Source organism: Elaeis guineensis, chromosome 10, assembly GCF_000442705.2.
Source record: "Elaeis guineensis isolate ETL-2024a chromosome 10, EG11, whole genome shotgun sequence".
Lineage (NCBI taxonomy): Eukaryota > Viridiplantae > Streptophyta > Magnoliopsida > Arecales > Arecaceae > Elaeis > Elaeis guineensis.
This window is the reverse complement of record NC_026002.2, coordinates 17,584,044-17,637,876: the sequence shown is the minus strand read 5'-3', so window position 1 is coordinate 17,637,876 and position 53,833 is coordinate 17,584,044. Positions and strand designations below refer to the sequence as shown.

The window sequence follows — 53,833 nt, the reverse complement described above, 5'->3', positions numbered from 1 at the left end:
GATTTTCAGTAGGATTGAATCAGAAAGTCTCCTGATGCTATTTCTCGAGAAAAGAAATTGTAATATAGTTTTTACTAAAAAATCTATAATATATTAATACTAGAAATTTATATTGATATGCATAAACTGAGAATAACAGATGGTAAAAACTCCCTCCCTTGAAAAAAGTTGTTTATCTTTACATTCTTTTATTTTAACAAAATTTGTCAGTTAGACTAAAGTTATGTTCCTATTATTTTTTAAAAAAAAATCAAAGCCAAGTTATTGAACCAAAAAATAAAAATAAGTACATAATTTTTATATATAATTATTATTCTAATATATATATATATATATATATATATATATATATATATATATATATATATATATATATGGTTGTCTCTGTTGGATTGGATTGATAGTTGATAGATGAGTACCCCTTCTCAATCATTGACACTTTAAGTCCGAATCAACGCTAGCATATTGCATATATGTTTACTTCAACATTTCAATAAACTATTAATAATGGCCAGTAATATTACACATAACATTCGTATTTATAGTTGAACCTAACGATTCAAATTAAACAGTGTAAAAAGGATTATAAGTAGGTAGTATCACTAAAAATGTGTGATGTTAATTCACTGAAATTGCATTAGTTATATCATTTGCATGTAAATAATTAAGTTTTTAGGCTTCAATTAAAATATTATAGTTTGACTTCGACTGATAATCTAAAGCTAACTATGACAATCAAAATTGCACCATTCACATGTGGTGAATGTATAACATTTCAAGCTTTCTTTTTTTTTTTTTTTTAATTTATAATTTATATCGAGTATCATTATAAACACATATTTTGTGCACATACAAAACTTTATATATAGTTGAAAAGAATCAGCCGAACTGGAAAAGCATGGCCCAACCTAATTTTGTTGGTGTCAAGCAATGGCAAAGATTTTTTAGTTTGAGCTGAGTATGGATCTTTTCTTTCGATAAATTATAAAAATCTTTTAAAATTTATATTTATTATATTTATATTCAATAATTTAAAAAACTTACATTTATCCCAACTAAATTAACAGCATTAGTAAAACCATTTATTTTATGTAAAAAATCAAAATTGCTTCTTTCTATCTTCTTATATGCATCCGATACCTTCACAATTTTCTCCCTCCTTCTATCCCCCCTTCTCCTTCTACTCCTCTCTTCCTCTCCCTTTTTTTCCCATAATCTTCCTATACCCCGCCCATGATACGCTTATAAAGCCCAACCACCCCCACATGGACCTGACTAGTGCCCCCTACATATGCTCCCAATGCTTTCTCAAATCCGACCTCATCCACTCTCTCTCCCTCCTCTTCAATCTTGAAACCCCCAAACTACACTAGTGTCGAGCCCAAGAAGTAGCCTTTGAGAAGATCAAAAAAGCTGACAATGATCTTTTAGAAGTCGTTGTTACCTTTCGGATCCTTGTTACCTACTGCGCCACCACGAATTTAGGGTCCGTTGCAACACCGATGTCTACCCCGCATTCCTTCTTTGCACTCGGGGAGATCGATGGCAGAACATTTGTGGCTATGAGTGGCAATAAGGGGATCTTCACGGTGGACTGTTACGACCTAGCGATAGACCATTCATTGTCAAAGATAGGGATGTGGTGCAAGATGGCATGATACGATGCGGTGGTGATGGGGCAGTGGATGTACATGATGGAGGGGTGGTGATGACCCTTTTGCACGTTGCTGAGGTCAGAGGTCTACGACGTGGATCGGGATGCATGGAAGGACATGAGTGAAGAGGGAGAGAGGTGGACGAGTGGCAACATCATCATCGGGGACTGCCTCCTCATCGCCACCACCTATGGTGATGGTCGGACGAAGGCGTACGACACCACAAGCGACATGCGATGGGGGGTGGAGGATGGTGGGGTGCCAATAATGGTACTGAAGTGGTCATATATAATGAGCAATATGAATGGAGAGATCTATGTGGTGGGGAGCAAGTTGGAGGTCGGGGTAGGGATGATAATGGTGGAGGGGGCGTAGGAGGAGCAGGGGCAGAAAGGGAGGTTGAGGGTGGGATGGGAGGTGGTGAAGGGGCAATCGATGTTTACTAATCCGGTGCCTTGTTACTCCAAGATATCCTATGCTTATAGCTCTTTGAGGTTGGAATTTTTTTTTTTTGTAAATCCGAATGCAATTGGAAATGATTTTGGGGAGGGTCACGAAGCAGGAGATGAAGGTGGTGTTAAGGTAGCTAGGTGTGGATCCACTGATGGAAGAGATGGTGGCAATGTTTGCCGAGGCAGACTGCATTGGCAATGGAAGCATCCAGCTTGAGGAGATTATGATGGTGATGTTACCCTTTACACTGTCCATCGTGCTAAAGCTACAGGAGATATTTATTGTCTTCAATGTTGATAAAAAGATCTCATTGAGCAACTCCTTGCAATGTTCATCATCCTCCCCGATGAGCAGTGTACCTTAAAGGATTGCTGCCATATGATTGGTGCGAACCCACTGATGGAGGAAGAGGTAGCGGCGATGCTCACCAAGGTAGACCATGCTAGCAACGAGAGCATCCGACTGATGGAGATCGTGACAATAGGGTTGGCCTTCCGGCCTCTCATCATGCCAAAGCTCTGGGAGACACGTTCATCATCTTTGACACCAACAGAGCAAAAAAAAAAAAACTCGGTTTAGTCTAGAAACAATACATTCTTCATTAATAAGTAATAGAAGAAAATATGAAATTATGAAAATTTAAATAATGTATACTAACTTGATTCCTAACAAATCTAAAAGTCTCTCTGATTATTAGGATAGACTAGGAGCCCATATCAGTCCATTTGTTGTTGAAGGTCATTTTTATCATTTTATAAAATCATTCTAATATGATATTTGGATTCCATTTAGGATCAACAGACTATCTAAATGTATGGGTTTAAATGCAGTCTTAAAATAAATATCAAAGGTGTAAGTGTAGGTTCTAAAAACTACTAGATGTAACTGTAATTTCAATCTAACTTTAGGAGAGTTTTTATAATTTTTTTTTTCTTTTTTTACCTAAATTTTGAAAATGGCTAGATATTGGTCCAAAGTTTTGACCATTCAGGGCATAAAGGTCGAGCTCTTTTCAAATCTGGGTGGTGTAGACATGTTGAGCCGTGAGCTTAACCAAGAAAGTTTTTAGTCAGTCTTTTTCTCAATGGTAATTGTTCAAATCATCTCACTAGTGAATGCTAAAAATTTCAAATATTAGATTGGTCACGTTTAGATTGGATCTATTAGGGATGGAGCATTGTAAAATAAATTAGACTGGGATCAAATAGGTTAGATCAGGACATGGCTGTTGACCCGTAAGCACTAGTTGTGATGTCTTGATCTGTTGTGGGGTTAGATTGGATATGGGTCAAGATTCTATATGCTATTGTCATCACTTGGAAAGCCCAGCTTGATTGGATGTGGGTTAGATTGTTCTATATCCCAACTTGCAGGAATTAGACATTGAATTGCCATGACAGTATTATATGGGGGCCCATGACATTGTCATCTATACTAATTGGAACCTCAAATCATGTTCTTTTCACACGCTCAAAAAAAGACGGCACTTAAGTTTTCCCAGGAAATTCTGAAGCCACCAAAGCTCAAGTTTATTTCCAATTGCCATTACTTTTCCCTTCTTTTTATTCCCTGATTGACATAAATTAGTTTAGGTATATTTTCTTAGCTTCTTTTAGATTTTGGTATGTCATATATTTTATAAAATAAGGATTATTTTTCACAGTTTAAATCATAAATCCCGATGATACGAAAAACTCCATATTAAATGTTCATACCAAAAAAAAATTGTGCTCATAAGCATCACCATAACTTTCTTAATGCTTTCTAGAGATTTGTCTATTTTATTTTTTGCTTTAATAATTGAGAGTTGATATTTTTTTTATTTATAGAATAATTATAGAAGAAAACAAAAGAAAAGCAGCAGACTTTGTATGTCTATCTATTTAAATTCTATACATCTTGAGAGTTATATGCTAATATAAATATTTCATATAAAGAAAATATAGCTCTCACAATCTTCAAAATCATGCAAATTGCACTAACATGATAACATAGGATCAAACAAAAACACAGTTCTCGTAATCTCTTAAAATTATACTAATCATGCTAACAAGATAACATAGTATCTAAGAAAAATACAGCTCTCACAACTCATAAAATCATACAAATCATGCTAACATGATAACAGATAGTACAGCCTTCCCAATCTCTAAAATCATGCTAACATTTATTAGTATTTAGTAATAATAAATTAATGGTTAATTTATCAAAAAAATAATTCATGTTTCTTTGTAAAGAAAAAAATAAATATACCAAAACAAATCTCCTTTAAAATATGATGATATTCGGTGCATTTTGGATGACCAAAAGCGACTCACCACCACCCGCCATGTGAAGCTCATTAATTCGCCTGACCCGTTTGATGGTATAATAACAAACATTGTTATTTTTCTGAAAAGAGAGAGAGAATTTTTATCATAAGTTGTCATAAAATTTTTTGCTCATATCTTCATCCATCAAAATTCAAAAAAAAAAAAAGAGAGAGGAGTTTCGTATTCCAAGAATAAAATGATTCTATGCGTTTTGTTGGATAGTTGTTTGAGAAAATTTGATCTAGAAAACCCTTCCTTTTTACTTCTGATTGAATATTTATTCGGTTTTTATTCATGTTTGAATAATTAGTCTCTTTAATTTATTCCCATATTTTAAACCCAAGTAAGACCTGTTCCGCATAAAGTTATTTCAGGCTCTAATCATGGAAAGTTTGTATATTTAATTAGTAACTTGTTTCCTTCCTCAACTCCATCAATAAGGGAACATGGAAAATGTGACACTTGTTTTTTTGTTTCCTTCTACATATGGCATGGCAATCAGTTCACTTGAATGCGTCCTCAACCTGTGAAACTGATGAAACTGGATCGTTTTCTCCCTCGACAATCTCATAATAAGAAATTCCTAGTCCATTCCTTTCAACATATCAAGGTCCGGTTTGGCCAATAAAATCACCTTGATCTTGCTATTTTCAATAAAGTTGAAGCTTCTTGTATGAACAATAGTTTTCACGCACATTTTTAGAACAATGCTAAAGAAATCATGTCATGGAAGTACAATGATGAAAATAAATTAAGTTTGGAGGAGCCACTATTTGACGAGGAGTGATCAAGTAGAGATGTTTAATTTCTTTAAATAGTCATTGAAGGCTAAAAAATAATAATAATAAGACAAAACTAACCATTAAGATATTAGAAATGCAGATTGCCGACATCCAAATATAAAATTGATACGGTTGTACATTTCTTTCAATTTTTGATTGTCTTATTATTGATGCCGACCCGTCATGCAAACCTAAATCATAATCATGCCCCAAGCAAGTCTGACAATTAAAATTGATGTGGATGATATTTTGATTGATCTTGATATTGTTAGACTTTATCACCTCAAATGTGGGTAACTTGAAGACACAATCACGCCAGCAAAAGAATCTCGATGGTTGTTATTATTGCATGATTAGAGAGCTCATATCCATCAGAGCAAATAGATAGCTTTTACAGCCCTTTTAACCATGAAATAATAGTTGTGCATGATTAGAGAACGACCACTGACTTTTCTCTATGAATAGAAAAAGATAGAGAACCCTCGTATGAGTTTCTGGAGAGCCTCGTTTGCCCCTTTTTCTCTTCCACCGTTCTCTATATACTGACATATTTGAACGTTGGAGAGTCCTAAGCCTGAAAGACTCCAACAAGGATTTTTATTTCAATTCTAGTAATAAAAAAAAATGTACCGACAAATTTATTGATCTCAGCCCAACCTCAGAGTTCGATATCGACAAAAGCCTTTCTACAGCCTTGGAAAACAATGTCAAAAAGTTCGTGCTCACTCATGCTAAAAGCTTCAAAGTTAAAGGCAAAGTAATAAAATATGGATTTCTTCACCTCTTTTATAATAATAAAAGGATGAGTTCTAGATAGCCATTTTTGTCGAAGGAGCCGATCGATCAATCGTGCATGACATTTTGCGAAGAATTATGCTATATATTTTTGGATTGATTTGAGGGTAAGCTAGCCCATGTGAGAATACACCAAGAAAATGAGGGAAAAAAATACAAAAAAATTAGAAGAAGAAAACAGAGAAGGGGTAGTTTCAATCAAGAATAGGCTTATTGCTAATGGGATGAGCATAGTCAAAACATGCTACATCTTTTTATTGTGTTCTATTTTATATAATCCGCCCCCATTGCAAATTGCAATGAGAGAATTAGTAAGTTCGATGGTTACCCATCAAGTCTAAATTATTACAATCAACTAAATTGTGGCAGTATTGATCCGTCCTGTCAACGCTGCAGACTTTTTCCCCGAGTTCTCCATAACAAGATAGAGACTTCGCAGCTGAAATTTAGAGCCACAGAGTCCTCTGGATCATTTGCATTAATGAATGGTGCAGAAGCTATATGCGCACGAAAGTGAACGCCACCTACAGCACAAGAAATTTAAACCCATTATTAAAATTTCAATTTCTTGTGTTGCATGATCTGCGGCTATATTATTATTTCCCATTGCTTGAACAAGATAACTCTCCATGTAAAACTGTAAAAGGTCATTGAAATCTAACCTTGGGTTGCTACACCAAGTGCGAGCAAATCAACCTGCTTATCTATCACTGGAAAAATAAACTATTGTGTTTCAAATTTCCATGACTCCTAATTTCATGATCACATGGCATGCTTGGATTGCAGAGGCATGAGACCAGGAGGCAGCTTAACTTTTGTTAAACAACAATATTTGTTTTAGCTCATTTATTAAACAAAATTGAATGAATTATTTTTGAGCCAAAGGTTTTCTCCGACATGGTTTACCAAGATTGAAAAAGCCAAACGTCATAAAAGAGCACTTGTATCTTTCACAGCATAACATATGGACCGCACAATAGCTACTTTGAGACATATACACGTGGATGAAAGAGAAATTTATAATGCTTTAAGGTCTGCATCTTTTACGATTAGAACTGTCAAAATAGATTTAGCCCACCGAACCAGTTTGGTCCAACTCTATAAATGAAGTAGATTGGACTGTCATATGAATAGTCCAAATAATAATTAGGTCTATTTGGCCCGCTCTACATCAGCACAAAGACTAATATGGATTGGGGCCGAACTAATCCGGATGGACCATAAAAATTAAAAAAAAAAATTTTAAAAAAATTCTATTCATTTTTTAATCCATGCTTCCTAAGCTCCGCTACCTCACATCACCGGCCGCTGTCGCAGATCAGCAGGATGATCGTCTCTGTCGGTTCCTTTCCCTTTCATCTCCTAGTTTTACAGATCCCCCCTCCTCCTCCTCATTGTCTGTGCCGCCGCCTCTGGCCTTCGAGTCCGATCACGAATCAAGATACGCTGGCCCCCTCCTCCCTTCTGCCGACGGACACCCCTCCATCCAACCTCCAGGCGATCCTCCTCCTTTGGGCCCCTCCTCCCTTTCGCCAATGGACGCCCCTCCATCCAATCTCCGGATGAACCCCCTCCTCCTCTTCGTCAGCGCCGTCACCTCTGAGTCAAATCTGACCGCAGTTCCTTCTCCTCCTCGAGCTCTCTCGGTCTCTCCACTCTCCGAGTTAGATCCGCACTGCCTCCCCTCAAGCTCTCTCAGTATCTCTCCACTTTTCAGGCTCGACCGCTCGAGGCACCGTCACCTCCGAGTCAAATCCGATCAGTGCTCCTCCTCCTCGAGCTCTCTTAGTTTCTCCACTCTTCGAGTCCGATCCGCGCCGCCTCCGACCTCCCCTCAGACTCTCTTAGTCTCTCTCCACTCTCCAGACTTGACCGCTCGAGGTTCTCCCCCTTTCGAATTCTCTACATCTCTTTTTTTCACTCTTCACTCTTTAGTTATTTGAGATTTAAGACCCATGAGCTGGTCTGATCGGACCCACGGTCCTTAAAAAATTGGACTGGACCAACTATATTATATCTCATTTTTCTCATTTTTTGACTAGATCTAGTCCGATCCAGTCCATCAAATTTTAGATCCTTATGGGCTTAATCAGATCAGTCTATTTTAACAGTATATACGATCTAGAGGTTAATATTGCTAAAAAAAATCAACTATTCTTTCACATCAAAGATACAACCCGAACCCCCTCAAACCAAAGACCTTGCTGCAGAACACCCAGCAAATCATGTAGCATCCTTATGAAAGATCTACCGTCCTCACCCGCCAACAAAGACAATCTGCACTTCTTTTCCCAACAAAAAAAAAAAAAAAAAAAAGGGAAAAAAGGGGCATGGTCGCACCTTCCACTTGCCATCTTCTCTGTAAAACCCATGTTACTATGTATAGGCTGCAGAAACTAAAGTTCGTAGAAGCTACATTCGGACAGTTCCGTTTGATTAGAGAAAATAGAGCCGTTCGAATTCTGAACTTGTTCACATAAAAAATTATTTTTTAAAAAAAAGACACGTTGTACGCGTGGGGCCCACTCAAATACTTGCTTGGAAACCCCGGATCAACTTTACCCTCGAGGCCCACGAACAGCAGAAGGTTGCCGGCCGTGTAGTCCGTTGCAAAAGACGGTTTTAAATTCGTGCCCGCAGGAAGACCCAGCCCATTTATGAGTATGACCGACTCTTCCACCAAAAAAACCTACGGCCGGTAGTTGACCTCACAACCCCTTTGTTTCCACCCCCAACCCGATACCCACCCTCGGCGTCTCTTTCCCTCGATTCCCATGTCAATCCAAGGTCAGCTCCTCGAGGTCACAGGTGAGTCTCTCCACAACTCCTTCAAACTCGAACAAAAATCCCCCCTAAAAACCACTATAAATCTGAATCCTTTCTAAGCCTGCCAACTTCCGATCAGTGGTCGGATGCAGCAAGTTGAAGGATACCGAGTGGTTATCGCGGCAGGATCCCTACGTCTGCCTCGAATACGCCACCACCAAGTTCCGCACCAGGACCTGCACAGGTACATACCCTCAATTTCTTCGATTTCTCCAGAGATTTGTTTGATTTCTCTGAGATGGAACAACAATAACCCGCAGATGGAGGCAGAAACCCTTGCTTTCAGGAGAAGACCACCATCCCCCTCATCGAAGGCCTCCGCGAGATCACCGTCACCGTCTGGAACAGCAACACCCTCACCTTTGATGATTTCATAGGCAGTGGCAGGTAAATCTTTACCTTCTACCTGCTCTTCTTTCTTGTGGGGAAAATAGAATCGAAACCTAGAATCCAATCTTGTACAGGATCCAGTTGCAAAGGGTCCTCTCCGATGGCTACGACGACTCCTCTTGGTCGCTCCAGTCTAAATCCGGAAAGTAATATCTTCAGACCTATTAAATCTATAGCTATCAATGTAGATCCCAATTTACTGCAATCTCTCCTTGCTTCATAGGTTTGCAGGAGAAGTAAAATTGATCATGCATTATGCCAATGCAGGCAAAGCACAAGTAAATTCTTACTCCTTTTCAAACTATAATTTTTCGATCCGTTGGTGGATGTAGGGAACAATCCTGAAGCCCTAATTTCTTATTGCAGAAGCCTTCGAAGGCCGAAGCTCCGATGAGCTATGCAGCAACTGCTCCGGTGTACAATCCGGCAGCTCAATATGCTTATCCTCCATACGCATCGCCGAAATCGGTGGCGGCTCCTCCTTCCTATCCTCCGACCGGAGGTTACCCTTCTTCGAGCCCTTATCCGGCTGCATATCCTTCACTGGCATACACACCGCCGGCTAATCCTGATCCTTATCAGCCTGCGGGATACCCTCCCCCTCCAATGCAGCCCCAGGCATACCCAACTACAGCATATCCACACACCCAAGGATACCCACCAGCCACTTATCCCCCTCCACCACAAGCCCAACCCGGTTATCCACCAGGTAAATGAAAAAATTTCCCCTCGTTTTGATCTTACTGAAATATAAAACAAGTGCATCATATGATTGTGTGATTTTATGAATGCAGCACCTTACCCAGGGATTTATCCACCACCCCCATATTGATGGCAGAAGAAATGCAGTTGCTACTGAGAATATCCAGTGTTGGTAGTATCACATGTGCGGTACTTATTTCAGCAGTAATTAATCTGAAACTTGTGGTCATGGCTCTTTTCTGTTCTTCGTTTGCAAAAATGCTTGTTTACTGATACAGATTGGGAGTTAAACTAGTAAATTAGTTGCTGCAATCAAAAAGCAAATAATGCTACAACCAGTTTGTGGAAATGCATGTGCCCCTAAGGAAAAAAAAAAATTCAGAATCCATTTTTCCGAGCAAGAGCTGATGCTATCTTTCGCAGCTCAGATATTTCATCTTCTCGTTGACGGAGGGCCTGTTTCAATTTCTCTATCTCTTTATCATGCTCGCAGTGATGTAAACATGTTCGTTGCCTTTTTGAATCATTGGTCTTATCTTGGGTCATTCTCTTATTTAATGGATCACATCCATTAAGTTGAGCAGCAGGTTTCATCTTTCGAATGTAGAAGCTGATGCTTTTCCCTGTGCTAATTTCCAAGAACACAACCTTCTGAGGTCGACCACTGGAGTCCTGAATGTAGAAAAGAAAATATAGAGATATTTAATCTTCTAGAAAAATCATGGTGCTCTCAAGTGGCTTCTAAAAATGACCTTGTTGTTGTAACATATTCATTGTTTACAAAGAAAAAAAAATCATAACATATTCTTATGCCATAAGCCCAAATTTGTAGAAAGATCTCAAAGTGCATAAAACAATTGGATGATGACCATCCGATAATTGGCTCCCAAAATTATAATTATCACAACAAAGGAATCATGGTGCTTGAGAGAGCGAGAGAGGTGACTTAATAACATATGTTCTTCCATTCAAAACCATATCATTCTTTGTAAGCGACCAGTCTATCCCCTTTTCTATATCTAACTGGCATCAAGATTCACTAGAGTTCTCCCTATGGATAAATCCTTGCTCACAACCAACATCCAAGATATTTTTGAGAAGATACAATGTTATATGCAGAATGAAGCAAATTATAGACAGGAAATAAAGAAAATTCTTAAGACACTCAGTTATGTAAAATATAAGACTGCTTTAAAGATGAACAAAACTCTGTCATAACACAAAATAAAGACTTCGCATTGCACAAGGAAATACAGTCTAAGGGCCTGCTCTTATGTCCAATCACAGTGTGATATCTCCCAAGAAGAGCAAAGGTTGTTGAGATGGAAATCTGAGGTACTGTGGGAGGTTACTGATATCCGTAATCCCTAGTTCAGATAACAGAATCCACTAAAAAGGCAATTTTCCATATCTTACTGCCATAAAAAAGCATGAAAAAAATCTATCCACAGGCATTTTGGGCCATTAGATTTTCGCAACTCGTATTAAGCATTGTATTTTAAACAAATTCTCCTCAATTATCCCAATTTTCAAGAAACAAAATTCTCATCACTGTGTTCCCAGTTTACCATGAAAAGCTATTGGATCACCTTTCCATATTAATTGGCAAATTAAATCCTCCCGAGTCTCAATAATTCAACTGTTCATGTAACAAAATCCACCGCTCAACATTCAATCTGGCCATTTGTCTAGCCCATGACAAACAAATTTACCTGGCCACAGCAGTCACTGCTAAGATTGTTTAGGGCAAGAAAGCTCTCGATATTTGGCTAACCCACCATGAACAACAGGAGAGAAAATACAGCATCTGGGAACCGTGCTGTCACTTTGCACTCTTGTTGATAAGGCTGCATACCATAACATGTTGTCCAATGTCATAATACCCTTATTCCCACGATGACTATGGTATCTCCAAAACAGATGCAAATAACCCCCAAACCCGGCACATCCTCATAAGCCTCACTCGACCGACCCCCCTCTCCTTAAATGGGATTTTGAAAAGTGACAAATAAATAAAAGAATAAAACAACACCGCCTGGACTTAGATGAGGTCAATGTGGCGGTGCAAATGAAATCGACCTTGAGTGAGTAAAATACAGACAATTGTGATTAATTAGAACTCAGATTTGCCCATAGATAATAAATTTTAACACCTACCAGTAATCAACTGATTGAGTGTTCTTAAAAACAAACACAATAGTACAAAAAGAGTAAACTAACAGCTTTGCCATCCACATCACAACAAAGAGAGAAAAATCACAACTATGGCTTCCATGTAGCCTAGAACTTGGTTAATTTCCATCAAGCAATAGCAAGTAGTTCTTTTGATTAGTTCATTTGAGAACTGAATCTAACATATTGGATGGATGATAAATGTTCAGTTTGAATTGTTTAAAAGTATTATAGGTTAAATGTTTGATCTTTTAAGAATGCAAGAATCAAGCTTGTGATCGGCTCTATATGCATTTTGCATGTGCATATTGACAAGTCCCGAGAAACAGGATGAGGGAATCCATAGCCATTCCAACCCCTGAAACTACTTATTTCCAAGGGGAGCTTATGATATGCATCGATGAGATAATTGGGTGTAAAATTAAGCCCTAAAGAATCATGTAATATTTTAAGCACCAAACCTGAAATTCAACCAATATAGTGTTACTTGGTAATACATGCGGAAAGGCATGTTTCCATGTCATTCCTTTAGGCATTGGCACAATGGTAAGGTTGCTCTATTGTGACCTAGATATCACATGTTCAAAGCATGGAACAACCGCTCTGCATGCGAGAGTAAGATTGTATACATCTGACCCTCCCAAGACCCCACAAATGTAAAGGCCTCATGCACCGTGACAAGCTTTTCTATATTTCCATGCCATTCCTTGCCTACATACAGTTTCTAGACATCTGTTTTAAATCCATCTATAGCTTCCCTTATGTCTAATGAGGCAATCAACTTCCTAGCCTTATCCAATGACAAGTGTTCTCAATGGACTAATGATTTTACCAGTACTGTTTGAAATGGAAAAAATGTTCTACCATGTCATGTTGTATCATTCTTTTTAGCTCACTCTTACGGACACATGCTTGCAGATTACATTGTAAATAACTCAAGAATTTCACCTGAAAACTTCTAGACTGAAGTTATTACTTTCCAAACTTCACACAAAAAGTTTTTAGTAAGAGAACAAAAATATAACTGAAGGGTAAGGTCTAGTTGAAATTTTCCACTTGTGGTGTCCATTCCACCACATATTCTTGCTCTTGTCCCCACACCAGCCTCCTAACACTTTGACTGGTTCTTCAATACTTGTTTTCATTGGCTACCATTTAACTTTGCACTTGCAGGGTTTTTACTCCTTTCGCATTACGTCAATGTGCTTCTTATAACATCAACACTATACTCCAACAATTCTAACATGTTCCAATTTTCAAATTACTTCAGGAGAGTTCAAGCAGACAAAATGCCTTAATATTCCTTCTCGGCATTTACAATTTTCCACATTTTTTACGACACTTCAACCTGAATCTGAAATCCCCATCTCACCAAGGACATTTAGGTACAGATAAATATCATTGACTCTATAACATTTATTACTAGTATCTCAGAAACTAATTTCCCCTTAAACAATTACAAAAAATCCCTTTCTGTTTGACTTATATGTTTCCCGTTTTCCATAGGTTACTCTCCACTGCTTTTCTTGGTACATATTACTCTCCACTACTTATCAGAATGTGTTAGACCCACTCCCATTTCTTTTATCGGTTTCTGAACAGAATACTTAGCAAAGCAAATTTCAATCATGTGTCACGTTCCTGCTTGCGTTGATACTAAAAGATGGGATGTACATATAATGAGATAATACCATTCAAAAGAAGAAAGCTGCAGAAGAGAAAGATCATTTCAGTCAGCTAAGGAGTGCTATCGTTCAAAAACATAGTAATCTGCAGTGCATACCCTGTTTTCTATGGCTTCTATTCCCTTAAATGCTTCATCAGCCTCTCTGGCATCCTTGAAAACAGCAAATGTAGAGTAGCTAAGGCCTCGGACTTTTAGATCATTCTGCAAAAGAAACCTTCATTGCATTTCTGAAACAACAAAATACACTCTCTAGATACACAACAAAGACATAAAGCATGAGCAGTCAAGTACCTTGATATCAACATTATAATTCTCAGGAAATAATTTCAACAGGTCTTGATAAGGCACGTCAACTGGTATCTTGTGAAGTAGCAGCTTTGCTAGATCAGAGTCAGATACCTGGAAAGCGAAAGTTTGATAGATCAGTCAAGTGTCTTCAACAAACAAGTAAGACTTTGTTTCCTACTTCTTACAGACATTGTTGTCAACAACAGAAATGGGATCGTCAAATCCATGTTCAAGCTTAGCTAGAACCAGCCTCATTGTAGCTTTTGCATCATTTAAGCAATTATGTGGTTCACCTTCTGCCCGAAGTGCAAAACCCAATACAGACTGCCACGAGAAGACAAATAATATGAGAAAAAAAATGTAATGCTGAATAAAAGAAATAAGAAAACAGAGCATGCCTCAACAAATCATATACATCCATATCTGGTATTCAGACTCTCGATGCAGTTCAGTATGAACTGTCCTCTTGTTCTTTTAATGGTAAACAAGAACTTGTTTCTATCTTTACATAAGATGTGCTTGTGTTCAAGAGACAATGATGGGAAAATCACATTTACAATCACGAAATTTTTTCTATTTATAAGCAGAATTGAGCTTATTGCTAAAAATGTAGTAGATGTTCAATACGATGCAGAACAGTTTCCTCCATATGTTTAAGATGTCCATGTCACACAACATAAGTTAAAAATTAGGCTATAGCTTCTCTACAGAAAGGTCCTCAATTCTGATATGAGTTAGAGTATTGCAAATTTGCAATATTTGTCCCAAAAGGCAGCACAAGTTATTCTTATTGTAAAGTGATCCAAATGCAAATAATTTTATCATCGCATGAAGGGACTTGTCTAACGTTGGTATGATTTCAAGGGTGTTACTTTGTAATATCATTTTCCCCTACCATAAGTCCCACCAAAATAAGTTTTAGTTGATCATGCATCCAATAGATCTTGAATTAGAATCCAGTTAACTGCCTACTTCTCTACTCTCACACAAGTTCTCAAGGGCCACATGCAAGCACCACCATGCTAGTTTTTGGCATGTACTGATGCACATGGACACTACCAGTTCCCCACTTTACCCTGGCTTGGGGAGGGGTTAGATGTACGGTTGTACTATGTGACAGTCCTGCATGAGCCACACAGCACCGACTGGAAAGGACGACCTGCTAATTCTTTCTTCAATAAGCTTCTAAATTGAACTTATTTTACAACTCCTGAACCTACTAAGCCAGAATTGCACTTAATAGATTACCCTCTTAAAGAGTCATGAAGCAGTGAGCTCATTTTACATAGCCTACTACCTGAGCAAGAGCACAGTCTTTCCCTCTGTTATCACCAGGGCTTGGGGTTTCAAAAAGCTGCTGCCTTGTGAAGGCGATAAAGGTACCACATAGTGCCTAAGTGGTATCTGACTGCTTAGATGGGCAACTATGTGGTTCAACTTTAACAGAATATTAAATGATAAATAAATTTATAATAATAGATAACAAGACAGAAATATATAACTAGCTCAGTAAGATTACAAAAGAATAACAAAAAATATGCAGATGGAGACTCAGATATCCAATGCTTAGGCTTATGTGGGCCACCTGGTGACCGCTACGTGACCTATTTACACAGAAAGGGAGCCTAGACCTTATGCAGGCCAGTTAGGAGCCAGATACACATATGCAGAAGCATATACCCCATTTCAGAAAAATAGCAGGGCAAGCCTCCAGGCCTCTCCCCTACATCCACCTCCTAGAGTATCAAAAGACTTTCTCATTGCTCTACTCTCTCTCCCTTCTGGTATAGGTACCCAAAAAGACTTAAAGGGGACTTGTGCAAAGGTGTCATCATTTCAAGTGGGGATTCAGGACCAGTAAAAGGTTTGGAGGTCCTGCCACATCACCCAAAGAGTGTAGCTATGAGATCTCACCCATAGCATATGACAACCAATAGTCATGATGATCATTTAGTACATGCATGTCCGCATTCATGAAATATTTTTGCTTGACATGCTTTTATCCTTGCAACTAATGACATGAATATTTGAATTCTGTTTCTAACTATCATGCTCTCAGTCATCATCCAAGAAAGCAAAGTTGTCCTAATTCAGATATCGATAGGCAGCACCAATTTTGGCATCAACCCATGATTCTGCGGCTCAGACATTGAGTTTCAAACCTTTTCGTCACCTTTAATTTACACTATTCAGAAAGCACATAAGGCAAGTTTAAGCATGATTTTTATTTAGAATTGTTCTATCTTTTCGTTTAGAGGCACTAAACCTAACATCAATTATCCAATCAACTTAAACTTGTTCTATCTTTTTGTTTAGATGCACTAAACCTAACATCAATTATCCAATTGTTGATTGGGATTAACTGCCAAGTTTTGATACTTATCCAAATGATGAAGATCAAAAATATAATGGACATTGCTACCCTCATTGTTGATCAAGCTCTAATGAAGAGAGCCATGTGAATGATCTTCATTAATTCCATCATTCAATATCAATGATGAATAAGAATATGAAGATGTCATAATATATGATCTTCAAAAGACAAACAGATATGGCCTCTTTCTGGAGCTTCAATCACAGTGCAATTCTCTCAAAGACCATTTCAATATATAATTAACCATGCTTAAAAAATTCCCCTCCCATTGTTACCCAAATTTAGGAGCTGAAGAAAAAGAATGAGATCCATTTCACAGATATATTGATCCATTTTATCATGATCATTATCCACAGCATTCTCTGTTTTCTGTAAGAGGGCAATTTATCAGCCAAGAGACTATTTATTAGTCAAGAAGACAATTGAGTCGATCTTTTTCCTTTGGAAGAAAATTGAGTCAATATTTTCAAAAGAGGAACTAAATGCAAAGGAGTACAATCATGAAAGTACATCATCAAATTCACTAAGGAAGATCAAAGTTAATTTCATATGATTAAATGATGAGAAAAATTTTAATTAACCAATTTTGCTATGTTCACAAACTATAGAGCAAGTTGAACAAGAAACTTATGGTGGCTAAAGAGAGCTAAATACAGGTTCTTTTATGGAATATAAATAATTCAATGAGGAGAAAACGTGCAGAAATCTAACAGAGGGTTTATTATGAAACATGATGGAATGTCCATCTCAAATAGTCTATCAGCGGTCAAATCCCTGCACATGAAGCTGAATTACCATCTTAGAGAAAAATAGACCCATGCACTTCATCACGAACCAGAAATCCATGCTTTAAATTTCATGTTGATGATGACGAATGCACTCGGAGAGATGAGGTAAACAAAGTTCCATTATGCTGTGCGTGGTTTTGCAGGCCTAACTAAGGTATATATTAAGAATCCAGGCACTACTAACCTGTTAGTAAATTGTATCTTTCTCTTCTAATCAATTAAACTTCTGATAGTATGCCCAGAAGTTCTACTGGTACATCTAATTTTATTCAGGGAACAAATATTTGCAACATTAAGAGTGCAATAATGAAGATGACTGATGATGAAAGGATTGTAGGCTATGAATATGTGACGAAGCATATCATAAAGCCACAAAAAGGTGGTTGGTAGAGATAAAGTATTGATCCTGGACTCAGTGCATATCACATTCGAACTACATTTTATAACGGAACCACAAAACCATCATTTGACCTTACCACAGGTCTGTGATTTAAGCATTCCCCTTGTCATTAGGATATGAGAATAATTAGGATATTAGAATATATCGAGCAATTAATTGAAAAGAAAAACAAAAAAAATTGGAGTCAGAAGATTTGCATATTGCAAGCAAATTAATTGAACAATGAAAATGGAGCACAATAAAAAACCTTTCAGCCACAGCCAAGCACACTTTGAAATAAATTACAAAAAGTAAAATTGCCAGAAAAGTTAATGTCAAGAAGATAAAACAGAAACTCAATTTTTCAGAAAATACCTTACACAAGTTGTTTAAAGAAGGCGAACAATTAACTGCTACGTCTAAATATTTGAAGATGTATGATGTGTCAATAACTCGTCGATGATCAATTTTTAGTACTGCATAGTTTAAAAGCAAGAAGTTAGAAAATGACAAAATCTTGTATTTAATCCCACGAAATACTATAAGATATTGTAGTTAATCCATTTAAACACTTATAAAAATACAACAAGTATGCACATAAACTATAATATACATAGGATACCTTGTAAATCATTATGTAAGCTGTGGCCAACTAAAATAGTCCCATGGGATAAAAGCTTCTTAATGGATTTCTGCAAAAATGCCAGATTAACTTGGTGCAAGAAAAAGAGTAACTTATAAACTTAAGGTAGCTCATACAACCTGTACGTCAGCTAATGAACAAGTAACTCCCTCCAAATCTTTAGCACATATCCCAGTGATGTCTGTTCTATAGTCAGCAACAGCTTTATTGGGATTGACAAGTTTATCAAATCTAACCTGAAAGAAAGAGCTATTCTTAAAATCTTGTATGAACTGAGACAGAAACAGCAAACATATGTACATGCACACATATGTGCATGAATGCATGGGTGCATGGTTAGGAAGCATGGATACTTTGAACCACATGTCATGTTGATATCTTACCCATACCAGATACCAATACTTGTTCAATTAACTCCCTCCAAAAATGCAGGGGAGGTATCAATTTCATAGTCTGTGATATTAAATTACAATATGGAGTATGGTTTATGATCCATGGAATAATGACAACATGACAAGCTTGTAAAAGATAATGCTACCATATAATGTATGGACTATGTTATTTTGGTAGCCTAGCATGCTTTATGGATACCTGCTTTGGTACTCACACAAGTATTTGTTTGTATGTATATATGCATATATTATTTCATCATAACATAGATGTAGAATTCTTGGTGTATCCTATCTATATCTCATCTTATTTTTTCCAGATTTGCCATATTGGTGTATCCATATCATGCCTTATCCATATCCCATATTCAGATCCCTGTTTCAGAGGTGCATGCATGCATGCATAAATACATTATGTGCAAATGCCTTTAACATGATGATAAACTAGAGAATAGAAGCCCAGGACATTATGCAAAGAAGTAATTTACCTCCAAATTTTCATCTACTGCACAAACTTGTACAACGGCTTGAGTACCATCCTCACATAAAACCATCTCACAATCAATCGAAATCATAGTTTTTGATTTCATTACTTTAGAAACTTTACCTAGCCGCATGATTATCCACTCCTGCCAAATCATACCATCAAATTATTATAATTTCGGTATCACCAACATGGGATTTAAACACTCCCATGGAAAGATGTCCTCAAGATTCCTAAATCAGGCAAACATTGCATTTCTAACAGTAAAGTAGCCTATATGATGAATTTACCGGCAACTCATAATTAAAAATTGACTGAATTCTGCATTTCAAAGTACCTAAAAAAAACATGGTGTTTAAGTGAAATTACCAAAACATGGTGGCATTCCCCTGCCATCGAACTTGGATAATAATGACAGAATTATTTTATAGTAAAATATTTTCATCAGTAATAATTGTTCACTGCATGATTTGAAATTTTTCAAGTAAACTGTCATTCTTGTTGACAGTTACAGAAAAGGATAAGAAAAGATATTTCAAAAGCCTAATTCCTTGTTGCTCAGATATATGACATGGGTGTCAAGTGTGTAGCTGTTCAAAAGAATCTAGCAGATGGATCTTTAAAAACTTTGATGATGGAACAAGTATATATCTTTTAGATGCGTATAAATATGTCTAGATGCATGCTATTGATGAATAATTAGTCAAACCAATTTTCTGCAGCTTTATAAAATTTGTAAAACCTTTGGCAAGTATAGTGCTAGACTTAAAACAGTTTCTATCTGAAAGTGTCAAGAAGAGTCCCAGGTGTCCAGCACATCAAGAAACCCAAGATTTGGGGTATCCACATAACACTAGCTTTTTGTGTGTTTTTTTTTTTTGGCTGACTTAAACATGAAAATGGTTTTAAAGCATGATACATCAATGACAGGAGAGGAAATAAATAAATATTAAATGTATATCACTAATTTCTATAAGAATAAGAACCCCCCAGCATAATGAATCTTTTTAATCAAATTATAGAACAAGGATAAGCGAGCAACGACATACATGAGTTGCATTGGCAGATCAAGGCACTACAAAAACTGTCTTTACCCAGAAGTTTATGGCATGTGCAAAATGTAAAGAATCAAGTGCAAGATGGAACCACACCTCATCAAATGATGGAAAAGAGTAACACCGTGGGTAATGTGGATGTTCCTTTGTCAAACGGACCAGTCTCTGCATTTGCATGCATATAGGTCAATGACAATAATGAACTGATTTGACATCCTGAAAGTTCAATTTAGCTAGCAAATGTTTATGCACAAAATGAACCACACAAAGAGCTATTATTCTAAAATTTAAAATACAAAATGACTTCCTTTCAAATAAGCGCATAGCCGGACCACCCAAAAATCTAAAGATGGTCCAAGTCATCAAAAGCAAAAAAAAAAAAAAAAAAAAAAAAATCAGTTAATGGAGATACTAAACACATATTTTGTTGTCTCCAAAGTAAGAGCAGAAAGGTAGTCAATAATGTTAGCAGGATAGTTAAAGCAGTTTTCATCAAATGAGATACTGCAAGTAAAATCCAAAAGAATGCCTAACCTAAATCAGAACTCCAAGTAACATATACCTGCTGAGGGGACTCTTGGTCAGGAAAGTCAGTTATGAACTTCTCAAATGCTTTGTATTCAGCAAGACGTTTTATCATTTTTTGGAAAAACTGAAACCAAGACAGTATAAACCCATCAAAGCTATGGAAAGACAATCATTTTATTCATTATAATGTAAAGCCTTCTGCAGTAGTTACCTTCTGCTCTTTTTCCTCAAACGTTTGTAGAAAAGCAACTAATACATCCTTCGACTTTCTTGTCGGATCGTAAACAGCACAAGATACCCGATCATTACTATGCAAAAAATCTTTCCACCCCCCTTCACGACCTCTTAATCCTTGTTTCTGGGTGAGCCTCACAATCTCAGCAAGAACCTGACAGAAATTACTTAAGCTAACAATGCAACACAAGCTTTTTGTAACTAATGATACAGAAAAATAGCAATTCCTTATGAAGCATGACCACTAAGTATCTGTACCCTTAGCTAGCAATTTCCAAGTATTATAACACCATTAAAAAAAGTTTAATTGTAGTGAATTACTTCGACGAAATTGTCTTCGTCAACAAAAACGAAACGTTCCACGGCATGACGAGACCCGTGAGGAAGAAAGTCTATTTATTGTCACAAAGGATACGGAAAGGATCACAAATGCATAGAAGATAGAAAGAGTGAGAGTGAGTACCTCCTTGTCTGCGTTCGAAATCGCTTTGTCCATTGGAGAGGATTAAGGGGGGAAAAACACCTCAAAATAAAGGGCAAAAGAATCAAAAATGGGTGGAAAGAGGAGAAATCCCTGGTGTTTGTCCCCGCCGAAACACCGTGCGGCTCTCGATTTCGGTCGCTTCGTCTCATGTTATTAGATTCCTAGGGCTGGGAAGTGGGAGGGGCCGACTTAGGCCACGGACCCGCGAACCCGCTCGCTGAAGACTTCGGGCTCGGGATCGTGTTTTCTGACCCGGTAAAATCTGAACCCGACCCGATCATGAGCGGGTTGCAGTGTTTTCTGACCCGATAACATCCGAAGCCGACCCAACGGTGTTTGGATGAGTTTTTTTTTAAATGTTTGCGAATGAGTTAAAAGAGCCGCTAAATTTCTCACGGCATCTCAATTATGGAGGACCCGCCTCGCTGCTCTCTTCTTCTTCTTCTTCTTCTTTTTCTTCTTCTTCTTCTTCTTTTCTTTTTCTTTTTTTTTTCTTTTTTTTTTTTTTTGTGTGGGACGCTCTTGTCGGATCATGACAGTAGAAGCAATCCGAGGGATATGACTTGGAATTAGGCTTAAAATAATGCTCTACTCAAGCCATAATTTGAGCTTATATCAAGCTTGAATCAATTTTAGCTCAATTTAGAGTTATCAAGTTGATTATAGGGTTCATATTCAGTTTCGAAATTAAGATCGAATAGACCTCGAAATAATGATACATAGATTAAGTTTGATCTTGCAGTTCAAGCTCCAGACAAATTCCAAACCATGTTGGATTAAACTCTAGCTTTGCTCAATTGTGCTTCTAAGACTGCGATATTTATATTATTCTTTCAGTATGTAACAAATTGGAATAGTATATGGAAAAGGCCTATTCAGTATTTAATGGGAGAAGAAAATGGAGCAGAGAGACAAACGGAGTAGAAAGAGAAGCCCGAGAAGCCCATGCTGAAGGAATGTTTTGGAGAGCTGATACACAAGGTTCAAGTATATTTTCCTTGATTTTTTTTTTCTTTTTTTGAATCTAATTTTTTTAAGAGTTTTACCTCATGTATAGATTCTTTTCACTCTTGAAAGATTGTGTTCGCTGTGTATGTTGTAATACAAAATGATGTTCAATATGATGGTGTTCAATGTGCATAATGCAGCAAAACTATCTTTAAACTTTAAAATTTCTTAGTGTGTATGTCACTTGTGCATATTATTGTCATAGAAGTTGTTTTTTATTTTATTGAGAGAAGATAGGCGATATCCAACCATATATAGTAATCACTAGATTTATATCTAAATATTGTATCATCACTCAAAATCTTTCTCAAGCCCTTAAAAACTAGTTTATACATGTGTGATATTCTTTTTGTTTGCAAGAAGATATGATACTATGTTTTGTTTTAAACTTAGATCAATAGTGATTCTTGATGCCCATAATTTTCTATTTGTAGAAATTTCTTGATAACCATGCCAGAATGGAATTTTAAGACACGACAAGAAAGAAATTTTGTGAGACTAACAGAATCTCTAGTAGAGATCCCATCCCTTCTCCCTGTGCTGTGATCCATGTCTCCTAAACCAATATCCCAAAACCCTACATTTTAAATCCTAGACATAAACTTTAAATCAAAATCCGAAATCCTAAATCCTAAACATCAAACAATAAACTCTAAGCTAGACCATCAAAATACATATGTTTATTTCTAAACTTCTTTTTATAGTGTCTGCTATGTTCAACAATTTTGATCTCGAACTTAAATGGTCTATGGTTGTTTTTGAAGCTGGTAGACTGATTTTCTAGCTCAACAGGATACACAATATTGTATATACTTGTACATGCATATATAAAGAGGGATGGATTTTACTTCTTTCGAGAGGAGACAGTATCTACTCTTCTCAATTTTAGTCAAAAATATCCAAATAAAAGTGCTATATTGTTGATCATAATCTATAATATTAGAATGCTTAAAAACCATGAATTAAGTGTTTTGATGATTTTTTTTTTTTTTTTTTGCTATGATAGGGGTAGAAATCCCCAAAAGATATAAAGAAACAAAAGAAAATTCACAATCAAAAAAACTGAATTTCAATTGCAACCACCATGATGAGAATTTTAAGGCTAGAAATGGGCTGGGTTGGGCTAGGCCACACCCCCACCCGAGCCCGATCTAAAATATTTTTTGGAGCTTCGGGTCAGGCTTAAGCTCAAATTTTTTAAAAGATTCAAGTTCAAACCCAGCCCACACCTAGCTCAAACCCAATAGCATCTCCGTCCCTTCATCTGCAACCCCATCACCGTCCTGAGGCACCGCTGATGATTTCAATGCCTGGGAGCATGTTATACACTTTTGCCATCACCAAATCCTCATCTCCGCCCGCTCTGCCATCCTAAAATCTATCTAGATCTTTGGCGACCCCTATCGACTCCACGCCCTCATGCCACCACTGACGCCTCCACCCTTGATGCTGCAGGTGATTGCTTTTTATCACTGTTCCAATGACCAAACCCCATCAATCGTTAGGAACAGGTTGTTTGACGAGGGCAACACGGACGACTAGCATGGACTTCAATTATGTGGGCTTTCGGTGAAGATCGAAAGAAGGGAGAGTCGGTTGGAGTGGCATCTGTTAGGGATGCCAATGAATGGTGAACGGTGAACGGCGATGGTGATAGGAGAAGATGGAAGATCATAAGATAAAAAAAAAATTTAATGATTGGATGGATATGGACCAAGATCTAGGACTCCTTAAGTTGGAGACGAAGTAATAAACACGATCCATAGAACACTGGAATACAAAATAGATGGCTTGGATATTCGGGCTACTATTGGGCTAGAATTCGGGCCTAGGCTGGACCAAAGGTATGTTTGAGCTAGTCCGTTAGGGGTGCCAATGAATGGTGAACAGTGAACGACGATGGTGATGGGAGAAGATGGAAGATCGAAAGACAAAAAAAGATTTTAATGTTCGGATGGATATGGACCAAAGGCTAGGACTCTTTGAGTCGGAGACGAAGTAATAAACATGATCCATAAAAAATCTGAATACAAAACATATGGCCTGGATATTTAGCTATAATTAGGCTAGAATTTAGGCCTAGACTGGGTCAAAGATATGCTCGAGTCTGATCCAAAAGATAAATGAATTTTATGTTTTTAGTCTGAACAATTTCAAGCCTAGTCTAAAGTTGGCCTAATTTAATGGGTCTCGGATCGGTCTGAGCCCAGTTCCAATCCTATACAAAGGAGAAGCGATGAAGAAAAGAAAACTCAATCATTCACAAGATGTTTAGACAATCAGTCTGGTGGTTTGATTCTCCAAAGGGATGAGAAGCTACAGAAAACTCTTATCGAAAAGCATGCAGTGCAATATCATCCAGTGGAGAGTAAGAAGAGATTAAAGGTAGAGATACAAAAATGTACGGTGGTCTTTAACCTACATATCATGTAGATACAAAAATGAACTACAGAAATGATAAAGATCATGTTTTATTATAATTTAGACATGAAACTTTACTAATTTTTTCAATCTTAATATATCTAACATCTGTAGATCATGACAGATAACACAAAATCTTAATAAATACTCTATCATCTATTTTAGTATAGTAAAACAATAAGATCATCTGTTTATCATCTATAGGGACCATTGGAATATGTGATTTTGATCTAGATATTTTTAATAGTATAGATCAGGTATCCTAATATTTGTTTTAGAGTCGAGGAACAAATATTTTCTCTTCTTGAGAGGAGAATTATCTAGCTGATATCTATACTGTATTATTTAATGGGAGAAAAATATTTTTTAATTTCATGGCAAGAGTATACTCAGTTCCCTTTTAAAAAAATATTTACATAAAAATATGATCAAGAAATTAGACTCAATTTGTTCCTTCAACTCTATTTTTCATCTCTAAATTTCTGCAATCTCCTAGCCACATCCCTAACCAATTGGACTAATTTTAAAGTTACAAAATATTGATTTATTTAATTCACATACTTTTTACCCTAATTTTTAATTTTTATATTGATTATTTTTGACATATATTGCACTTGCGCATTTCTATTGTGTGTGTATGTATACACGCATACATATATGCACATGCGTGTGCATATATATACATACATGCGCACATGTGTATATACATACATACATATATGTGTGTCTAGAGAGAGAGAGCACCTTATATTCTTGATTAAAAAATAAATTAATAAATTGATTAAAATTTAAAAAATATTAATTTTGTCCAAATTTTCTTCTATACAAATTGAAATAAATTGATCACGATGCAAACCATTCATCATAAAATAATTAATGAAATAAGATTTAAGAATCTTGCATGACATCTTCGTTTGTTGGATCCAAACATCGAGGAAAAAACTAATTAAGACTCATATATAAAATTTTAAAAATAATTTTGTATATATATATATATATATATATGGAGAGAGAGAGAGCCTTATATTCTTGATTAAAAAATAAATCAATAAAAATCAAAATATAGTAATATCTAGGCCCAAAAAACAAAATTGATCTGGGTGTCAACCATTCAACATGGAATTATCCCCAATGGTCCCAGAGAGGCTTGAACTCGCGGCCTTCGGCTCATAAGACCAACACTCTGACCCACTGAGCTACGGGACCAACATAAAGTTAAAAATAACACTTGACAACATAAAGGTTCTGTAGGGAAAATAAAATTTTTACACTACCACCTAAGCGAATCTCTATTAAAGTTTGGAAGTGTTTACAGCACATGGGAATAATTTGGTTGACTAAGTCATGACATTTTAGAAAGAAGAAGTTACATGACAAATGGAGGAAAGGTACGTGCCATTTTAACTATCATGGAACTAAAATCATGAGCCATATACGAAATTATAAAAGAGGATTATTTGCTATAGATTAAGGTGTGATATAAAAGTATGAGAAAATTGATTTGGTTTTATATCAAAAAAGTTGAATATAGAAGCTTGATTTTTTGAAGATTAATAGAGAAGTATAGAGGAAAAACTATAAGATTTTTATATGGTTTTTATCAATTTAGAAAACACATATGATGGAGTTCATGGAGAAGTTTTATAGTAAGTGTTATAAAAGAAATAAGTTTTTATTAGATTTATCAATATAATTAAGGACATGTACTATAGAGTTGTTACTAGTGTAAGAACCGGTGATAATAATGCCAGTGATATTCTAATCATAATAGATTTATATCAAAAATCTACTCCAAATATTTATCATTTTTGGCTGGTTATATTTAAGCTTACTAGGCTTATTTAGGATAATATTTCTTGATATATACTATTTATGGATGATATAATTTTGATCGATAAAACTAAAGTCAAGGTTAATAGTAGGTTGGAATTATAAAAGAGAGTATTAGAATTCCATAGTTTTAGATTAAGTTGGATCAAGATAAAATACATAGAATATAATTTTAGTAAAATTAGAAATAGAGATGAAGATGGAGTGAAATTTGAGGATCATAAAATTTCTAAAAGCATTCATTTATTATATTTAAAAATAATTATTTATAAGAAATGGTAGACTAAAGTGGATGTTATTCGTACGATTGAAGTATGTTTGATGAAATGGAAAAGATATGCGATTGCCTCTGGATTACATACATAATATTGATTCTTAGGATGATTCTCCATATTGAAAGAAAAATTTGATAAGATAGCTATACATCTAGTTATATTTTACGATACAAAAGGTTTGACAATTAGAAAAAATATGTGCACAAAACAAAATAAGATTGTAATATTGATATATGATAATATAAGAAAAGAAAGAATAAGAAATAAAATTATAAAAAAAATTATTTTGGTATCCCTTCAACTTTTCATAATTTGTACTTATACTCCAATTATTTCAAAATTTTTAATTAGATTTTAAAAGCTACGAAATATAGCCTAGACATCTATTCAAGCTCTAAGCTATTAACTCTCTGAGTGTGAAATAGCTAATGTAACTTAAGATTTTTATTTTTATTAAAATATAATTTTTCTAATTCAGCTACAAAAGTATTGATGGAATTTTATATCTAAAGTTATCTCGCATGACAATCATGTATGCATAAATTCTTATGGAGATGGACGGCTAGACCATATCATAACCAAACTAAATTTTTAGGAATTAATTGAAAAAATTAAAATTTTTGAGTATAAGTATGACTAAAAATTAGAGTGCTGCTGTAATTTTTTTGAAGTTATTCAAAAAATAAAGATTGTTGAAAGGAAATTAAATTAAGCGAGTGATGATTTAGATTGCTTGGATATGTGCAATTAAGTCGATAGGTGCATCATAAGTGATTTGATATATGCAATAAATGAAAAGTGTCAGAGATAGATAAAAAATAATAAATTTTGAAATAGTGAGGATGGATTTGGTATCTGAATATCTTCAGAAGATACGGCTCTAAATCGAATGGAATAGAGAAAATGGATTTATCTAGCTGATCTAAATAAGTTTTGGTTTAAGGCTTAACTGAGCTTAGTTGTGAATGATATGCCTTCCATATCATCATCTGCAATGAATTTATCTCCTTGTCGTCGCTCTTTGTTTTCCATCTATCGACATTTCAACTTCTACTTTTTGAATACCCGAAAAAGCTTAGCCCTAGTCTTAGTCACGCGTAGGTTAAAGGCTCAGTGGAGCTCAGACGCAGACGAAGCGCTTTCCATATCATTACCGCATAATAAACTTGACTCATCTCCTTCTTGTCACTTTAATCATATTAATACTATCACATCATTCCTCTTCATGTCACTCTTTTTCCCTCCAATGGCATTTCAACTTTAACTTTTCGAAAATGCGACGAAGCTGGCTCATGACCAGGTCCACAAAAGAAGAAACGTACGAAATACGGCAAGCGAAGCACCGACTGTAGCCCCACCGTCCTTAACCCACCGGCCGGGTCGGTCCGATCTCGACAACTTTCGCTACAGCTGTCGCTGCGTCGTTTACGAAGTCTCCTCGCTGCCTCCGCCCCCTCTCCTACAAGAAATTACAACACGGCGTCCACGTACCCGTCCACGCCGCCAAGCACAGCATTCCCGTTTTCGGATAAATACGGTTTGGAGCCCAGTCATGGTACCAAATTGGTCCCTTGCTAAGTGTCATGAATGAATTGGTGCTTAACGCTGACTCCATGACAGTCTCTCTTCCTCCACGGTGCAGATTTTATGGGCCGGTATTTTATCTAGAGCAACGGAAACGGGAACTGGCCCTAAGTAAATTGCCAAAATAAACTAATTCTAATTCTTTCTAAATACTGGTCCAGCTTTCCCCTCCCAAGTTTAGATAGGAGAGGGGAGAAATGGACGGCCCTCCACCGTTCCTCTCCGGTCCATGATAAGATAACGCCATCCGCGACCGCACCGTAAGCCTCTGTCGCCGTGGTTCATGGGCCAGACGGCCTCCACCCTATCCCGATCCCCCTCGTCCTCCCCTCGCCGCCGCCGCCGCTGCCGCTCCAATAACGTTCTCAACCCCATGTCTCTCCAAACCGCCGGCGGCGGCGGCGATCCGGACTGCGACCACACCCTCGACCTCCCCGACGAGTGCCTGGCCCTCATCTTCCACTCCCTCGGCTCCGGCGATCGTAAGCGCTGTTCCCTCGTCTGCCGGCGCTGGCTCGCCGTCGAGGGCCAGAGCCGCCACCGTCTCGCCCTCGACGCCCGCGCAGCACTCCTCGCCGCCGCCCCGGCCCTCTTCGCCCGTTTCGACGCTGTCACCAAGCTCGCCCTCAAGTGCGATCGACGCTCCGAGAGCATCGGCGACGACGCCCTCGCGCTTATCGCCGCTCGCTGCCCCAACCTCTCCCGCCTCAAGCTTCGCGCCTGCCGCTTGCTTACAGACCGTGGCATGGCCGCCCTCGCCGCTAGCTGCCCCGCCCTCCGCAAGCTCTCTTGCGCCTCCTGCACATTCGGTCCCGCCGGCATCGCTGCCATCCTCCGTTCCTGCCCCCTGCTCGAGGACCTCTCCATCAAGCGCCTTCGCGGCCTCACCGACACTGCCGATCCCGTCGGTCCTCCCTCCTCCTCTCTCCGATCCATCTGCCTCAAAGAGCTCTACAACGCCCAGTGCTTCGCTCCCCTCATCGCTGGCTCCCCCAACCTCAGATCCCTCAAGATCCTCCGCTGCTCCGGCGACTGGGATCTCCTCCTCGAGGAGATCGCTGGCCGCGTCCCCGGCATCGCCGAGGTCCACCTCGAGAAGATCCAAGTCAGCGACCGCGGTCTCTTCGCCCTCTCCTCCTGCCCCGATCTGGAGGTCCTCCACATCGTCAAGGTCCCCGAGTGCACCGACGCCGGCGTCACCGCCGTCGCGGACAAGTGCCGCCTCCTCCGCAAGATCCACATCGACGGCTGGCGGACCAACCGGATCGGCGACCTCGGCCTCATGGCCATTGCCAGAGGCTGCCCCAATTTGCAAGAGCTGGTCCTGATCGGCGTCAATCCACGGCGCTGAGTCTGGAGCCGATTGCCGGCATCTGTCGTGGCCTCGAGCGTCTCGCGCTCTGCGGCTGCGAGACCATAGGCGACGCCGAGATCTCTTGCATCGCCGCCAAGTGCTCGGCGCTCAAGAAGCTCTGCATCAAAGGGTGCCCGGTCTCGGACCGCGGCATGGAGGCCCTCGCCAAGGGGTGCCCCAGTCTCGCGAAGGTGAAGCTCAAGAAGTGCCGGGGGGTGACGCTGAAGGGCGTGGAGTGGTTGAGGGCAGCGAGGGGGGAGTCATTTGCTGTCAACTTGGTTTCGGTTGAGAAGCAGGACCAGGATTTGATCATGAGCGAGAGAGGGTTGCAGGAAAATGGAGTCGAGCAGGTTCCGGTATTGGCCGATCAGGTTGCTGCCATTGATCTTCCATCAAGCAGTAATAGTAATGGCCGGTCCGCATCATCGAAGGCCAGGTTAAGGAATTTTGTCGCAAGCTTCAGGAGATTGTCAATTGGGAGCAGCAATTCTCATCACTGAGCAGAAGGAATAGCGAAGCTCTTCTCTCATGTGCAACTTTAAATTTTGTATTTCTGTCTGCCTGCTGGTATTATTTATGTTTATGTTAAACATCAATATGTTCTTGTTACTGTTGCTATTCAGCTAATCGTGTTGTCTGTACTGTCAGTGATCTGTCAATACCATGAATTGCTTGTTGCTTTAGCTTTTTTTTTTTGCACAAATTTTCTTTTCCACACTCTTGTTATTTGCTTCATGGAATTTTTATTTTCTTGAAATTCATTTTTAATGTCAAGCTGGTCTGCATTGTCTGTTGGAGATTTTTATTTGGAATGGTAGTGGTCATATTCACCAGGTTTTCTAACAATTTAGAAGATGGAACATATTGCTGTTGACTATATTTATTTTAATGAATGCAATTTCATTATATAGTGAATTGTTCATCAGGATGCTGAAGATACTGATCTTAACAATCATAGAAGTGATTTTAGCTCTTTTATTGCAATAATTCTGCATTGAAATACTGATCTTTATTAGTAATCTGATAGTTGGCTCCTGTGGTGATATGTTTACTTACAAGGTTTTTGGTTACAAGATTCTTGGTATTTTTTGTTAGCTAAAAGTATTTATTTTCAATGGTAGCAGTTCTATTGACAAATGCTATGCAGACGAAGTTAAAAAGTTTAAAGGACAAAGTGTGTCAGTTTCCACTTTATTTACTCAATAAAGGGCAAATCCTTTTTTTTTTTTTTTTTGATAACCAAGTGCAGTTTCTTTATATGGGGAAATCAATTCATGTAATTAATTGGACATGAAGATGCTGACCCCACTGATCTGAACAAATGTTGAAGTAATTTATAGCTTCTTTATTGCAAGAATTCTATATTGGTACACTGATCATAACATACTTAGTTTCTTCCTGTCGCAATTTCTTCACCGTGTGGTAAGGTTCTTAGTTTCACGCTCCTTTGCACTGTTATGTCGATTGAAGGTGTCTATGTGAGCCTGTCCGTGTTGCGATGTATTTCTTCCCCGCTTTATTATCCATTAGTGGCAAAAATTATCTTCAATAAAGTTAACTAGATCTTGTCTTGTTTCGGTTTGTTTAGTGCTCTATATTATAATCTAGTGCATGTGGTGATAGTCATCAGTTTGTTATGGAGTAATTTTAGTAGTAACATTACTCATATGTAGCATGTCCATTTGGAAGTATACAGTTATGATGTAATCAATTTATCAATTTCTTTATTTTCATATTCACTGCACATGTCTATGAACCTAGATATGATTATCAAATATTTATATCTGATGGCTTTGTAAATAGTACTCGTGGCTCTTTTTCTCCAAACCTCCATAGGATTGTCTTAGGATTAATTATATTCCAATAAGCATTTCCGAGTTGCTAGAGATTTTGTTATACCTTCCATATTCTACTGGAAAAAATTCGTAAAGCCATGATAGTTATGACCTGATCGCCATGTAATAGAAATACACATAACTCTAGCAGTACAGGGTCCCTTTATCTTTTCTTTCTTCTGTATTCTTTTTCCCCCTTCACTTATCCTATAATTTTATTTGCATTCCTCTGCGCTTGGCATCACTTTGGTTAGTTTAATTGTAACTTCAGCTACCTGTTTGCATTGAATTTCTGGCAACCATTATAATCCCTTTGTGATCATAAATCTGCTTAACACTCATAAGGTTTTCATTTGCTTTTGTAAAAACAATTTTATAAGTTTGAATTTATCAATCAAGAGTAAGGTAAATTATATAAAAGACAAAACACTCAAAACAATGCTTGTTTCCTAAAATTTGTAATTTGAGCTCATGTATATGATAAGTTGGCCTCAGTAGTTAGTTCTAACACCTGAAACAATGTTTTTTCCCCCCCTAAACTTTGTCAATATGAGCTCATATGAACAATAAATTGGTCTGAGAATTTAATTTCAGCTGAAACACCCAAATTCCATTTTCAGACTGATTCGTATTGAACCAAAAATTTACAGGTTTGGAGTTTTGCCCAAAATGTCAGGATTTGAATCCAACAGTTGATAAATGCATTATTAATGTGGTGCACTGTATATGCATTTACATTGTAACCATTAAAAAATTAGGTCAAGAATATGCTTATTTCCCATACTCCATCACATCTATAAAGATGGGAACCGACAGGTGGATTGACCTGAGGTGAGGGAACCTTGATCTCAGATCATCAAACTTGGGTCAAGTTTTCCAGGTGCTTGTGTTATTTGTTTTGGAAAGGGATAGTTTTTTTCATTTTTCCCACCTTCTTTCCCTCCTTTTATTTCCTCGGGGATGTTGCTCCCTTCTGACTACTGTAGAAAAGTGCAAGTGCTTATCTCATAAAGACCGAAGTATATTACTGTCAGGCTTAACTCTGAGCATATCAAAACTAAGTTAGAAAGAATTCAAATCCTACATTTGCAGTTTAAGCCTAGTTGATAAACTTGTTGAGACCTGTTTTGGGATATAAACCCCATTATTTTCTAATAATTAGATCATATTGTGTATTATACATAGTGGAGTTACCTGCTTTTTGTTAATTATTTATTGCTGAAGCAATACTGATGGTTCTGTTGATCTAAAAAAAAACGTGCTTTTTTTTGAATTTATTGGTTTTTTCATGGATTAATTAAAGGAACATGCATTTCACACTCTATAAGTGTGGAATTTTATTTGACTCATTCATTTATCCTGGGGAGAAAGGAAAATAAAAACCTGAATTTGTATTTGGGAGCTAGGAGCTTAGTAATAAGAGAATAAAGGGAAATCTTAAGATCATTTCAGGTTTATTGAAGATTAGAAAGTGAAAAAATGGAATCTGGGTATTCTGGATGCTTCATGACAGTTTCTGACATGTAGAGTATGCAAGATTAGGAGCCTATCGTTTTGTACTTTCATTAGTTACTGAATGTTGTTGCTTGGCTTTATGATATGCTTAATAGAGGAGGGAACTTATAAGGTATGTAACCCTGGTTTAGTTATCCTTGTTCATCTGTTTTAATTCCTAGACGTATGAGGATAAGATGTTGTAGAATCTAGAACAATGTATATGCTTTATGTATAGGATTGCATTAACTAAGAGGAGAAAACAAGCAGTTTGCAGGAATCAAGCTGAAGCTTGTGCTTGTATCAAATCTACCAGTTTGAGATATGGACAACAGAAATTTATCTAGGGTTTGCTTGTTTTACTAGAAAATATTGGTTTATTCTATATCCAATTATGTTAGTCTTTCAAACTTCAAATAAGATGAAATACAATGAAAGCAGGAGCATGTTGATGTGCGTCAATTTGTTATTGCACAACGTTAGCTTGGCATTTCCACTTCAGCTTGTAGGTTAGGACAGTATTTTTGTTCTTTATCCATTCTTTCTATGGACATATTCAGCATGCAAATTTGGGATATTGTAGAAATTATGAAATGCGATTAGGTCTTAATTGGACTTGCATGATCTCCTGGTGCTGCAAGAGCTCTATTGCTTACAAAGCTAGGATATAATCATTTTTGTATCCTTCGACATAACTATCTTTTGTATCTGGTAGTTTTGTTGCAATATTATATGCATCCATTTAGCTAACATACTACCAGATTGTGACACTAATAATGGATAAGTTTTGAACCATGCATCTGAGAATATTTGTCTATGCATCATATTGCATGTGTTTGATCTTTTTCAGATTGGCTTAAGCCCTAGCTTGTAGGATAATCTTTGGGATGTATACAGCTATCTTGCAATGTTAGCTATAAATAAATGCCGTTGGAGCCTCATTATCTGCCCTGCTGCTCGAGGTTTGGTTCCCTCCTCTCTCATCCCCTTGCTCATCTCTCCTCTCCTCCATTGCTTCGTAAATGTTCTCTAAATTTCTGCATCCTCTTCTTCTTTGGTCAAGCACCCAACCTCAGCATCCTTCCCATCCTATGTTGCACTGATCGACCCCATTTTCCACCCTAAAACCTCAAACCCTAATCCCTAGCTGCAGTACTTTCCTTAACCCTAACGTTCACCCGTACTTCTTCAAAATGTGTGATATGTAGCACTTCCATGGCCATTGACCCCATGCATTGCCTAGTCCACTTGAGATCTAACCATAAAGCTAATCCCAGATTTCTACCTAAGCCCAACCTCGATTTCTACTAGTCTGTGTCCTATTTGCCTTTGGTTTATGCTTGTGCTTGTATTTGTATTTTTATGCAACCATTGGTGGATGCCTGATCTATCTTGGATCAGGCATGTAGTCGTGCTTCTGGTGCCTAGGTGCTTGATATGTCCTAGATCAGGCACTTAGGGGTCCTATGTTGCCTGCATGCTTGATCCAAGGGCTATGTGGCGTGTACTGATGCCTGCAGTGCTACATGCCAGCTCCTTGCAAGATCTTGGTGTTTATTCGTATTATTGGTGCAGTAGTGTCTTTTTCTTTTATGTGCTTTATAATAATGGTTCTAATGGTTTAGGATGGGATCTTTTCTGTTGCAAATGGGACCTAGGTTAAGTTTTGCATTGGTTTTGTATAGGGCCATGACTGTGTAGTATTTTAGTTACTATTCACTATTGGTATTTACAACATTGCATTGTGGCCTTCAATCTGTTTACTAGCTGTTTAATATTTCATTATTATATAACTTTTTAGATGTTAATTGCAATTGCATCTAGCTGCATCATTATGCATCTATTTAGATGCTTTTTGCAATTGCAAATTATTGCAGCTTATGTGAGTGGCTATCTATTTCTACTGCTACTATGTATCATAAACCATCATCATAACAAATTACCATCTTTGCATTACTTCATTGACACGTGCATTTTTATATGTTCATGATAATTGCATGATCATACATGTATAAATTTTTCTATGCAGAAGTATACTTCATTAGTGATATCTAGCTTTCTCAATATAAAATCTCACACCAAGAGGCTTCATGTATATATTCATGTGTTATGAAAAATATTTTCATGTATCTTTATTAAAGTGGAATGCAATGGTGTCTCCCTCGTTGCGACCCCTATGACAAGAGCCACAGACCGCTGAGTGTCCTTATGGATCTTTACATCTCAATAGTGACTGCAAATGCGTGTAATCTCTTCCAAAATCCTTGCTAAACATTTGTGTGTATATTTATATATGTAAATATTGCTTTCAAGCAGTGAATGTATATGTGCATCTTTTTTGGTCTTTTGGGATGCAGAGAGCTCAACTTCCTGAGGACCTTTGGTGTTTTGTTAATATTGGCTTCGAGATTCCATCTAGAGCCTTGGGAAATGGACCTTGAGAGCATATTATTTTCTATGTTACATTAGTTTCTTCCATCTTGTTTAGTGATGATCACCTTCAAATGGCTGACCACTTGCCTCTTCTAATGTACAGGTCCTTTCATTTGGATGCTAAGGATTAGAAGTGCTTGTTAAGGTGGATTAGAAGATTCTGTTTGTGCCTCTGGGTGTAGTATGATGTTGATTTGTATGGTTTTATGAAAATTGTATCATTATGATAGTAATTAATCCATTCCTAGCTGTTTGAATTAGTGTCCTATGTACAAGTAAAATGTTGTATTCAAATTGCACAATTCTTTTTTATCGTGAAATGGTTGCATGGTAAGTGATATGAGTGGTAGATATGATGGATTTTAATGGTAGACATGTTGCTGAGGTGTCATCTGCAAATAACTCTCTTTTGTGAACCTGCAATTACAATTTCTTGGGGATGCAACAGAATAGCTTCTTATCCTTCATTTCACCACTATAAATAGGGAGGAAAAGGAGAAAGGGAGGGCAAAGGAGCACTCAGAGCTCAGAGAGAGATGTCGCCCTCTTCCTCATCAGCAGTCAACGTCCCCAGCGACCTGATTTTCGAGATCCTTTCCAGGCTGCCGGCGAAGTCCGTCCTCCGATTCAAATGCGTCTGCAAGCAGTGGCTCGCCATGGCCTCCGATTCCTTCTTCCTCGACGCCCACACCCGCTACAACCCCCTCACCGTCTCCGGATTCCTTGTCGAAGACTTCGCGACAACAACCATTTCTTCCTTCTCCGTCGACGGCGGCGAATCGCCGGCCATCCCTGACCCCTCACTCTCCTCCCTCAACCGCCGCTCCGCCGCCAACAACGGCATCTTCGTCTGGCAGTCCTGCAACGGCCTGGTCCTCTGCACAACGCACTCGTCGCAGTGGCAGTTCAGCCCCTTCCTTCTCAATCTCACCACCATGCAGTACAGGGAAATCCCCGACCCCCCTGCCGACCTTTATCCATTCAAATACCAGTTCATCCTTCTTTTCGATCCTTCGACATCCTTCCAGTATCGAATTGCCTGCCTCAGCTCCAACATCATGCACGCTGCGTTCGATCCCACAGCTTCTCAGTTTCACGTCGAAATATACTCGTCGGATACCGGTGCATGGGAGCTCTTGAGGGAGACTCTGCCAGGTGGGACAGTTGAAGGGATAGGTGTTTACTGGAATGGCTCACTGAACTGGCTCACTCAAAATTGTGTCATTGTCTCCTTTGATGTTGAGCAGCAGCTGGTGAAGACCACCCAGGTGCCGCCACGGAGTCACTGCAGGATGATCCGTTACTTTGGAGAGTCTCGCGGCCACCTGTACATAATTGAGATTGCAGCGGAGGTTCGTTGCTGTGATTTTGACTGGCTGCATTTCTATGTCTTTGAGATGGGAAAAGACAATCAGAGCAGGTATTTGATATACAATGTCGATCTCAATGGAGTGAGGGATGTGTATCCTGAGATTAATAGTACACCCTCAGATGAGAATCTTCTCAGGTTATCACCTGAAATCGGCAACCTTGTATATCCTGTCTTTTTTGCTCGAGGAGGAGAAGGTGAAGATGACAAGCTGTATTTGTGCAATTCCGAGAATATTTTATGTTATAACCTTGCAGACAAGACCTGCCGCAAAATTTTTGCCATGGATTCATTCATCACAAAGATTCTGCCGGATGCAGGCATGATAATTGACTTCTTCCCATTTGCTCACAGTCTCTTCTCTCCATGATCTCAATCAGTTCAGTTTGTTGATGTTCAGATATAGATACGTTTGGTGGTATCCTTGATTGTCAACTTTATACATTTTGGATGCTTGTGTTGAGGAGACTACCTGCACTTTGGTTTACAGGTTGACTTGATACACCTATCTCCCTTTTTCGGCCTTCTGTCTCAAAAATTCATGTGCACTTAGCTTTTGTGCAATGAAATGGTTCTGATTAGTGTTGCTTGCATGATTTGGTTTTCTTGTTTACTGGTTCGTAGCATGATTCATAATTCATGTTTACTGAGATTATATTGTATGTTAGTTATCTTGATGGAACTAATTATGGAAAAATCACAAGAAAAAAAAAGTGGGGAAAAATCTTACTAGAACTTGACTTTGCAGGTGATGTGACTGTTAGTCGTTTATTGTACTTCATCTTTCATAGGGTGGAGTTTGCTCGAATCAGGTACATGTTTTGATGGGTGTTATTTGCGAATGTAGGTTTCATATCATCCGGGGGGATTGCATTCTGAAACTAAAGATTCGATATGTGCCTAATTTTGTTTTGGAATAGCATTGGTGGCTGATACCAATTATACTTATTGTGTTGCTTGGTAATGAAATGCTCTGCTTAAAATCAGTCTTTCATTGATGCTTCATTCAGCTCATTGCGTTGATTACTTCTATATCACCTTTGAGTTTCTTTGATCTCTACTCCGAGCTTGTATCCTTCTGTGCGGAACAGAAGCTTGACTGTATTTTCATCTAAAGTAAGGACTATACTGCTTGATATCTTTGCGCATGTTAGGCTTTTGGAGGATGATTACAGTCATGAAAAGGTTTCGAAGTGATACTATGGAACCATTTGCTCTGTAGTGTTCGCTGTAGTTCTATTTTTAGCGGATCTGACATCTTCTTAGGTCTCTTTTGGCCCTTGTTGATGAGACTTTATTCTGTTGCCAGAGGTTTGCTGTCCTAGAGTCATGATGATAAGGCGTAAAAGTAATTTGCTAGCCGCGAGGAACTCTGATTCTTTGGTATTTGCACTAAGTGAGTCTCTTGGCTGCTATCACACTCTGTGTCTGATTCTATTATGGGCAGATGTTACGAGAAAATAGATCAATTTTTTTATTGATTAATTTATTTATATTTATTTTATTTTTTAAATTTATTTCAATATATCCTTAATCTTATAATATAATATAATAATATAATATATTATAATATATAATATATCATAATATCTAATATAACATAATATAATAATACTTATATTAGATATTATAATATATTATTATAATGTAATATACTATATTGTATTTTCATATAGTATATTGTAATATAATATAATTACTATATTTTATTTTAATATAATATATTGTAATTTAAGATAGAATATTATATTATAATATTATAATAAATTATTATTATATTATATTATGTTATAATAATATATAATATAATAATAATATAATGTATTATAATATGATAATATAATAATAATAATAATATAATATATTATATTATATTATTATATATAATAATATTTATATAATAAAAGTATTATGAAAAATATAGATAGATCTTAGCAACTTATCCGCAAAACTAATAATGCAAAAGAATATAGATAACAAATTTCTGAGTCATTTTTCAATGCGTAAAAATAATATGGATAAATTATTTTTTGTCTAAATATTATCTGAAAAATATTTATTTAAAAAAATATTAATTTTTAATAAATTTTTTATCCATAAAAAATATATTTCTAAATATTAGACCGAAAAATTTTCAAATCTCAATGAATAGATTACTTTGATGGTCACCGTCCATTAAAATTTATAATCTTTTAAATTAAAAATCAACACAAAATATATCATTACTCAAACTAAATATGAAGTTTAAAATTTGTGATAGCATATTGAGGATCGTTATGCAATTACACTATATTATAGGATTATAACATAACTTTTAGATTATAAATATGTAATAAACTTTAGAATAGGGATTAAATAATAATATGTAGATTTTTATATGATAAATTTCGTCATAGGGATTAAAATGTAATTCTTCTATGCGTTCATAACAAAATATGCACTTCTACGGGACCACGTGCAAAATTTCCATATAATTACACAAGAAATCGGGTTCGGAAGCGGATCGAACCCAAAACCCGAACCCGAAACCAGTAGTGGTTTCCTTCTATCTCCCCGTGACCATGCAGTGAAGGGCCAAAACCGGCATCGCTTCCGCCCAAACCTTCGCCAACAGTCGCCGGGGCCTTCAATCGGCGGCCCGATGCCTCCCCCAGCCAGACGCCACCGGTTCGCCGGCGATCAAGAGAGGGGAACCGCCGGCAAACCGAGATCCGGCGGTTCCTTGTCTCTTTCTTTTTTTGTTTGAAATCAAATGGAAGAAAGGAAGTAGGGCCGGCGTCCAGCACCACCGCCTGCAAGGATCGCCGTCGGCCTGCTCCTGACGACCACCTGCGGTCACCACAAGGGAGGAGGAGGAGGGCACGGCGGTGGGAACCGCGCCTCTCACTTTTTTTTCGTTTGGCCTTTTTTTTTTTTTTTGCTATTTGTTTGCTTGGATCTTTGGATCCGGACGGGAATCGCCAGCCCTTCAGCACCGGCTGGTCCCGGTGGTGGCCGGAGCTTGATCCCATCGGAGATTGGTCCGGCCGGCAAGAAGCAAAGGAGAAGAGCGCATGGCCACAGGAAAAACCGTCCCTCTACCCTTTCCTCTATTTAGTTATTTCTTTTTTTTTTAGATTGAGTTCAAAAAAAATTTTGATTCTTATCTGGTACAAAAATTAAAGCTCTTATACTAATTATTGAAAAACTTTATGGATGATATTAAAATATAAAAATATTTAATAATAATTTTTTAAAAAAATAATAATAATCAATGAATCATATTTTAAAATTTTTGAAAGCCATTGATGATAGTTGTATCTATCTTACGAAAGAAAAAAAATAACAATGATGGATAATTTTATTTTAGAAATATGAAGATCTTAATGTTCTAAAATTTTTTATAGATAGATGTGTATAGGAGTGAAGTTGAGACTTAACCCACTTAATAATATTAATGGATCCATTCATCATAGAGCTCATTAATTGTGTCAAGCATATACCGATGTATGCTACATCGCGTGATTAAAATAATATAATAATATATTTATAGATAATTATGGATATCTTAATTATTTATTGAGATGATAATTTAGTTTATATTTTCATAATAAATCAGAATATAAAATTAATCTATAATCATAGAAGCCTATTTTATTAGAATTTTTAACAATAAAATTTTATATCAAGAGGCTCCATGTATATATATATATTCTTGTGTTATGGAAAATATTTTCATATACTTTTATTCAAGTGGAATCCAGTGGTGCCTCCCTTGTTGCGATCCCCATGACGAGCCACAGGCCGCTGAGTGTCCTTATGGATCTTTACATCTCAATATTGACTGCACGTGCATGTAATCTCTTCCTAAAGTCTTGCTAAACATTTATGTATATATTTATATATGTAAATATTGCTTTCAAGCAGTGAATGTATGTATGCATCTTTTGTGGCCTTTTGGGATGCAGAGAGCTTAAACTTCCCGAGGACCTTTGGTGTTTTGTTAATATTGGCTTTGAGATTCCATCTAGAGACTTAGGAAATGGACCTTCAGAGTATACTATTTTCTATGTTACATTAGTTTCTTCCATCTTGTTTAGTGACGATCACCTTCAAATGGCTGACCGATCGCCGCTTCTAATGTGCAGGTCCTTTCATTTGGATGCTAAGATTAGAAGAACTTGTTAAGTGGATTATAAGATTCTGTTTGTGCGTCTGGGTATACTATGATGTTGATTTGTATGGTCTTATGAAAATTGTATCAATATGATTGTAATTAACCCATTAGCTGTTTGAATTATTGTCCTATGTACCAGTAAAATGTTGTATTCAAATTGCACAATTCTTTTTTATCGTGAAATGGTTGCATGGTAACTGATATGCGTGGTAGATATGATGGATTTTAATGGTAGACATGTTGCTGAGGTGTTATTTGCAAAATAACTGAACCTGCAACTGCAATTTCTTGGTGATGTAACAGAATAGCTTCGTATCCTTCATTTCACCACCATAAATACGGAGGCGAACGAGAAAGAGAGGGCAAAGGAGCGCTCAGAGCTCAGAGAGAGAGAGAGATGTCGCCTTCGTCCTCATCAGCAGTCGAGGTCCCCAGCGACCTGATCGCTTTCGAGATCCTCGCCAGGCTGCCGGCGAAGTCCCTCCTCCGATTCAAGTGCGTCTGCAAGGAGTGGCTCGCCCTGGCCTCCGATTCCTTCTTCCTCCTCGCCCACACCCGCTACAACCCCTTCACCGTCTCCGGATTCCTCATTGAAGACTTCGTGACAACAACCATCTCCTCCTTCTCCGTCGATGGCGGTGCCTCGCCGGCCATCCCCGACCCCTCACTTTCCTCCCTCAACCGCCGCTCCGCCGCCAGCAACGGCATCTACATCTGGCAGTCCTGCAACGGTCTGGTCCTCTGCACAACCTCCTCGTTCCAGTCGCCGTTGAGGCCCTTCCTCCTCAATCCCACCACCATGCAGTACAGGGAAATCCCCGACCCCCCTGCCGACCTTTATCCATTCAAATACCAGCTCATCCTTGTTTTCGATCCTTCGACATCCTTCCAGTATCGAATTGCCTGCCTCAGCTCCAACATCACGCACGCTGCGTTCGATCCCACAGCTTCTCAGTTTCACGTCGAGATATACTCGTCGGATGCCGGTACATGGGAGCTCTTGAGGGAGACTGTGCCGGGAGAGACAGTTGGAATGGCAGGTGTTTACTGGAATGGCTCACTGAACTGGCTCGCTAAAAATGGTGTCATTGTCTCCTTTGATCTTGAGCAGCGGCTGGTGAAGACCACCCAGGTGCCGCCACAGAGTTACCGGAGGATGATCCGTTACTTTGGAAAGTCTCGCGGCCACCTGCACATGATTGAGATTGCAGCGGAGGTTCCTAGCTGTGATTTTGACTGGCTGCATTTCTATGTTTTTGAGATGGGAAAAGACAATCAAACAGATATTTGAAATACAATGTCGATCTCAATGGAGTGAGCGATTTGTATCCTGAGATTAATAGCACGACCTCAGATGAGCATCTTCTTAGGATATCAGCTGACATCGGCAAACTTATATGTCCTGTCTTTTTTGCTCGAGGAGGAAAAGGGGAAGATGACAAGCTGTATTTGTGCAATTCCAAGAATATTTTATGTTATAACCTGGCAGACAAGACCTGCCGCAAATTTTTGCCATGGATTCATTCATCACAAAGATTCCGTCCGATGCACTCATGAGAATCGACGTCCTCCCATTTGCTCACAGTCTCTTCTCTCCATGATCTCAATCAGTTCAGTTTGTTGATGCTCAGATATAGATACGTTTGGTGGTATCCTTGATTGTCAACTTTATACGTTTTGGAAACTTGTGTTGAGGAAACTACCTACACTATAGTTTACAAGTTGACTTGATAGACCTATCTCCTTTTTTTCCCCTTCTGTCTCAAAAGTTCATGTGCACTTAGCTTTTGCGTAATGAAATGGCTCTGATTAGTGTTGCTTGCATGATTTGGTTTTCTTGTTTACTGGTCCATATCATGATTCATAATTCATGTTTACTGAGATTATATTGTATGTTAGTTATCTTGATAGAACTAATTATGGAAAAATCACACGACAAAAAGAAGTGTGGAAAAAGCTTACTAGAACTTGACTTGGCAGATGACATGACAGTTAGTCGTTTATTGTACTTCGTCTTTCATAGGGTAGAGTTGTTTCGAATCAGGTACATGTTTTGATGGGTGTTATCTGCAAATGTAGGTTTCATATCATCCAGGGGGATTGCATTCTGAAATTAAAGATTTGATATGTGCCTAATTTTGTTTTGGAAAGCATTGGTGGCTGATACCAATTTACTTATTGTGTTGGCTGGTAATGTAATGCTCTGCTTAAAATCAGTCTTTCATTGATTGCTTCATTCAGATCATTACCTTGATTACTCCTATATCACCTTTGAATTTCTTTGATCTCTACTCCGAGCTTGTATCCTTTGTGCGGAACAGAGCTTGACTGTATTTTCATCTAAAGTATGGTCTATGCCACTTGATATCTTTGCGCATGTTCGGCTTTTGGAGGATGATTACAGTCATGGAAATGTTTCGAAGTGATACCATAGAACCATTTGCTCTGTAGTGTTCGCTGTAGTTCTATTTTAGCGGATGTGATATCTTCTTAGGTCTCTTGTGGCCTTTGTCATAAAGATGAGACTTTATTCTGTTGCCAGAGGTTTGCTGTCCTTGAGTCATGATGATAAAAGCGTAACAGTAATTTGTTAGCCATGAGGAACTCTGATTCTTTAGTATCTGCACTAAGTGAGTGTCTTGGCTGGTGTCACACTCCATGGAAATTTATTTTGAAGATGCATTATTGTTTCTCAACTGCTAGCAGTCTATATTGCTTGGATGTGGTCCTGTCTCAAATGCTGTATGAGCAGTTTGATGGGAACAATAGCCTCAATGTTTTAGGGGATACCAGGTTGGTAGGCATCAATTGAAAGAAAAAAAGGCAGATCTAGACATAATTCAGATGAAGTGCAGGTACCTTGTTCTATTATAACTCTCTGTTTTGTTTCAAAATTTATATTGGTCTTTGGAGATGGTGGGAGGTGTTGGTGATTTGTTAATCATAACCACCAATATTATACATACTCGTTGAATGCATTTCAACTCTTACACAAAGCTGGAGCACTATGGCTTGTACAAACTCATGCCGAAAACACTAAATTTAAGAACATTACTCGGAACTCTCTAATATCTTTTATTAATTCTCACTTTATTCCATGCACAGAAATGATCAAGTAACACTATTCATAGGCTAAGCAGAGGATTGTTGTAGTTGTTCATTTTCTTTGTTCAATTTAACTACACTGCAACAAAAAGTTACCTACTATTAAGTGGTGTTTGGTTTGTAATCGGAATCGGAATGGTCAAATTTTCGAAGTATTTAATTTGTGATCGGAATCTGAATAGAAATTTGAATCTTTAGGAGAGCAAGAATTGTGTTTTAAGTAATTGGGATATTTTCATTTCATCCACGAATTGAAATTGGAATGAAACTCCTCCAATCAAACAGTTAGAATAAAAATTATCTATTTTATTTTAATTTTAAACTCCAACTCTCTTCAACCAAACATCTGGTAAATATAAAGATGCATCTTCAAGAAATATCGTTATTTCATGCAGAGAGAGAGAGCTGCTCGCATCGTTATTTCATGTAGAGAGAGAGCTGCTTTGAGGAGCTGGGAGAAATCATACCAAGGACATATCGACCAAGAAGATCGTGATTTTGCCTTCCCCCACCTCAAAATTGGAAGATGAGAGTAAGCTTGTTCTTGAACATGGTAAATGGAAAATCCGGATTCTAAGTTCGACGCCAAGCAGTGTATGGTTAGCTCTGACTATGACGTGCAAAGTGGTGAAGGATCGAGGCCAAGTCTCAATGCTTGAGAGAGGACTATGACGTACTATGATGTTGCTTTTCGTGGTTTTATGAAAATTGTACCATTACGTTGTAATTAAGACGTGTCGAGCTGTTTGAATTATTATCCTACGGTAGAGTAACATATAGTACTAAAATTGCACAATTTTTTTTTTATTGTGAAATGGTTGCCTGGTAGCTGATTTAAATGGTATATATGATGGATTTCAATAGTAGATATGTTTTAGTATTTTAGCTGACTCTAAGGTATTATTTGCAAATAAGTCCCTTTTGTGAACCTGCACCGCAATTTCTTGGTGAAGTAACGGAATGACTTCGTATCCTTCATCTCGCCACTATAAATAGTGAGCGAAGGAGAAAGAAGGGCAAAGAAGCACTCAGAGCTCAGAGAGAGAGAAGAGATGTCTGCCTCTTCCTCATCAGCAGACGAGGCCACCATCTGCGACCCGATCGCTTTCGAGGTCCTCTCCAGGCTGCCGGCGAAGTCCGTCGTCCGATTCAAGAGCGTCTGCAAGCATTGGCTCGCCTTGGCCTCCGATCCCTTCTTCCTCTCCGTCCACACCCGCCGCAACCCCCTCGCCGTCTCCGGCTTCCTTGTCCAAGAAATCATGTCGCGCCAACTCTCCTCCTTCTCCGTCGACGGCGGCGCCTCGCCAGTCCTCCCCGACCCCTCACTCTCCTCCGTCTACCAGGTATTCGCCGAAACCCGTGGCTTCACAGTCTGCCAGTCCTGCAACGGCCTCCTCCTCTGCAGGAGCAACTGGCTTCTGCCGTCCTTGATCCTATACATCGTCAATCCCACCACCATGCTGTACAGGCAAATCCCGAACCCTCCTACCGACATCTATCCAAACAAATACCACTTCATGCTTGCCTTCGATCCTTCCACATCCCTCCAGTATCGAATTGCCTGCATCAGCTCCAACATCAGGACCCATATACTCGAGCCCACAGCTCCTGAGTTTCACGTCGAAATATTCTCGTCGGATACCGGTGCATGGGAGCTCTCGAGGGAGACTGTGCCGCGCGGTAGAATCATGCAGCAAGGTGTTTACTGGAATGGCGCGCTGAACTGGATCACCGAAAATGGTCTCCTTGTCTCCTTTGATGTTGACCAGCAGGTGGTGAAGACCACCCGGATGCCGCCACGGGATCACCGCGGGGTGATGCTTTACTTTGGAGAGTCTCGCGGCCACCTGCACTTGATCGAGACTGTAGCCGATGCTGGTGGCGGTGTTATCGACTGGCTGCGTTTCCATGTTTTTGAGATGGGAAAAGACAATCCGAGCTGGTCTTTATTATACAATGTTGATCTCAATGGAGTGAGGGATGTGTGTCCTGGAAGAAGGTCGCCGCTCCCTGGTGAGCTTGTTCTCAGGGTATTTGCTGATTGGGGCATCCATGCAGTTCCTTTCTTTTTTGCTAGAGGAGGAGAAGGGGAGGATGACAAGTTGTACTTTACCTATCCCGAGAATATTTTTTGTTATAATCTTGTAGATGGGACCTGCCGCAATATTTTTGTCCTTAGTCCATACGCAAGGAGTCTGCCCCCTTTTCTCGTGATCATCCACTTCCTGCCATTTGCTCACAGTCTCTTTTCTCCATGATGTCTATCAGTTCGGTCAGTTAGTGCTCAAATGTAGATGCGTTTGGTGGTATCCTGGATTGTCAGCTTCATACATTTTGGATTCTTGTATTGAGGAAACTACTTACACTTGGTTTACATGTTGACCTGATTGACCTATCTCATCTTTTCCTGTTCTGTTTTCTTTGATGTAAATTTTGGCTGCTATCTCACGGAGAACTTTGTTACATGATTGGCATTCTGAGCTAGTTACGAGGATTTCTTGTGTCTGCTATCTTGCTCCAAGTTTGTTGTTTCTGCCTCAAAAGTTCATGTGCACTTAGATTTTCTGCAATGAAATGGCTCTGATTAGCGTTCCTTGCATGATTTGGTTTTCTTTTTTACTGCTCCATGTCATGACTCATAATTTATCTTGACCGAGATTTATTGTATGTTAGTTGTCTCGATAGAACTAATCATGGAAACATCACGAGGACAAACGGTTTGTGGAAAAAGCTACTAAAACATGACTTTGCAAATGATGTGACATTCATCATTTATTGTACTTCATCTTTCATGGGGCGGAGTTTGCTTGAATCAAATACATGTTTTGATGAGTGTTATCTGCACACGTAGGTTTCATATGATCCATGGGGGATTGCATTCTGAAATTAAAGACCGAATATGTGTCTGATTTTGTTGTGGAACACCATTTGTTGCTCATGCCAATTATACCTTTGAGTTGACAGGTATTGAAATACTCTGCTTAAGATCAGCCTTTCATTGATTGCTTCATTCAGATAAATATCCTGATTACATCTATAACTCCTTCAAATTTCCTTGCTTTCTAACCGATCTCATATCTTGCTTTGCGGAACAGAAGCTTGACTGTATTTTGATCTAAAATAAGTCATGCTTTGGGACAATCACTCTTTCGAATATCTGCGCATCTTAGACTTCCAGGGATTTCCTGTGAGAAAATATATCAAATAAACATAATTTTGTGCAGCGGAAATGTTAGCGATGCATACCTCTAGTCATTATTATTTAGGTATCTGAATAGAGTTTATCCACAAAGAAACTTGAAGAATGAGCCTTCTAACTTATGTCTCTATATTAACCATTCACTGATGTATCTCGCAGGCTTTTAATAGACTAGACTAGGGATCTGTATCAGATAATTGAAACATCGATGATTTCTTTCCATTAAAGAAACTATCTTAGGGATAACTAATGTTAGTGGGTAGTTACGTACTACTCAAAAATAATCGATAATAAAAACTTTATATATGGGCCACATAAAATATGTATCCAATATTCTCTCACTTGATCCACATGATGTCGTCAGATAATTCTTATAAGTGACACTTCACATAATAGTATGATCATAACACTTTATTGTTATTCAACTAATTAGCTACTTATGCAACTGTTATTCAAATAGAAATTCTTTATATACGAATCATGACGATCATGCTTTTTAAGTGAGCACTTCCTTTAATGTATTACAATATATGATCCTTTTTAATTGAGTATCTCATCATACTTTATGAATGATCTTCTTATAAGTCATTCAGGATCCAATTTTAATATTCAAATGGATTATGATCATGACAAATTACGTTATGTGTATAATAGATATTATATATTAAATAATTAAATATATTATAAACATACATAATAGTCAAAGAATTAAAATAATAGCTTGAAATGAGCCAACAAGCCTGATATGGCATACATAATTCCTGAACACCTTAGCCGGCAAACTTTTAGTCATAGGACCGGTTGTCATTAATTTAGTACTAACATGCTGAACAGCCATTTATTGCCTTTTAGTATTTTCTCTAATAAGTAAATATTTTATGTTGATGTGTTTACTTCGATTTTGATTTTTATTATTTTTAGAGAAGAAAACTAAAGTTGAATTATCACAGAAAATCCTCAATGGCCTCGCAATAAAATGGACGACCTTTAGGCCTGACTTAAAATTCTTCAATTATAATGCTTATGATGTAGCTTCATAGTATGCAATAAATTCTGCCTTCATAGTGGATGATGCAATAATAGTTTGCTTTATATTTCTCAAAGATATAGCTTCTTAAGCAAGTAGAAAGATGTATTCTAAAGTAGATTTTCTTGTATCTATACATCCAGCAAAATCCGAATTTAAATATCCAACCACTTTCAAATGGTCAGAATGCTTGTGCTTGAAGTCCTTAGTTCTTTGTATCTTATAACCCTTTTGGCAGCTTTCTAATGCTCTATATCTGGGTTACTTTGTTATCTATCCAACATTTCTACTGCATATGCAATATCAGATCTGATGCAAACTTGTGCATATATGAGACTTCCTATAGCGGAAGCATAAAGAATTTTTTTCATCCATTATTGTCTTAATGTATTCTGGGGACATTGATCCAAACTGAATTTATCCCCTTTGATAGTTGGTGCCGCAATAGGTGAACAATCGTTCATTCTAAATCTTTCTAGAAGCTTTTTAATATAGGCTTTTTGAGGTAATCTTAAGGTTCTTTTGACTCTATCCAAATAAGTCTATACCAATGACATAGAAGGCTTCATTCATACTCTTTATTTCAAAGTTCTGAATAAGAAATTGCTTGGTCTCATGCAATAAGTCCAAATCACTATTTGCAAGTAAAATATAATCCACATGTAGTATTAAAAAATGTATTTGCTCCCACTGATCTTAAGATATATACACTGATCAATAATATTTTCTGTAAAATTATACAAAGAAACAACATTGTGAAGCTTTATATACTATTAATGGAACTCTATTTTAGTCCATATATAGATTTTCTTAGCTTGCAAACTAAATAAGTAATATGTGTATGTATATATATATTTTTGTGTTATGAAAAATATTTTTATATACCTTTATTCAAGTGCAAATACAATGGTGCCGCCGTCATTGCGACCCCTATGACAAGAGCTACAGACCAAAGAGTGTCCTTATGAATCTTTGCATCTCAGCAGTGACCGCAAATGCATGTAATCTCTTCCTAAATCCTTGCTAAACATCTATGTATATTTTTATATATGTAAATATTGCTTTCAAGCACTAAATGTATATATGCATTTTTTGTGGTCTTTTGGAATGCAGACAGCTCAACTTCCTGAGGACCTTTGGTGTTTTGTTAATATTGGCTTTTAGATTCATCTAGAGACTTAGGAAATAGACCTTAAGAGTATACCATTTTCTATGTTACATTAATTTCTTCCATCTTGTTTACTGATGATCACTTTCAAATGGCTGATCGATTGCCTCTTCTAATGTACCGTCCTTTCATTTGGATGCTAAGGATTAGAAGAGCTTGTTAAGGTGGATTATAAGATTCTGTTTGTGCCTCTGGGTGTACTATGATGTTGATTTGTATGGTTTTATGAAAATTGTATCCTTATGATTGTAATTAATCCATTCCTAGCTGTTTGAATTAGTGTCCTATGTACAAGTAAAATGTTGTATTCAAATTGCACAATTCTTTTTTATCGTGAAATGGTTGCGTGGTAACTGATATGCGTGGATTTTAATTGTAGACATGTTGCTGAGGTGTTATTTGCAAAATAACTGAACCTGCAACTGCAATTTCTTGGTGATGTAACAGAATAACTTCTTATCCTTCATTTCACCACCATAAATACGGAGGCGGACGAGAAAGAGAGGGCAGAGAAGCACTCAGAGCTCAGAGAGATAGAGAGAGATGTCGCCCTCTTCCCCATCAGCAGTCGAGGTCCCCAGCGACCTGATCGCTTTCGAGATCCTCCCGAGGCTGCCGGCGAAGTCCGTCCTCCGATTCAAGAGCGTCTGCAAGCAGTGGCTCGCCCTGGCCTCCGATCCCTTCTTCCTCTCCGTCCACACCCGCCGCAACCACCTCGCCGTCTCCGGCTTCCTCATCCAAGAAATCGTGTCGCGCCAACTCTCGTCCTTCTCCGTCGATGGCGGCGCCTCGCCAGTCCTCCCTGACCCCTCACTCTCCTCCGTCTACCACCTATTCGCCGAAACGTATGGCTTCCTAGTCTGCCAGTCCTGCAATGGCCTCCTCCTCTGCAGGAGCAACTGGTTTCTGCCTTCCTTGATCCTATACCTCGTCAATCCCACCACCATGTTGTACAGGCAAATCCCCAGCCCCCCTGCCGACATCTATCCAATCAAATACCACTTCATGCTTGCCTTCGATCCTTCCACATCCTTTCAGTATCGAATTGCCTGCATCAACTCCAACATCAGGACCCTTGCGTTAGATCCCACAGTTCCTGAGTATCACGTCAAGATATACTCGTCGGATACCGGTGCATGGGAGCTCTCGAGGGAGACTCTGCCGCGCGGTAGAATTATGCAGAAAGGTGTTTACTGGAATGGCGCGCTGAACTGGGTCCACGAAAATGGTCTCCTTGTCTCCTTTGATGTCGACAAGCAGGTGGTGAAGACCACCCGGATGCCGCCACGGGATCACCGCGGGTTGACGCTTTACTTTGGAGAGTCTCGCGGCCACCTGCACTTGATTGAGACTGTAGCCGATGCTGGTGGCGGTGTTGTCGACTGGCTGCGTTTCCATGTTTTTGAGATGGGAAAAGACAATCCGAGCTGGTCTTTATTATACAATGTTGATCTGAATGGAGTGAGGGATGTGTATCCTGGGACTAAGTCGCCGATTCCTTATGAGCTTGCTCTTAGGGTATTATCTAATTCGGGCATCTGTGCGGTTACTTTCTTTTTTGCTCGAGAAGGAGAAGGGGAAGATGACAAGTTGTATTTTACCTATCTCGAGAATATTTTTTGCTATAACCTTGCAGATGGGACCTGCCGCAAAATTTTTGTCCTTAGTCCACACGCAATGGATCTGGACAGTTCTAACATGATAATTGACCTCCTGCCATTTGCTCACAGTCTCTTCTCTCCATGATCTCCATCAGTTCGGTCAGTTAGTGCTCGGATGCAGATATGTTTGGTGGTATCCTGGATTGTCAGCTTCATACATTTTGGATGCTTGTGTTGTGGAAACTACTAACACTTGGGTTTACATGTTGACCTGATAGACCTATCTCATTTTTTCGTGTTATGTTTTCTTTGCTGTAAGTTTCAGCTACTATCTCATGGGGAATTTGTTACGTGATTGGCATTCTGAGCTAGTTACAAGGAATTTCTGGTGTCTGCTATCTTGCTCAAAGTTTGGTTTTTCTGCCTCAAAAGTTCATGTGCATTTAGATTTTGTGCAATGAAATGGCTCTGATTGTGTTGCTTGCATGGTTTGGTTTTCTTGTTTACTGCACCATATCATGATTCATAATTCATCTTTACCAGATTTTATTGTATGTTAATTGTCTTGATAGAACTAATCATGGAAACATCATAAGGAAAAACGGTTTGTGGAAAAAGCTACTAGAAATTGACTTTGCAGATGATGTGACATTCAGCGTTTATTGTACTTCATCTTTCATGGGGTGGAGTTTGCTTGAATCAAATACATGTTTTGATGAGTGTTATCTGCACACGTAGGTTTCATATGATCCATGGGGAATTGCATTCTGAAATTAAAGATTGAATACGTGCCTGATTTTGTTATGGAATACCATTTGTTGCTCATCCCAATTATACCTTTGAGTTGGCAGGTATTGAGATACTCTGCTTAAGATTAGTCTTTCATTGATTGCTTCATTCATATAATGACCCTGATTGCATCTATATCTCCTTCAAATTTCCTTGCTCTCTACTCCGATCTTGTATCTTTCTGTGTGGAACAGAAGCTTGACTGTATTTTGATCTAAAGTAAGTCATGCTTTGGGACAATCACGCTTCAGAATATTTAGCCATGTTAGACTTCCAGGGATTTGTAGCTCAGATAGATTTATAATTGGAGCGAATTATTGAACCTCCTGTTTTATAGTGTTCTCTGCAATTTTATTTTCAGCAATCTCTTCATAGGTTCATTATTTATAGGCCATGTCATCATAATGATGCTCAAGTGTATTCGCATAAGATGGCTATCGTCTCCGAATCATGTAACAAAGTTATTCCAAAGATACATGGGAGTGTGCTGGCAAGACACAATGCAGGGTATTAAATGGATTTTTCTTTCGATGACCTTATTTGTGTTGCAAGTCCGCTTCTGGTTTGATTTAGGTTTGTCTCTTTTGCAAACTTTTGCTGGTGTACGGAGTGGTGGGAGGTATGGGGACGTCCACATTGCCGATGTCCCAGGGGTTGGGCCACTCTAATGTGCGCCATTGGGCATTGGCGGCCCACGGGCTGTTCCAATTTGCTGCGCCGCCGGAGTTCCGGAGCTTCTTGAAAGAAAAAGTGTTTGAAGGAGGAGTGTAGGAAGCGAGGGATGGTGTGGGGGCTTCTTAGCCACCCTTTTGTTGCCAAGTGCTGTTCCGATGAAGATGTAGTCGAACCTTTCCATATATAGTTAATTAGGTGCTAGGAACGTTTTCGGCTTTTCTACTAGGCTGGATATCAACGTTCTAATTCTTTATTTTTCCCCCTCAATATAAGTGTGAGGGCAGTTGATAAGGCTAATAATTAATCATGCAGAAGTTATTTTTTGGTAACTTGTTTTAACTAATTTTGCATGGACTAAAGTCAATCAGGAAAGTGAATTCAAACAGATGTCCAACAAATGTATTTTGTTTTTTTGGAGATCCTGTCAGTTACTGCTATTTTGTAATCCAACATCTGTTTAGATGCTTATTGCAATTACACATAACTGCAGCTTATGCGAGTTTTTATCACCACTCCTAATATGTATAGTAAAATATCATTATAACTAAGTACCATCTTTGCATTATTCCATTAACATGTGTTTTATGTTCATGATTATTGCATGTTCGTGCATGTATAAATTTGTCTATGCAAAAGATGCTTCCTTCACTCTCTCCTTAACATGAAATTTTACATCAATAAGCTTCATATATATTCATTATTATGAAATATATTTTCATGTATCTTCATTTAAGTGGACTACAATGCTATCTTCCTATTCGTGACCCCTAAGACAATAGGCATGAACCGTAAAGTATCTTTATCGATCTTTACATCTCAATGGTGACTACCAATGCATGTAGAGCATATCTAGTTGGGAGGAGTTTTATTCCCATTGCGATTCCAAGGAGGAATGAAAATGCTCCAATTCTAAAATCTAATTCTTCTTCTACCTCAGTATTCAAAGCAGATCCAATTTTGATTATAATGCAAATACGTTTATGTGCATTTAATTTCCATTGCAATCCATTCTGATTCAAATTTCGATTTTGGTTGCAAATCAAATAAGCTTGCAATCCCTTCCTTCATAAATCCTTTCAAATACACACAC

At 38.1% G+C, this 53,833-nt stretch overlaps 5 protein-coding genes, 1 non-coding gene and 3 pseudogenes across 7 annotated transcripts; 7 read left to right on the top strand and 2 right to left on the bottom strand.

The window, feature by feature from the left end:
• The first annotated feature begins 1,502 nt into the window (after window positions 1–1,502).
• On the top strand, window positions 1,503–2,030 carry LOC140852178 (uncharacterized). Its single transcript, XM_073245143.1, has 2 exons — window positions 1,503–1,642; window positions 1,733–2,030. The coding sequence occupies exons 1-2, from the start codon at window positions 1,503–1,505 to the stop codon at window positions 2,028–2,030; spliced, it is 438 nt and encodes a 145-aa protein (XP_073101244.1).
• A 6,615-nt stretch (window positions 2,031–8,645) lies between these two features.
• LOC105052920 (uncharacterized) lies at window positions 8,646–10,264 on the top strand. The gene is made up of 7 exons (XM_010933908.4): window positions 8,646–8,805; window positions 8,903–9,007; window positions 9,084–9,210; window positions 9,288–9,359; window positions 9,437–9,491; window positions 9,580–9,922; window positions 10,008–10,264. Exons 1-7 carry the CDS (start codon window positions 8,772–8,774, stop codon window positions 10,043–10,045), a joined length of 774 nt encoding a protein of 257 aa, XP_010932210.1. The 5' UTR covers window positions 8,646–8,771; the 3' UTR covers window positions 10,046–10,264.
• Window positions 10,124–21,564, bottom strand: LOC105052919 (small RNA degrading nuclease 1). 2 transcript variants are annotated; one of them, XM_010933905.2, is made up of 12 exons: window positions 21,400–21,564; window positions 20,914–21,090; window positions 20,737–20,826; window positions 20,271–20,339; window positions 19,124–19,264; window positions 18,366–18,482; window positions 18,226–18,295; window positions 17,979–18,079; window positions 14,252–14,386; window positions 14,066–14,173; window positions 13,871–13,975; window positions 10,124–10,587 (listed from the first exon to the last, which is right to left on the bottom strand). In XM_010933905.2, the coding sequence occupies exons 1-12, from the start codon at window positions 21,430–21,432 to the stop codon at window positions 10,294–10,296; spliced, it is 1,440 nt and encodes a 479-aa protein (XP_010932207.1). In that variant the 5' UTR covers window positions 21,433–21,564; the 3' UTR covers window positions 10,124–10,293. The 2 variants fall into 2 exon arrangements, with proteins under 2 accessions (XP_010932207.1, XP_073100283.1); XM_073244182.1 differs by lacking the exons at window positions 17,979–18,079; window positions 18,226–18,295.
• A 4,417-nt stretch (window positions 21,565–25,981) lies between these two features.
• On the bottom strand, window positions 25,982–26,055 carry TRNAI-UAU (transfer RNA isoleucine (anticodon UAU)). Its single transcript has one exon. It is a non-coding gene; the product is annotated as a tRNA-Ile (tRNA).
• A 2,461-nt stretch (window positions 26,056–28,516) lies between these two features.
• On the top strand, window positions 28,517–36,003 carry LOC105052922 (F-box protein At1g47056). Its single transcript, XM_010933910.4, is given in 3 exon segments — window positions 28,517–29,878; window positions 29,881–30,459; window positions 35,758–36,003. Coding segments are annotated over 2 exon segments (1,569 nt in total). The 5' UTR covers window positions 28,517–28,821; the 3' UTR covers window positions 30,393–30,459; window positions 35,758–36,003.
• Window positions 35,974–37,546, top strand: LOC105052921 (F-box protein At5g07610-like; annotated as a pseudogene).
• Window positions 37,547–40,791: 3,245 nt separating this feature from the next.
• LOC105036873 (F-box protein At5g07610-like) lies at window positions 40,792–44,488 on the top strand (annotated as a pseudogene).
• Window positions 44,489–45,304: 816 nt separating this feature from the next.
• Window positions 45,305–46,679, top strand: LOC114914575 (F-box protein At5g07610-like). The gene has a single exon (XM_073244998.1). It carries the CDS (start codon window positions 45,337–45,339, stop codon window positions 46,540–46,542), a length of 1,206 nt encoding a protein of 401 aa, XP_073101099.1. The 5' UTR covers window positions 45,305–45,336; the 3' UTR covers window positions 46,543–46,679.
• Window positions 46,680–46,977: 298 nt separating this feature from the next.
• Window positions 46,978–52,358, top strand: LOC105052924 (F-box protein At5g07610-like; annotated as a pseudogene).
• The last annotated feature ends 1,475 nt before the right edge of the window (window positions 52,359–53,833 follow it).

Bases quoted from the DNA above. Each gene is read 5' to 3' on its own strand.
- LOC140852178 (XM_073245143.1), top strand. From the start codon at position 1,503: ATGTCTACCCCGCATTCCTTCTTTGCACTCGGGGAGATCGATGGCAGA. The intron at 1,643-1,732 runs GTGCAAGATGGC...CACGTTGCTGAG, and splicing joins TTGTCAAAGATAGGGATGTG to GTCAGAGGTCTACGACGTGG.
- LOC105052920 (XM_010933908.4), top strand. From the start codon at position 8,772: ATGTCAATCCAAGGTCAGCTCCTCGAGGTCACAG. The intron at 9,211-9,287 runs GTAAATCTTTAC...AATCTTGTACAG, and splicing joins GATTTCATAGGCAGTGGCAG to GATCCAGTTGCAAAGGGTCC. The intron at 9,360-9,436 runs GTAATATCTTCA...CTTGCTTCATAG, and splicing joins CTCCAGTCTAAATCCGGAAA to GTTTGCAGGAGAAGTAAAAT.
- LOC105052919 (XM_010933905.2), bottom strand. From the start codon at position 21,432: ATGGACAAAGCGATTTCGAACGCAGACAAGGAG. The intron at 18,296-18,365 runs GTTGTATGAGCT...GCATTTTTGCAG, and splicing joins GTTCATTAGCTGACGTACAG to AAATCCATTAAGAAGCTTTT. The intron at 13,976-14,065 runs GTACTTGACTGC...TTTCTTTTGCAG, and splicing joins ATTATAATGTTGATATCAAG to AATGATCTAAAAGTCCGAGG.
- LOC114914575 (XM_073244998.1), top strand. From the start codon at position 45,337: ATGTCTGCCTCTTCCTCATCAGCAGACGAGGCCACCATCTGCGACCCG.